Source organism: Marmota flaviventris, chromosome 14 (assembly GCF_047511675.1).
Source record: "Marmota flaviventris isolate mMarFla1 chromosome 14, mMarFla1.hap1, whole genome shotgun sequence".
In the NCBI taxonomy this organism is placed as follows: domain Eukaryota; kingdom Metazoa; phylum Chordata; class Mammalia; order Rodentia; family Sciuridae; genus Marmota; species Marmota flaviventris.
In genome coordinates this window covers 49,639,878-49,700,825 of record NC_092511.1, presented here as the reverse complement: position 1 = coordinate 49,700,825, position 60,948 = coordinate 49,639,878, and the positions used below count along the sequence as shown (strand labels likewise).

Sequence of the window (60,948 nt, the reverse complement as noted above, 5' to 3'; positions counted from 1 at the left end):
TACAGCTTCTGCAATAGCTATCACTGAACTGCTTGCAGAACTTGCCTGGACTATGTATCACTTGTATGCATTGTGAACTATCTGTTGGTGCAGCGACTTGTGGTAGTGTTGGGGTATTTTTGCTGATGGTGTCATCAGTGGTACAATTTTTCCAAAAGGAGCCGTCAATTGGCTTGGTGTATCCTCCTACCTTCTGCTTGTGATGGTCGTTCAGCTAAAATTTGGGGTCAACAGAGGTGAGGGAAAGAACCTCACCCCCCCACTGGTACAAAGTCCTATCCACAGGTGTGGCTGTATGCTGGACTGGTAGTCAATGACGGGTAAGATCCAATTGCAATGGTACCAACCTAAGACAGGAGGCTGACGCCTTGAGATCAGCTCATCTGATGACGGGTAAGGACCATATGTAGTATTGGACAACCTAAGGCAGGCACGGTCCCTAAGCCACATGCTTGTTGTTTAAACAGAGAGGGGGAGATGTTGAGAGCCACAGCTGAAGGGGCCCCAGCAAACTTCCAGCTGCCAGCTGATTGGCTCCTCTGCAGTGATGCTCATTGGGCTATTTCCCCCGCCCTTTCAGACCACGGAGCTGCTCATTGGGGGACTCTTTTGGCTCCACCCACACGACCCAGCCAATCAGTCTCAAGAGAGGAGGAGTGGGGGGGTTGAGAGGCTCCTGGGAAGCTGGTGGTGGCAGTTGGGCTCTGAGGGAATTCCTGAAGAGCTCGTGTGGTGCGGTGTGTGTATTTTAAAAATAAAGTTTGTTTCTGCTTGATAAGTGGCTCGTGAATTGTGCCCAGCCAGACTGTGGCAGATAGACTTGTTCAAAATGAAGGGACCTAGAAGAACAGTGAGGGAATCATCTTCTTCTTCTTCTTCTTCTTCTTCTTCTCCTTCTCCTTCTTCTTTTTAATTGGGGATTGAACTCAGAGGCAGTCAACCACTGAGCCACATCCCCAGTCCTAGTTTCTTGCATTTTATTTAGAGACAGGGTCTCACTGAGTTTCTCAGTGCCTTGCTGTTGCTGAAGCTGGCTTTGAACTCACAATCCTCTTGCCTCAGCCTCCAGAGCTGCTGGGATTATAGGTCTGTGCCACCACGCCTGGCTGGCTTATTCTTTTTATGATGTCTGAATTTCCTCCTCTCCTTATCTCCTCCGCTGCCCACGTTCTCCTCACTATTATTGATTGGTGCCTCCTCTGTCCATGCATCTGTTTTAGTTTTCATATTGGATTCCCTGCTTAGGGTTTGTCTGATTGGGTCTCCCCACTTGTGTCCATGAGCACGTCCATTAAGTAGGAAGTTGACCTCATTAGAAGACCCTCTCCATGCTCCTTTGTTCTGGCCCACCCTCAACCTCCTCACTCTCCACCTTCCCTGGCTGCTTAAGCCCTTCTATATCTCCCTTAGGCTCAACATGTATTAGCATGCTACTGGGCATGGGCCACCTCTCCCAGTCCCAGAGAGGATACCCAATTTATTGGAGCATTGCAAGTTTTCTCAAAAAGATTAGACTTAAGACAAAGTGATATGATGACTTTTGGAACTTGACTGGGACAGCTGTTACCAACCCACCTAGGATCTATCATGATTTTTGTCAGAACCTCTTGAATGCTCTTGATGGAGGGGGATCATGGCGGTCAGACTTGGTTAGTCAATACTGCCAGTTGGTTTTCTTCTTGGTCAGATATTGTTACCAGGTCCTGAGACAAAGAATAAAGGCACCCAAAACTTTATCCCTCCCGCTATGAGGACTAGCAACATAGGACAGGGACAAAATAAACGTATAATTGCCATCTCTTGCTTTCTACTACCCTGGTGCTTCCAGGAGGACCTGATTCAGATGAGGTGCCCCTTAACAGAAAGGACAGTGCCTGGCACACAGACAACCTCTCACTGCTAAAGATGCTGCTTTTGAATGAATGCCCTCTGTGAAAGAGAACCCAGGAAATCTACACAGTAGATCTCCTCACCCAGGTCTTTTTGTCTTTGTAACTTGTCTTTCTGGCAACTTCTGTTTATCCTGATAAACTCAGCTCAAGGGATTCCTGGAAAGCCTTTCCTAGTGCCCCTGAAACTGGAGGAATTGACACTCTGTCTCCATCTTTGACCTCCCAGTTTGTTCTACCCACCCCGTCCACTGTGAATGTCTACATCTCCTTCAGTCCTCTAGCCCTGGCCCCCACTACAGGTTTGGCACAATATAGGTGCTTCATTAAAGACCTAATGTGTGAATGTGAGCTAAAGCTGGTATAAAGAGAAACTCAGAGTTTCAGAAAGACTGGCAAAAGCCACCCTTCACCAGCTCTTTCTGTCATATGAAGGGCAGCACAGTATGTGATCCCAAAATATGCCCAAGGATTTTATGGCATAAGGATTATTTTGAGCCGAAGACAACTGAGAAGGAGCAGATGCAAGAAAAGCTGTCTGAGTCCCACTGTTTGCCTAGTAGCAGGACACAAATTTGGGAAGGGGGCCCCTTCCCTCTCTCCTGGGAAGCACAGAAGTTAATCACCGGAGACAACTAGACCCTGGTCAGCCCAGGAGACACTGGAGGGAGTCAAAAACAAGCCTCACTCTCCAACCCTCACATTCATCAGGGCCCCATGTATTTTACTTTCCACACTTTGCTGCTCCAGGAGTTCAAAGTCCTTTTCATTCCTCTTGTCACTTCTTTTGTTAAGACCCCAAGTGGACTCAGGTTGTAACCACCCCCTTGAGTTACCCAAGGTGACTGCTTCCTTGTGAAGTCAGGATTCTCAGGTCAATAGACGTCTGTTTGTTTTCCTCTTGTTGATCTGTTGTTCCAATTTATAGAACTTAGGAAGGTAGAGGGGAAAAGATTTTCTTTCCTTCCTACACATTGTCCAAGATCATTAATTACCTTTTCTCTTTTATTTTTATTTTTTTTTAAAGAGAGAGAGAGAATTTTTAATATTTATTTTTTAGTTTTCGGCGGACACAACATCTTTGTTTGTATGTGGTGCTGAGGATCGAACCCGGGCCGCACACATGCCAGGCGAGCGCGCTACCGCTTGAGCCACATCCCCAGCCACCTTTTCTCTTTTAATCTTTATAACTACCCTGCAAGTTAAGTTCTGCTATTCCCATTATATGGAGGAGGAACTGATTATCAGAGTTGTTATGTAACTTATCCAAAGTCACATAGCACATACAAGGAGGAGCTCATATTTGGATCCTGTGATTCTCTGACACCACTACATGGTGATTTAGGGTGATTCTCTGACACCACTACATGGTCAGCACAGGGAAAAATCATGTGCGCTTGATTGGGTGGGTTGGAGTCAGAACACTCAGTTTCAGCAATTAAAAAGCCAATAGTCTAAAGACCCTTTTCTTCTCCTGTTTCTTGCTTCTGACATCACAACTTTTATTCCTAGGGGCTCGTTGCTTGGATTTAAGCTTGTAGTACACTGGGGTCTAATTCCGTTGTGTTCCCCACAGATTTTGCAACATCTGTTTGGTTCACTTCAAATATTTTAGGTTTATGTAATGGCAACGCAGACCAGGAAGCTAATGGGGAAGTGAATAGATTCTGTTGAAATTCCCTCTCTTGGCCCATGTGTTTTTGGATGGAGTTCCAGGATAACTTCATTGGAATTGCCTGTGAATTTGGATAAGATTCAAGGTCCTGGCCCCACATCCCAAATACATTTCTGGATGGCACCCTGAAATCAGCTGGAGTTTTTAAAAAGGAGTTGTCAAGGACCTGTTTAAATTTTTAAGGTATAATTTATATAGTGAGACACATTGATTTTAAGTGTAGAGTGTACAGAATTCTTACATAAGCTCATGTTTTGACATAATTATACAACCACGTAACAACCACTCAATTCAAGATGGAGAAGAAAAATTTCCCTCTGAGTTTTCTTTGAGGTATGTACTATTCTGACTCTTACCGTGAACTAGTTCTGCTTGTTCTTGAACTTCATAGACATGGAATCATTAATATATATGACTTGTATCTGTTTTATTTCACTCATATTATGTTTTTGCCATTTATCTCTGTTGTTATGGGTGGCAGTAGCTATTTCCTTTTTGTTGAGGGTAATATTAATTTTTTGAATATGTCCCCATTTATTTATCTATTTTCTTGCTGATCATTTAGAATGTTTCTGGCTTGGGGCTATTAGGAATAAAGCTGCTATGAAAATTGTAACATTCTTATAACATTCTTTCATTAGTCATATGGATTTGCTTCTCTTGGATAATTACCTAGGAAGAAAATTGCTCCAGGCTCAAGGTTCTAATGTAAGAGGTGAGTGGGATTGACATATAACCTTGAGCAAGAATCAGTGTTGGGGGCAAAGTGTCAGGAATCACCACCCCGAAGGGAGAAGAGTGTAGCTCATATATTCTCAGTGGGTGATATTGCATCAAAGGGGGTGAAAATAATTTCCTTAGTGTGTGTGTGTGGTGTGTGGTGTGTGTGTGTGTGTGTGTAAAACTTAGATATCACAGATGTGCTGATATCCAGATATTGTTGACATATAGTGATGCCATGGAGAAAGGGGTGATTAGGAAAATCATGTCAAACAAGATTCCTTAGGGGCAGATAATAAAAAAAAAAGAAAAAAAAATATATTTTTTTAACTAAATCTGGTCTTTCCCAATCTCCAAAATCTAACCTAAGGGAATGATCTTGCTTTCTGGTCAAGGAGGGTGTATTAGTCTGTTTTTTCAATACTATAACAGAATGCCCAAGAATGGATATTTTATAAATAATTTAGCTCACAGTTTGGAAGACTAAAAACATGATACTGGCCCTAACAACCCTCATGCCTCTGCTAGCTGCATCACTGCATGGCAGATGGCATCATGGCAGGACAAGAAGCCAGAGAGCACTTCACAGGTTAGGCTCACTCTTTTATAACAACCCTCTCATGAAAACTAGCCAGGATACCAAGAGAATTATATCGATCCCTTCCAAGAGCTGTGTCCTCAGTGACCTAATTACCTCCTACCAGGTCCCATCTCTTATAGGTCCCACCATCTCTTAACACCGCCACACTGAACCCATGAACTCATGGGGGGCTCAAACCATGCCCAAACCATGGCAGAGGGGAAATCAGGAAGAATAAGAGCAATAGTACCCAGAGATGCCCAGGGAAGCCCAAGTGGTTAGATTCCTGTGTGCGTGGGTAGGTAGGGCAGGGGCTCCCAGGTGTAAGGACACAGAACACCCTGACAGGGCAGGGAAATAACCAGAGTCTAGAGACCTGGCTCTGGTCAGCACAGGGACCAGCTGGCCTAGGAGAGAAGCGCCTTTGATTGGCGCTTCTGCCGAGGTAGGAAGTGATGAACGTCTCCGCTGGCCCTGCTGGGCGTCACTGCAGATCAAATCTCGCCTGGAGGAAGCTCAGGAACCACAAGACAGCCACCGCACTCAGGGCTTCCTGGGCACCTCGCGCCCATTGTTCTTCAGCTCCTGTGCGTTGTTTCCGCCCCAGCAGGCCTTCCCTGGTGACAAATGGAAAGAAAGTAAAAACTCTGGAAAGAATGAATGAACCAAAGAGAGAGCAGAGACCACGAAACGGAGCCAGGGGAGACGCTCAGCCCTGGACCCTGGGCAGGAAGAAGAGGGGTTTTGAGAGAAGCCCCTGCGGTGCTCTTAACCCATGCTCTCTGCAACACCCACTCCTTGTGGGCCTCTCCTCACTCCTGAGGGGGAGATGGCCGGGTGGCAGAAGGGTCATGGGGCAGGGGATCCCATGCGGCCCAGGCACTGCCTTCAGCCCTAGATTGCATACACGGGCAGGGTGGTACCCTGCAAAACTACTTCTCCCCAGGGTAAAGTCTCATACCTGTTCTTTAGCCTTCTGTGCCTTAGTCTTCTCATCTGCAGAATGGCTGTGATAATAATGGTATCTGCCTCCTAGTATTGTTATGAGAATTAAATTAGTAAATATATGTCAAAGGCTCAGAATGGAGCTTGGTACACAGTCTCCCTACATGAGCATCCGCTTTTATTATTACAAACGACAAACGACACCTGCTGTCCAACTGTCCCCAAGCAAGGGAGGTTACCACTTTCTAATTTCTTACTCAAATGAAAGAATGACAAGCAAGTGTGATCTTAATAGTCTTGCCTGTTCCTCTCTAGACTTCAAGCAGGGATACTGCTGCCCCCTTATGGCTGTCATTTCTTGATTTGCTCATTTCCCTCTTCTCAGTCCTCCCCCACCCCAACCCCTCCCCGTGCTCCCGAAGGGGAGTGGAGATAACCACTGTCCTGGGTGTGGAGTGGGGTGTGTAGTGCAGAGGAAATTTTGATTGAGGCTCTGATGACTCACGAGTCGCTGTGCGTCTGACTCAGCAGGGTGAGGTCATAGCATAGACAGACAGCCCATGGCTGGTCTCTTGGACAAGAAACAGAGCTGGTTTCGGGAGGGAATGATCCTGGGGCATGGGGGTGATTGTGGTCCCTGCATGCCCCATTCTCTTCCTTCCAAGGTTATTCTGTTAGGAGACACGATGAGTGGTGGGTGGTCCATGATCTAATTGTCCGTGTGGATTTCCAGAGGCCCGGCTTGTTTCTTCTCTGTCCTGTTTCCCAGAGATCCTTTGACTTCCCTGGAAAGCCCTGACAGTCGCAGGCTGAGCTCTCCAGGGAGCACATGCACTGGCTGAGCAGGCTCCATGGCGTCTGTCTTTCTGTTCTGTTCAGGGCACGGAGCGTACAACGGTGAGTCACAGAGGTTAAACCCCTGCCCCTGAAGCTGGCACTCCATGAGTGGTGCTGGGGACACGGGGGATTAGAGAAGAAATAAATAACCCATGGTGATTGGTGCCACCTAGTAATATACCTATCCATTTATGATTTGATGGGATGCCATCACAACTAAGGCTTCTGCCAGTGTCACAAGGATCTCTGGAGTCAGGATGACCCTTTGAAATGGGAGCGCAGGAATGGCTTCCACAACCCCTGAAAGGATCTTTGGAAGCAGGTGGCCCTGGAATGGGGCACTGGCGTGGGGAGAGGCAGCTCTCAGCCTAGGACAAGTCCTGGAGCCAGGGCAGTGTGAGCTCCAGCTGCCACCGTGCCCAGCAGCTGAGGCCATGAGCGCCCCCAACCTGCAGGGAAGATCTGGGCCAGGTCACCCTCAGCACCCATGGCACCGACCCGAGGCTTTGGACCTTTTGTATGTTTACCTCCTGTTTATATCTTTCTCATCCTCTAAGATCTGAAAGCATGATAATAAAGGGCATGGTTTGGAAGTCTGACAGATGTGATCAAATCCTATTTCTGCCATTCATTTGACAATATTTATAGAGTATATTTCGGGTTCTATTTGAGACATGGAGGGAGCAACAGAGAATAAGTGAACAAACCTCTGTCTCTGGAGCTGATAGTTCATGAGAGGCAAGGGGCCACTGAAATTAGAAAAGAAACATATCACACACGGTGATTCGTGTTACCTAACAATATGCCTATATACTTATTATACTTTTTAAAATTAAGTGGGGTGTGTGGGGAAGAGGAAGGGGAGGGTGGGGGGTGGTGTTTGGGGTAGAGGTCCAGGAAAGCTTTCCGCAGAAGATGGCACATTTGAGCCAAAACACAAAGGAGATGGTGTGGCCACTCAGAGATCTGGGGAAAGTGGGTTTGGGGCGAGAGCCCAGGCCCTAGTGGAGAATGTGGGGCGGGTGTTCGGGGCTCTCAGGGAGGCAGAGGACAGGTGCAAAGAAGGGGGTTTTAGGAGCAGAAGATACAGTCAGAGAGGTTTATGTGAAATATCCAGAACAGACAAATCTGTAGAGACAGAAAGTAGGTTGCTTTGGGCTGGGTGAGTGGGTGGAGTTGGGGACTACTGACTTTGGAATACATGTTTTTTGTTTTTTTTTTTCTGAAATGATGACAATGTGCTACAATTTACTGAGATTGTGGCTGCAAAACTCTGGGAATATGTTAAGAACTACACAATGTACATTCTAAATGGGTGAGCTGTGTGATAGGTGAATGATGTCCACTACAGCTATTTAGAAGTCAGAACAGTGGCTGAGGGGGACTGGGTTGTGCAGGGCCTGTGAGCCATTGTGAGGATTTATGCTTTTATTCTGAGCTGGGACATTACTGGATGGTTTTAAGTACAAGAGTGAAATGACTGGATTTCTATTTGCAAAGAGTCTCGGCTGCCATGTCAAGAATAGACTGAAGGGGGCAGGAGAGGAAGCGGTCCGCAGAGTAAGGAGCTCATTGCAACAACAGGTGAGAGGTATGGGTGGCCCTCCCTGGGTGCTGGAATCACAGAAGTAAGAGATTACATTTAGATACCCCTTGATGGTGGAGCTGGCAGGAAGTGCTGAGTGTGGGTGTGGAAGAGAGGGATCAAAGTTTAGTCCTAACTGGTAGAATGGACTCTCCATTTACCAGGACCGAGACTGTGGTGGGAGTAACAGGCTTTGGGTTGGAATCAGGAGTTTACTGTTGCTATGTGAAGTCTGAGGGGTCTGTTAAAGACCCTTCAAAGGCAGGTGGGGTTGTCTCTAGAGTTCAGTAAAGGCACCGTCTGGGCTGGAGATGAAATATAGGAGTCATCAGCATATTCATGGAATCTAGTCTTGAGACTGGATGAGACCTTGGGAGGAATACAGACACACATCATGGCCAAGTACACACTTACAGGCTTAGTTTTCCAAGCTAAGGAAGGTCTACCTTGCATGGTTACTGTGGGGGTTGACCCATACAGAATGGACAAAGTGCTCAGAGGATAGCTCTCACCCACTAATTTTTTTTTGTGTGTGTATGGTCCTAAGTATTGAACCTAGGGCCTGTGCATGCGAGGTGAGCACTTCACCAATTGAGTTATATCCCCAGCCCCGCACTGAATTTTCTTTATTTGTTCTAATTAGTTATACATGACAGTAGAATGCATTTTGACACATCATTCATAAATGGAATACAACTTCTCATTCTTCTAGTTGTACATGATGTGGAATCACACTGGTTGTGTAATCATATATGCATATAGGGTAATAATGTCCAATCAATTCTACTGTCTTTCTACCCCGATGCTCCCTCCCCTCCCTTCACTCCCCTCTGTCTAACCCAAAGCACCTCTATTTTTTCCCTAGCTCCCACCCCCTTATTGGGAATTAGCATCCACATATCAGAGAAAATATTTGGCCTTTGTTTTTTGGGGTTTGGCTTATTTCACTTAGCATGATGTTATTCAGCTCCATCCATTTACCAGCAAATGCCATAATTTCATTCTTCTTTAAAGCTGAGTAATATTTCATTGTGTATATATACCACATTTTTTTTATCCATTCATGTGTTGACGGGGGTCTAGGTTGGTTCCATAGTTTGGCTTTTGTGAATCGAGCTGTTATAAACATCGATGTGACCGATTCTAAGTCCTTTGGGTATAAACCAAGGAGTAGGATAGCTGGGTCTAATTGTGGTTCCATTCCAAGTTTTCTGAGAAGTCTCCATACTGTTATCCATAATTGTTGCACTAATTTGCAGTCCCACCAGCAATGTATGATTGTACCTTTTCCCCCCACAGCCTTGCCAACATTTATTATTGCTTCTATTTTTTGATAATTTCCATTCTGACTAGAGTGAGATGAAATCTTAAAGTAGTTTTAATTTGTACTTCCCACTGAATTTTTGTTTCAGAACTCTTCATGCACTTGTCTGGTCACCTAACTTTGGATCTTAGCCTTATTATTTCTCTACTTTAGCTGGTTCGGCCCCGGGCACTGACAGCAAATCAGCCACTCTGTTGGAAACATCAGCTACCTAAAATGCTGGCCTAGGCTTTCTACCCTCCAAGGATGTACCTTCCAGTGAATAAAACATAGGACCCTGTTTTCTTAATGATAACGTATGGTAAATACGAGACTGTAACAGGTGCAAACCCAGCTTTGGAATGGACAGATATTCACTCAGTCAGGGGACATTTGTGAGGACTCTCCAAGGAAGCAGACCATGAGCTCAAGCTTGAGAACTGAAAAGTGTGCTGGGGAAAGATGGAAGGGCAGACAGGAGTGAAGGTGGAAGGGAGGGCAACCAGGCAGAAGTGACGAGAAGCCAACCAAAGGAATCCTTTGTGGTTTGAAGCATGTTTATGGTGATGGGAAGACGGAGCTCAGACTGGAGGGATTGGTGAAGAGAATTGCTGTAGTTGAGACCTGAATGTCCTCCAAAGGCCCACGTGTTAAAGGCTTGGTCCCCAGGGTGTTGCTAGTGGGAAATGGTGGAATTTTGAAGAGGCGGGGCCTAGTGAAAGGGCCTGAGGTCATTGGGCACGCCCTTCAAGGGGACTGTAGGATACTGGTCCCCTGCTCACTTCTGCTTACTGGTCATGAGGTGAGTGACTCTGCTCTGTCACACACTCTTATCACGACGTGCTGCCTTGCTGGAGGACCAAAGCAACAGGACCAAGGATCATGCATTGGAATCCCCCAAACTGTAAGCCCAAATAAGTCTCTTCTCTTTATCTCTGCTGGGAACATTTCAGGTGTTTCATTATCGTGACGGGAAGCTGACTAACACAGGCACCCCATTTTAACATCCTGTACCCATGGGCACACCCCAACCTGTCTGGTCACCCAGGGCTGCTCCTTTTTGGTTGGTTCCTCTCACTCTTGAGCCCATCACATCAACCCATCAGCTTTACTGAGCCTGCTGTTACCTGCCCATCCATCCATGACCTAACCTCCTCTTGTTTCCCTCCCGTGATTTCCTTAACTGCACTCCCTCGCTTGCCAGGATCCTCAACCGATTTGCATCTTTGGCTTTCTACCCTATCATCTTTAAACTCCTAATCCTGAATCATTTCAATAGTCTCTCTTTCTTCAATTTCAGGATGTTGAGGTAGTTGGACAAAAAATACCTCAACTGCCTATTGCAGTGGTTTCAAATTTTTTTGTTACCAGTTTCAGTTGGGCCCTTAAAAGTTGTCCTCAGTCTTAATTGGGTCCATTCTTTTATACATCATTAGTCGCCTTTATTTCCCATCTTCCCTTGTAGCCATATTAAATGTTCGTTCCTCTTCTCAACTTGTTCTCAGCACAGAAAGTAGCAGGCTTTTGGACTTGTGCAACCTCAAATGTTTGCCTTTCCTGCATGCAAATTTGTCTACTTATTGTTTATTGCTGTGTAATAAATTACCCCTCCAAATTTGTGGCTCAACACAACAAACATTCATTATCTTCCTACCACAGGCCTGGCCACCCTCTTGGTGTGGTTTAATTGGGTGCCTCTCCTTTAGCATCTCTCACAAGTTGCAATCAAGCTACTGGCTGAAGCTGCAGTCATCTTTTCTAAGATCACTCATGAGGGTCTTTACCTGGGGCTGCCTTAGAACATGGCAGTTGACTTTCCCCAGGGTGAGTGAGCCAAAAGAGAACAAGTGCCCAGTCTAGAAACCACAGTCTTTTTATAACCTAATAACGGAAGTGACATACTTGTATAGTATTCTATTTGTAAGAAGTGAGTCAATAAGTCTGTATTCCACTCAATAGGACTAACACAAGGGCAGGAACACTAGGAAGCAAGGATCGGATCATTGGGGCCATTTGGAAACTCCTATCCCAACTTCTCTCCTCCTTTCCCCATTCCTCCTCCTCTTTAGGGCTAGTTCCTCAACATGTGCAAATGTTCCTATCTTTTGGCTCTAGCTCTATAAAATATCCACCATCATTTCATTGGTTCTTTCTTCAACCTTAAAATATGTCCAGAAATCTCCCAAGTTAAAAACAAACCCTTCCCTCCACCTTGATCTGTGACCTCTGGTCTCCTGTTCTCCCCCGTTACTCTTCTTCAAAAATGTGACCTTTATTCCCTACGTTCACTTCCACCTCCACAGAACAGCTCTGCTAAGGTCATCAGTGACCTCCTAAATGCCAGGTCACGTGACTGCCTCTCCATCTTTCTCTAAGGTGACCTCTGTTGCATTTTTTCTTTCATACTGAGGATCAAACCAGAGCTCTACACATGCTAGTCCAGCACTCTACCATTGGACGCTGCACCCCCAGCCCTCTCTACAGCATGTAGCACTAATTCCTCTTCAGCTGTCCTGTTCTGCTGACTTCAGCTTCTGAGCCCCCTATGTCTTCACTTACCCCTAAATCCAGGATTGCTCAGGCTTTGCCCTCACTCCTTAGCTTCACTCCCTCTGATTTTCTGCCTTCACTACTCTCAACACTTCTACATTCTGTAACTGGTGTAGCTCTGAATCTTATTCTTCAAACTTTGATGTGAAGGAAATAACATATTTTTTTGGCCTACTTTAAATCAACTTCAACCAGACATTGAGCCCCTATTCTACTGACCTGGCAGGAAAATGATCGCAGTAATAGTTAACCCCCTTCCTGTTCCATCCAGGTATCTGTCAAGGTCAGCTTCTCCTGCAAGCCCTGCTAGGCAAAGACTTTGGTTCTCATTAATAACTGCTGGATGTTCCCTGCTCTGTTTGTATGGTTCCTTCAGGTCCAATGGCTTTGTGCTTTACATCAAAGGAATTTGGGGCAAGGTGAATATTCCTGGTCCTGGGGTCTAGCCTTCCTAATTATGCCAATCAACTGCCCTCTTTGAGGACTTGTCACCTCCCCAGTGAGATGATATAGAGCAGGACCCAAATCCCAGTCCTCAAGAACCTGCTGCTATTTCCTCTCTCCCAGTGCCAGGGGCAAATCTCTCTTTTCTTGCAGCTTTCCTAGCCCCCACCCAGGGACTATGTCTAGTATTTGTGTTTCCATCCTGCAGAAACATCTGGGGAAAGGAAGAGCCACAGGCCTCGTCACCTTCTGGGAATACAGATAAACCATAAATTACTTTTGTTGGTGAATTTCAAGATATATTTACACTCTCTTCTCTCATGTGAATTCATAGGAACTGCCAGACAGACATCAAAACATTTTTTTTTTCTGGTTGTAAAGAGTTTTATTTTTCCTTGTATATTGCAGCACCTTTAGAGTCATAGTACATTCAAACATTTACTTTATTACCAGTACAACTGATTGGAGACTGTGGTGCTTTGGGTCTGCTCCAAGCAATCTTGCTTTGTAGACCATCTCATGCAACAAGACCACTGAGTCTGTGGCTGGAAAGGTTTAGGATCTAATGAGAGAGACCCCTGGGCCTGCACATGCTCAGTTCCTTCTCCCCAGGAACCAATCAGATAACCGGCCCTCTGTGCTAGGGGTACTGCGTGGTGGAGACGTGGGAATGTCCCTCCTGCCTGAGAACCCATCTCTTGGGGCTGGGAACCCCAACAACCCCTAACAATCGTCAGTAAAGATACTGCCTCACTGTGAAACCTGGACCTCCAGCAAAGGCTTTCCCCGCTCCAGATCAGCACTGGCCAGGTTCTACTGTGGGTGGGTGGGCTTGAGGCTGTTCTGATTCAACACCACTGAATCTGAAGTCAGAACTCTCTTCTTCCAAACTCCCCTGGTGTTCTCAGAGATGAGGAAGGATGGTACAGTCTACCTTCCAACCCAAGGAAGGTATACTCTGCCCTCCACTTTGTCCTTTATCCATTTTGTCAGCAGATGCCATCTTTCTACTTCTTAAAACTCTGCACGTGTTCCTTCAGGCTGCCTTGGTTTCCTCTCTCAGGAGCCTCCTCACCGTCTCCCTGCCCCTAGGGATCCTTCTAAGGTCTATGGGAAGCAGGACTTGGCCTCATTTTCATCCTCTTTCACCTTTCTCCAAAGTGCATTCAGACTGGATTATTATAGTAGATCTACAATATTCAGTTCCACGGTTATTAATTATACCCAGCACCATTCCTGACCAAGGTAGAATTAAGGGGTCCCTCTGCTCTGCTCTCAATGGTGCAGCATAACCTCGATGTTTGCTAGCCAATTTCCTACCAGTCCAAGAGTCTTTCAGAGTTGGGAGTGTTTGATTCCTGTCTGGGTTATGGTTCCCAGCTCAATACCTGATGGATGTTAGGGACTTGATAAACATCTATGGCTACCGCATACTGCTGGCCCCAACAATAGAGCCTTGTCAAACCATCTTATCCTTCCTTCACTTCTTCCCTCCTTCTCCCCCTCCCCTCACCTGGTGACTTTGATGCAGCTCATTGGTTGCAGAGCTCATAGGGAATTTGATGGTGCTTTCCCTCTGGGTTGCTCAGTTGGAAGGCAGGCAAAACAGGCGGTCTCTGCAGGCTGTGAGTGGGCCTTGCTGGGGAGTGATGCTTCATGCAACCTCAGGGCCTCCTGCAAATCAGACATGATCGCCTTCACTTCCTGTGCTTACGGAGATTAGATACTGCCTAATCAAGGTCGATTTTTTTTTCTTTTCTTAATATTTGAAAGTACCAGTTGCCATCCAAGTGGGTGGTTTCAGAAATCCCCTCTTTTTTGGTGTTTGACTTCTTGTGAGTTTCAAGAAACCAATCTATTTGGAAAGAACCTGCACTTAGAAGTTCTTTGAACTGCTATGAAGCTTAGCAGGAAGTGACTTGGGACGGGTTAGCTAGTCTTGCCCAGGAGAGGTGGGAGGAGTGAGGTACAGGTGCATCTTGTGTGGGTGTGGCTTTAGATTATTCCTAGGGTCCTCTTCCCTTGTGTGGCATTTTACAGATCTACTTGACTATGAAATCAGTATGTCTGTTTACACTGTCAGGTGTCTGTCACTCTCTGGTGGGGCATCTGTTAGGCCAAGGCATCTGTGAGTCCTGGGCTGGCAAAGACAGACTTGATTAAACTTTCTGATTTTGGCTTCACCTGTTGTAATCTTTGAGTGGACAGAAGAACAGTTCAGTGAAACTTTAAAAGAATTTAATAATTCCGCCCCCTCCTGGCCCCGGCTTCTTGGGCTGCGGTAGCCTCTTCCGGAATGTTCCCCTCTCGGCCGGCATCCCAACTCACTACCCTCTCAGTGCTCGCCGAAGTGCCCAGAGTAGAACCAGATCTGAGGACCTCTGTTCGTTATAGCTCTGACATCTCCATACTCCCATCCCCTAGCACTGAAAAATGGTGAGCTCTGATCAAAGTAAGTCGAAGTGGGATCCTGGCAATTCCCAAATTCCAGCTCGAACTTCTCTCTAAACTCCAGGGTGGTACATCCCCCTGCCTCCTCAACGGCTCCATTTACACATCTAGTGGACATCCCAGAGTTAACCTGTCTTCTGTGTGCTGCTTCTCACCCATGTCTCGGGATGGGAAACCAGCATAGCCCTCTACCTTACTGTAGCTTTCTGCTCATATATCACCCGTCAAAGGGATCTTTCTTTAAAGAGATCTTTCTTTAAAACCTCAGATAGCTTAGGGATCCTGCCCACCTCCTGACCTTTCCAATTTCTCTCTATCCCCTCGTTCTTTATTTTTTCTGATACTTCTATCTACTTGAAACCGTACGCGTTTATTGTCTGTCTCCCCCACTTAATGAGGCTTTCTTCCCTGACTCTTGTGGGGTATTTTTTTAGGAGAAGGGTTGTCCATTGTGGGTCATCGCCATGCATAGAGTATGACATATAGTATTTCATGTAACATATAATTCCTCAGCAATTTATTGAACTGCAGTATGTGCCGAGAAATTTTGGATCACCTCTCTTTCAATCCATCTAGCAACTCTTTGATGTACGTTTTGTTATTATAATCACCATTTTTTTTTTTTTTTAAGAAGAGAAAACAGGCACAGAAGTAAGTAACTTCTATGAATCCTCTTGGTCAACAAGTGAGGACAAGAAAATAGAAATCTGACATACAGTAAGTACTCAGTATTTATTAAATGAGCTCGTTTAACAAAGTCTTAGTCATAATTCTAAACTTAAATTATTTCTGGAACTTAATCTTATACATGATTATAAAATTAAATTTTCTCTGCTTTTGGCACCGTGGTATATGCCTGTAATTCCAGCTACTCTGAAAGCCAAGGCAGGAGGAGTCCAAGTTGGAGGCCTGCCTTGAGACCCTGTCTCAAAATAAACAATTTAAAAAGGGTTAAGAATGTAGCTAAATGGTAGGGGGGTCACTAGATTTAATTCCCAGTACCAAATAGACAGACTTCATCAAACCCCAACCTTGTCCTAATAATCCTAGTCTTTGTTTCTCACACAGAATGACAGCCCACATTCCAACTGAAGTAGGAAGGCCTTGGCATGTTCATCCTATTGGAAGAGGATACTGAACGTAGATGTGTTTTGCTTAAAAATTTGCAAAACATTTAGAAAATGTCCACTATACATATGAATGAGGAGAGAAGATGTGAGTGTATGGTACTTAAGATTCCCACCTTCCTCTTAACATCCCACTTCTTTCATCTACCTAGTCTACAGATCACAAACCTAGGAACCATTCTTCACTCTGCCTTCTATCCCTCTTTCTAAAATTAATTCACTGTGCAGGTAATTTTGCTTCCAAATGGTCTATTCATTCCTTTTCAGTTTTTGTAGCATCTGCCCAATGTTAGGCACCTTTGTTACCCCAACTCTTATAAAAACCTCCTCCCCGGAGTTTCTTCTCCATCCTAGCCTATGAACTCCATAGTACTAGAGTGACTTTGTTTTCTTTTTTTCCTTTTTTGGTCCTGGAGATTTAACCCAAGGCCTTGCACATATTCTACCATTGAGCTACATCCTGAGTAAGAAGTGACTTGGTTTTTTTTTTTTTTTTTTTGGGGGGGGGGGGTAGTACAGGAAACTAAACCCAAGGGTACTCTCCCATGGAGCTTCATCCCAGTTCTTTTTTATTTTAAGATGGTCTTGCTAAGTTGCCCAGGCTGCCTTGAACTTGTGATGCACTTTTTTATCCCCACTCCAGGCTTTTTATGCTATAAATCCAGTTTGGCTTCTAAAAAAAGAATTTAATAATTCCTACACATTTCTCCAAAGAAAATGACTGTTCCGAGAATTATGTTTTGAGAAGGACTTGGAGGCAGGGCAAGGGTCATGTATCTCCACAACATTGCCTGGGAGGTGGGGAATCTATTATTTCAGTCTATCTGGGGAGATAGACATTGGCTTTCTTCCCTTACTCTTGTGGGGTATTTTTTTAGGAGAAGGGTTGTCCATTGTGGGTCATCACCATGCATAGAGCATGACATATAGTATTTCATGAAACATATAATTCCTCAGCAATTTATTAAACTGCAGTATGTGCTGAGAAATTTTGGATCATCTCTCTTTCAATCTATCTAGAAACTCTTTGATGTATGTTCTGTTATTATAATCACCATTTTTTTTTTTTTAAGAAGAGAAAACAGGCACAGAAGTAGTAACTTCTATGAGTCCTCTTGGTCAACAAGTGAGTGGCAAGCTGGAATACAGCCAGGAAGTCTGACTGCACTTCCTTGTGCTTCTCCTGTGAAATAAGTATCAATAGTCCCACTTTACAGATGAGTTACCTAGAACTCAAAGAGGCTGAGCAACTTGCTCAGAGTCCCACAGGAAGTAGCTCTCTAGGTCTAGCTGCTTCAAAGCATCATTCTCCTACCCGATGCTGGTTAGATAGTGGATAGACTAGTAAAACGTTCTACAAATTTTATTTTATTTTTTTAAAAGGTCATCTCCTTCCTACCTCTTCCTCATTTTTTATTTCTTTTCTCTAGAGGCAACCATCTTCAACATTTTAAGACTTTCCTTCTCCTAGTCACATATTTCTAAATAACATGCTTATACTAGATTTGTCAGTTTTAGATATTTTCTACTTATTACTATTGAAGATGAGGATTTTACCCTCTTAGGTCCTGTCTTCCTCACTCTCACATCCTTTTCAATAGAAATTTTTTGGCTAGTTCAGTATTCTCTACCTACATTAGTAAGACTATGTGAATTCACAGCTGAGCCATGTAATGTTCTGTTGTCCCATTTCTTTTTTTTTATTTGGCTTTTGGAGTTCTCTAAAATGAAAATGTGCCATTTAAGAAATTTACTTGATTTTTCTCAAGCTCTGTGACAGCAGTGTTATCTTCTCACTGTGCATAAGCATATCAGGTATTTATTTAATTTTTTTTCTTGGTGATATTCCTTCTGGATCTCTTTCTTTCTGGTCTGATGGCTAAGGAATCCTAAGAGATTACCTGTCTCCTCTATTTGGAGTCCTGCTGGTCTTTGGGGATATTTTCATGACAGCTACCTAAAGGTTTAAAGGGCAAATGTTTTAAGATGGGAGAAAATAAGCATAGGGTGTTTAAGCATCAGTTAAATTTCCATAGATCTAAGTGACAGAACCAGGATAGAATGAAGCTCTCTGCAGTGCCCCCTTCATCTTGGAACAAATGACCATCGTTGCAACTGGCCAGCATACCATGGAAAGTCCACACCTCATGGGATGATATGGGGTGGTGGAGATTTGATGGATATCTCTAAGTCCTTTCCTAACTGAGAGATATGGTTAAACACTTGGACTTTGAATCATACTTCCGGAATCTGCCACTTAATGGTTATGCAATTTGGAGCTGGTTGTGTAATCTCCCTAAGCCTCAATTTCCTCATTTGTAAAATACGAATAATAGTGCTACTTCATAGGGTCATCATAAAGATTAAGTTCCATGATGTTTTAAAGGGCACATTAGAAAATGCTCAGTGAATGTGAAACACTTTCATACTTATGGCTTAGAACTTCCCTTGTATCTAGTATCCTTGCATTTCTTGGCCATATTGAGCCTTAAGAGAGCTGTGTTCAATAGAATTCTCTGCATGAATGATTTCTGCCTCTCAATTGAATAAATCTTGGTTAATAAGCTATCCCTGTCATTCTTCTGTTTAATCCCAGGCCCCTTTCTGAAAGTTGATGCCATCTGTTGGCCAGCTGAAGTCAACTGACCAATATTAAATTCTATCCAAAGGTCCCAATTTGTGCTTTTTGCTGTGTTTTACACTCTTGCTGTATTAATGATTGATGCAAAGTGTTATGGTTTTGGGGTCAGAATCTTTTCTTGGGAAAAGGGAATATCTGTACTTGATCTACTTCTCTTTCTCATCTTTCATCCTACTATCCTTTCCTGAACTATTTGCTAAGAATATTTGCATTACAGAACAGAGAAAAGACAGATGATGCAGGTTTGAGAAGAACTTTGAGGAAGAGAGCTTTTAATGCAGTGTAATTCAAAGTGTAGGTAACAACTCAAGACTGATTGTGAAATCACAACTGCCATCTAAAATATTGAAACAAAATAAAATACCTGTGTTACACACAGTAAGGAGACATTGTTTTTGTGAACTTCTTTTAACTGTATGTGTGCATATATATAATACATCTTTCTATACACATATTCAAGTATGTATATATGTGCAAACTAAACAATATAAGATGCACTTCTTATGCAGGATTACTGTTGAAAAGTTTGGAAAGGGTATCTTTAGGATCTTCATTAAGTTTTGTTTGCCTTCTTGAACTTTAGTTTATCGGTCTCTCTTTAAGATAATCAATCTTATTGAATTATAAACAAAAGAAAATAAAACAAATCAAAGACCCCAAGGAAACAAGGACTCATGTTTCCCTCTTCAATATTTTCTGGGCACTCACTACATAAGAAATCTTGGATGAATGTCACTACTTTGAAACCTATAGGCTTCTCAGGGGAAACAAACAGGTAAACTGAAAGTTATGCAAATTAAAATAATTTAAATGTTAAAAAGGTACAGGTAACGTGTTGTGAAGATAGAGTGAGTCACTCCAGCCAGGGTACCTGGCTGGAGGCTCTATGCAGCTCAGAAAAGTAAAATATGTCAACAAAGATTGGCAAGAAAGGACTTGGCAGTGTGTCTTTTTTAAAGACTCTTCCGTAAAACAGTTTGGTTGGATCATAAAGTTTGATAGTTTCAAGAATATGAGCTTTAAAGGCAATATAATCTATTTTGTTCTTAATTCTGTAACACATTTGAATCCACAAAGTAACCCGTTTTGTTAATTTACTTTAAAACATTTCAGCAGTGTGACAATTCTATTTGTATAAGTCATATCCCAGGAATAGGAAGTGGCTTCAATCAGAAAATCAGTCCAGGGATGATTGACCAATTGGGAAACCCTCACTTCACAAGTAACTACTAGAAGTCCTATTGTCTGTACTTCAGTCAATACAGGAGATTGTAGCTTAATAAGTATCCAGTGTGTTCCCATTGGTGACATTATGTGGCTTGCTAGTAACCTTGAAACTCAAATTTGTGAATCCAGTACCAGGATGTAGACTAGCTGTGACTAGCCACTGTGTTCTTACAAGAATGTACCTTGTAACCTATGCTTGTCTGTATAGTATTTAAGGTTTGATTGCTACACACACCTCTGTTCAGTCATTAGCACAGAGGACTCTGGTTGCCTGATGCTGACCTCAAAGATGACAGAATTTTGCCTCCATTATTTGATACAGATGGCTCAAGTGACCTTTTCATGAAAGTGTGGTCAGAGCACCCGAAAGGGCAGAAAGCTGAAACTTCTTTGAATTCAGAACAGATTGTACAAACTGTTACTGCTTGCTAATAAATGTTTAATAGGTGATTCTGTGTGAGGCAAATTGATTCTGAGCTTTGCTTTCGTATTAAGTGGGAAAGGATAACACTATCTACCAAAAAGAGTCTGAGTGAAAATGGCCAAATTGGCTATCAATTTGAAAAATAAGGAAAGACTTCTGGTACTTTTGAGTTGCTCCCAAATAACATTACTCAACCACCACCTATTTATCAAAGCAAGTTTATTTGATTACTTATTCCAGACAAATAAGTCTCATATGTACAACTAAGAAATAAAACAATCCAAATAAAGGCAGGAAAAATTAATATGAACCACACAAACATCTAGAAAGGAACAGCAGCTGCATTCATTTTATAGAATACTGTGAAATGATGTAGCACCATTTACATCAAAGACAGCCTAAGTACTTTCAGTCTGTTAAAATGCAGTAATAGCTTAAAATTATAACAAACTTGATAAATTTATGTTTAACTGATTTTAAATATAAAATTATATCAGAAAAATTATTTCAAAAAATTAGGGAATCTGGGAAGGACATGACGTTGTACAATTCTTCAGAAAACCTCAAAGGAAATAATTTGTTATTATTGAGACTGGTTTTCTTCCATCTGTGCACTATTTGTTATTAGCATCACAACCAATTTAGATTCTAAGCTTTGGATGATTTGTTAGGCAGTTGTTTATTTAAACACAAACACTTTATACAAAAATATTTATTTTTAACTAAAACACTTCTATTTATTGGTCTGTTCAGTGTGTTCTGGCCTGAATGACAAACATGGAGGAGAAAGTGAAAAATTTAATGCTACTGAACGCAAAGGATTAGGACCTTTGATGATTATTTCTATTTTATATCACTTATAATGATCATTCTAAGCTATTTTACTCAGATGGATCTTAGGTTAAATTTGTTAGAACTAAGGTTTGACCCTGTTAGTGGATTTAACATGAAGACATATGATAATCTGATGTCGGTATATTTTTATCATGTTGGTATGTTTCATCTGAAGTATATAAAGAACTTTAGAAATAGTGTTCCAGATCCTCTACCAATACTTTACTAGTTAAGAGCCACAGTACATTTTCAGAAATACACCACAGCAAAATCAAATGGAGGAAATTTGAAATATTCTAGGATTGTTCAATCCTAGTGGTTCCTACCTCCTTTCCCTTTTTCAGGTCATGAATCACTTTGAGAAACTTATGAAAGTTATGACCCCTCATCCCCCTAAAATGCATATAAACAAAAACATGTCATATATAAAGGGTTCATGATCCCCAAGTTAGGAATTCTCATTTCACAACTGTGGGATAATAGTGGAAAATAACTTTAGCCTATTTTCTTTAATTGCTACTATAGTATAAAATAAGCACTTAACACCATCTTAAGATAAAGTTCTTATTTTAAGCACCAATAAACTTGGAAAATTCATTCTTTTGCCCCAATTTTACAAAGTTTTCAGCCAGTTACTATCTCTAAGTCCCTAAGGTTTAAACATCATCTATTTTCCTTTGATATATACTATTCTCCAGAGTTAGTCACTGAAAAATGAATATATTAAAATCTAATACTGTGTGAAAATAAATATGTGTCTATATACTGAAGAATAGGTTATGGGACTTTATGAAATGTATTTCTAGGTATAGTTCCACTTGAAAACGAATACATGTAGTGCCTCTGAACGTAACATACAATCCTAGACCACACTGTCTCCTTTTACTTCCTTGGAACCAATACAATGGAAGCTCCTGCTATGGTCACGAAATGTACCGAATCCTTCCTGCTTGTCAGGATGAGAAATACACTTCTGAGTAAACCCACCATCTCAAAAGCATCTTATCAACCTCCATGACTGAACAAGTTGAAGAATACTATTCTTGAGAATTCTAATGTTGAACCATTGACCATGGCTTAACATCATGCAGAATGGATCTTTAATCTAAGAGAAATGACTATATTATGGTAGGGGGTCAGATTTGTTGTTTTCTTGTTAAAGAAAAACTCCACTGGCCACTCCAAAGAATATGTTTCTATAACAGGGTAAACATGGAGATATAAGGAATTCTTTTTTTTTTTTTTGTGGTGCTGGGCCTTGTACATGCGAGGCAAGCACTCTACCAACTGAGCTATATCCCCAGCCCTATAAGGAATTCCTAAAGAGATGTTAAAGACTGATTTATAAAAGCAGGGGAGAGGAAATACAGAAACACAGAGACACTTCAAGTATATAAAATTTAATTAAGTCCCTTACCAAAGAATTTTCAAAGTTTGAAGTCAAGTGACAGTTATTCAATTCTTTCATAATCATTCAATTTTGTCCAAATAAGAGTATTTGTAAAACAAATCCAAAAATACGTGAATACAGGAAAAGGGTCAGCTAAGAGAATGACTTTGCCATGGAAACTACAACTTGGTTATGGGATTTCATTCTTATCTTTTGCTGATAGGGAAAAAGTTAATAATGGAACAATTATTTTTCCTTCTAGAAGTTTGCCACATTTTTCTTTGTACAAGCTAAACACTAGAATTTGTATTTCAGAGACCTAGGGGATGGGAAACAGGAGTGGGAGATGGGAGATACTGCTCTCTGACAATCTGAATTCAAGAATTTAAACTCAACAGTAAAGGGGCTTGCAAGAGAAAATGGACTGCTATTTCTCCACTGACAAGATGGCATCCCATGAGTCCTATAAAATATACAACCAGGTATTTCTTCACTATTCAATGTGCCATTCTGTTTTTCCTACTGGCCCACTAAATGTGGTATGAAAGCTGAAGAACTGTAACATATACTGGCATTCCTGGCTGTGCAATCTATACATTTTCATTTTAAATATAATAATTCAAGCATAATTCATATTTAAAAAATTAGACTAAAGAGAGACAGTAAAGGTTTTAAAGGTTTCTCTTTGAAAAGATGGTATCTTACAGTACATACAAAAATACTCTGAAAATACATACGACTTCATTTACAAAACACTGAATCAACATATTACAAGAATTACATGGTTATGGATTTTAATAAACTGAGCATGCATTCATGAAACTTAAAAAATATTAAGAAGTGCATTGAAAAAAGCAGTGTAAAAAAAGACAACTAATATAGTTAAATAAAAATTACAAAGGTCCTGAGCCAATTAATGGTTGTTAACAATGTCATTCAAAAATGCCTTTAGAGTTCAATAAAATCCACTGCTTATTTCTGCATGCCTAGTCCGTGAAGAAATTTTGAAGTTGTGGGGTAAATTATGGTCAGGAATTATCATGCCGAGTTAATTTTACACTTCAAAAATACAAGTTTGCCATATGTAAAGGTATCTTGTTGATGGTGAAATGAGTTGATCCTCAGTAAAAAATACCGGTCAACTAACAAGAATGGCATGAGATAGTAGGATACGTAACAATTTCACCATTCATATACTGACTTTCAGTATCCTGGATTTATTTTGATTTTTAATAAAGATGCATTTCAAAGGCCTCCATGGGAGGCAAAATATAGAGAATTTATGGTGCCCAACTCTTATGTAATCACTGGACTAATCCTCCCTGGTAACTATGCAACATTAGGACAGAAAGGCACAAAAAGAAAAAAACAAAAAAAAGTTTAAATATTCCATGTGCCATCTAGAAAAAAATAATTTAAACCAACAGAACAGACAATACATCTACACAAATGAAGGAAGCAGAAAAGATATCTCACATTCATTCATCTCAGGTTTCAGAAACTGGCTCTGATACTAAAATAAATGCATTAACATTTGGAAAATTACAAGACAAAAATTTTTTTCAACTTTTTCAGTTCTATACAATGATTACAACATAAGACTTAAAAAAAGAAAAAAGAAAGTGTTTAGCACTTGTTTTCAGTGTCCAAGTGGCCAAGAACTGGTTCCCATAACAAGAGAAACAAACATCAAAAGTTAAGGCAGTAAAACCTTCAAATGCGAAGCCATAATAGTGTAGATGACAATTTGATAGCAGGTGATCCTCAGAGGAGTGTATGTAGCAATCAGTGAGAGAATGCTACAGCATCTGCAGGTCAGTGTGAGAGTTCAAAAACCACTTCAAGGTCGTTAGGCTGATGACTGTAACTTTCACCTATTTTACGTATAACAGCCACTTCTATTTTGAAAAGAGTGGCTATATCTATGCCACTATATGATTGCATGCTCACTTAAGTGAGGAGGCACTGCTTTTACCGATTAAGGGTCAGTCGAATGGAATTTTTGATGACACGGATGTTATTTGCTGGAACTGGGGATGATGAATCTGGTAGTTCTTTACTTGGTAGTCTCTATTAGAAAGATACAAAAACAAAAAAGGAAAAGCAAATGTTTACATATATATATATATATATAAATATATAAAGCATTATATATGTGATATCTGTATATATAGAGAGCTATATATAAAATAAAGCATCCAACTGTTTCTCTCCAAATTCCTTAAGCTCCTAATTACTCAGGTATGTGTTGAATATTTCCTTCCGGTATTGTTTGTTCATTTCCTTTCTTGCTTTTGGAAGTTTTTTTAAAAAAAACAACACAGAACTGAAAAGTGGAGGAACAAGGGAAAGGAGAAGAATTGGCATGAGGGTGAGAAGGTATAGGAGAAGAGGGCTATGTTAAATCAATTGCTACTTCCAGATTGAGAAATACTACACAGATGCTAAGCACTGCTACAAATAAGTAAAATAAAGGTACTGTGTCCATCCATCTATGAATAAATGTTTAAACAAACAAACAAACAAAAATGCATAAAGAACCTAGTCCCTGAAGTCAGGCAATGATACTAGAAACAGGAAGTACACTGTAACTAAACAGGAAACTCTTAGGGTGTGAAATGAAAAATGAGGGTTATGGAAGAAAGTCTGATATTTGAGTTATATCCTTCAACTAGTTTCTGTAATACATTCATCAATCTTCCAATTGTGAGATACATAATTTTTCCGGAAAACCGAAGTTTTTAACCTAGGAAGGTAACTGATGACAGTGAAATTCAGGGACATCTGTGTGAGGTATTCTGAGGATGCTAAAGATTATTATATAATGAAGAACCTAAGGAATTGAGAAGCAAAGAAAGACTTCTAAAAATATAGACCTGTGTGATGCAAACAGTATGATAGGGGCTGGGGTTGTAGCTCAGTGGTAGAGCACTTGCCTAGCCTATGTGAAGCACTGGGTTTGAGTCAAGCACCACATACAAATAAATAAATAAAATAAAGGTATTGTATCCATCTACAACTAATATATATATATATAATATATATAATAATATATATAATAATATATAATATATAATATTATATATAATATATAATATATATAATATAATATATATAATAATATATATAATAAATATAATATAATATATAATAATATATATAATAATAATACATATAATAATATATATATAGTATAATATATATATATATATATATATAGTATAATATATATATATATATATTGTGTAAACCAGTATCCTGGTTTTATTTTGATTTTTAATAAAGATTCATTTCGAAGGCCTCCATGGGAGACAAAATATAGAGAATTTATGGTGCCCAACTCTTATGTAATCATTGGACTAATCCTCCCTGATAACTATGCAACATTAGGACAGAAAGGCACAAAAACAAAAAAAAGTTTTATATATATATATAAAAAGAAAAGAAATAGCATAATAAAGTTTCTTGTCAAATTCTCTGTGGTACATTGGCTAAATAAATTTCTCTATTTTCACTTCCATCAAAAAATTATGGCTGGGTGTGGTGGGGCATGCCTGTAATCCTAGCAGCTTGGGAGGCTGAGACAGGAGAATCAGTTCAAAGCCAGCCTCGCCAACAGCGAGGTGCTAATAAGCAACTCAGTGAGACACTGTCTCTAAATAAAATACAAAATAGGGCCAGGGATGTGGCTCAGTTGAGTATCTCTGGTACAAAAAAAAAAAGAAAGAAAGAAAAAGAAAAGAAAAATTTTGGACATAGATAAAAGTACAGGATAGGTCAATGAAGACTCAGGCATTATTAAAATTACCACATTCGTCTGGTTTACCCACTTACCCTTTATACTCAAAATATTTAAGAACTCCGAACACATTACTTCATTCTTTAATACTTTAAAAATCCACCTCAAAATTTTTTTCTTCCATTATCATACTTAATATAATTATACACCTATAACTTTGTCTTGTGTTGCCAAATCATACAACTAATGGCCTGTGAGGATACTGCTTTGCTTTCTAATGGCTAATATGTCCTGAGACACCTCACAAGTGACAAGCTGACTGCAATGAGAAGTACTTTATCATTTAATGGGAGGGGTAAAGATAAACTATTTTGTTCACTCTAATTTCTCAGACAAGGGCTTTCTGTGATTTATAAGTTTTTTTTGAGCACCGTTTATTAGCTTATCATGCTTAACTATATAATATTTGTCTCAAAGGTAACTCTTCAAAGATTAAACTTTGAATTAAGATTTAGGGGCTCTTGGGGCTGCCTCACATCTGTGAGGCACTGGGTTTGATCTTTAACACCACATTAAGAAAAAAATAAAATAAAGGTATTGTGTCTATCCACACCTAAAAAAACAAACAAAAAAGATTTAGGGACTCTTTAGTTCGTGCTCTATATAAAGGTACTTACTATGTATACTGCTGTATTTGTTTCCTTCAAAATATTAATATGTAAAAAGATTCTAATTATCAAACCTAAATTTTAACATTAAGCAGTGGTACAAAATAAAAGCTATACTCTTAGGTGTTGGTAATTCCTAGGATGACCACCCTTTTTTATTTTGGTGGTGCTGGGTATTGAACCCAGGGCCTTATACATGCTAGGCAAGTGCTCTACCACTGAGCTATATCCCCTTCCTATATCTTTAAAGATAAATAAAAAACAAAGGATGAACAAAACCTTAACATTAATATCATGAAATCTTCTTAAATTACTCCCTCTTTTCTTGATTTCTGAGTTATATACAGTCAGTCAGAACTATATACTTTGTATGTTATTTCTATCTTTAACCCTAACTAGACTGCTGGTCTTTGAGAATAGGGGAAAATCTTACCATTTTCCAGTGTTGATTGTTTTTTGTTTTTTTTTTAGCACCAGGGATTGAACCCAGGGGCATTTAACCACTGGGCTATATCCCCAGCCCCTGGTTTTATACTTTATTTTGAGACAGGGCCTCAGTTACTGAGGCTGGCCTTGAACTTGTGATTCTTCTGCCTCAGCCTCCTGAGCCACTGGGATTGTAGGATTGTAGCCATGGGAGGCAAAATATAGAGAATTTATGGTGCCCAACTCTTATGTAATCACTGGACTAATCCTTACCAAGCTGGGCCTCTCCAATGCTAAGCTCTTAATAAGCTTTTTGTATGTGTAGATTATCTATGAATTTTTATTTATGTATTGTACCTGTTGGGCCTCTCCAATGCTAAGCTCTTAATAAGCTTTTTGTATGTGTAGATTATCTATGAATTTTTACTTATGTATTGTACCTGTGAATAAGACTATCTATTACCTTTTTGCGTGATGTATCAATAGTTGGAATAGGCATAGATTCTCCTCCAATGGCATCCTAAAAACAGAAGAATTATATACAAGTGAAAACTTTGCCATGTACAATTACTTATTCCTACTTAAAATAAAACTTAAGAGGCTGTGGTTATAGCTCAGTGGTTGAGCATTTGCCTAGCATGTGTGAAGCACTGGGTTTAATTCTTAGCACCATATAAAAGTAAAATAAAGGTATTATGTCCATCTACAACTTAAAAAATTCCCAAAAAATTTTTAAATAAAACAACTAAAGTCTGACAAGTCTAGTTTGACCTACTTATATAATTTTTTTCCTGATACACTGCTCTTTAAAACTAAACATTCTGAAACATATTAATATATTTACCATTGATTTTCTTTTTCTCTCTTCAGCAGAATGGGAATCCTTAAATGCTGATTCGAGTCGAATAAACTAAAATATAAACATTAAAAATGAGTTGCTAATACATACCTGCAAAAACCATACAAATCCATATAAATAGAAAATAATAAATAATGAGGCTCATCAAAAACTACCACAAACATGGGGTAGTGAGGGAAGGGAATTTAAATTAGACTGAATTCAACTGCCACCCTTCATTTCTACAGCTTTTTGGTTAAATCAATAAAGACTCTGACAAGTAAATAAAGCTTTACCACCACCTACTGGAAGCAGAGAATATCAACAGAACACAAGAAATAATCTAATTACCAATAATGACTTGTAGAAGTCAAGGATAAATTTAGACACATTAGTAATTTGAACTTAGGATGATCAAGTAATATTGTTCCTTTAGGGTCTGAAATATTCTGTCAATTCCTAATATTCTTTTCAAACTTTCAATTCCTAATTGAAAACTAATATTGCTATGGAGAATTGTGGATTTCTTTAGTATTATCCTTACTTTAATAACATACTAAAACACCACTCAAGTTGTAACTTTACCTTCTCTATGTCTTTCAACCTTTTAGAAGTCCCATCTACAGATGGGGAATGGGATCTTTTGGGTGTAACATTCTTAGTTATATTTGACATTCCATTTAGATGTGGTTGTCCCTGGGCAGGGTTGTGGGGTGTTGTGATTCTAGGAATGACATTTCGCCCTACCACAGTAGGAATAGTGCACACAGCTGGGGATGATACAGTTTTCACTGTAGAGTCAACCTCTGAAAAAGAGAAAAACAACTTTAATAATTAAATACCTATATATTAGAATCATTCGTAATATAGTTTTAGATACCTACTTGCACCGATGACTGGAATAGATAATCCTTGAGCTGGTGGAACACTCAGTGGCTTTTCCACAATTACAGCAGCAGGTTCAGCATTATTCCTAATAAAAATGTTAAATTATCATCATTACATTATTAAATATTGCTTATTTTCCAAACTCTAATTTTAACAGAATTCCTTCAAATATTCCTACTTTAAAATTTCAATGAAGAAAAAGGCAAAGGGCTCAGTGAGAATTAACAGAAAAATCTAAGCAAAAAATCTGTATATTCTGGTGTACTTAATGATTCCCACGTTTCTAAGCCTATATACCATATCTCACAGCACTACCACAAATTGTAGACTATTTCTAAACAAGAAACTGACCAGTAGCTATAAAAATCTAAATCTTTTTAATAATTTTAAAAGATATTGGGCTGGGGATGTGGCTCAAGCGGTAACACGCTCGCCTGGCATGCGCGGGATGCTGGGTTCGATCCTCAGCACCACATAAAAAATAAATAAAATAAAAATGTTGTGTCCACCGAAAACTAAAAAATAAATATAAAAAAAAAAGATATTTAGCAAAGGTATTGAAAAATTCGTAATATCCTCAAAAAACCAGAAGACTAAAAGGACAATTTTGATATACAGACCTTTCTGCTTCTCCTGCAGGAGGACTTTCAGGTTTGGAAGATTTGTTTGTAGACACTGGGGAATTAAAAGGCGTTCCATTATCAGTGTCTCTGGAACTATCCAGACAACTACTGTCCAGAGATGATCTTTTGGACTGAAGTCCACCTGAACATCGATTGACATCAGACAGACTTTGCTGAAACAGAGGAAAATTATTAGGATTTCAAAAAAAAATGAGAATATAAGACTGATTTCAATTTTGAAGGGTATAAAAGCAAATCATCTTTTATAATTCCTGAAGGTAAGGATTTTAGTCCTTGATTGTCTATACCAGTTTCCTCTTCTCTTAATCAGTATGGGAGACATTAAAATTCCAATTTGATTTCATGATCATTTATGTGAGTGGAGCCATACTGGAGAATTAAGATTACAGACTCACCTTTTTCTTCTTTTGAAGAATCTCTGCTGGAAGGTAGTGATGAAGTTGTTTTTTCTTTACATGAGTTGCTTCAATTTTCATTCCTTCCTTTAGCATATTTATATTGTTTGCCTGTCTGTAAACTGTTAACAATGTTAACCATGTTAAGTGGAAACTTCCTTCTGAACTAGGAGCTGTTTTTTTCTCCCCAATGCATATATCTTCAATATTTTCCCAACACAAACACACATATGCAGACACCTCTTACAGATTAAATATTTCTAGAATATTTGCATTGTGCTACAATCCTATCCAAGAATTGACTAGTTCCACATGTCTATCTTCTCAGACTTTCTCATAATCAAGCGTCATTAACAAAATAAATGGAAAAAAGACTTTTTCCAAATATTGTTTTTTGCTATTTTCCCAAAAGGCAATCTTTCTGCATAATTCCTTGCCCACAGTCTAAACTAATTCTTATGCCAGTATCCAAGATGCAATTCAAGATCCCCCTCTACCATAGGCTTATTTTATTATTGTAACCCACAATAATCACAAAACATCAGACTTCAGAAACTATCTACAAATACATCCGTATTGTACAGGTGGGGAAATTAGGCTCAAAAGCCCTGAAGACTTGGACAAGACCAGAATACATACTGCTCAGATTCCCATTCTACTGCTATTCACACCTTTTAAGATAATGAGATATATTAATGATCATACAAATTACTTAATGTATTTTAACTGTGAATGGCCAATTAAATTATAAACCCAGTGAAGAGAGGGATGGGAGGCTTGTTTTGCACAGCAACTACTGTAAAATGTAGTAAATTATTTAATCTCTTGGGTCTTTAAGTTTCCATATCTGGAAAGGAGCATTTTATACATCTATAATAAACAGAGCATCCCAACCTTCTCCTTTTTGAATTTGACCCTCAATTAGAATGGAATAATTTATATCTGTTTTCATCCCAGTGGCTATTTCATTTCTAACTGCTTATAATGTAATTATTAGCGAGCTTATTCATAATCATAATTCATAATTTGTAGATTTTCTGGTTCCATCCCCAGAGAGTGTGACTTGGTGGTTCTAGGTGAAGTATGGGAATCTACATTATCATATAAATGAAAGGGCTAGTTCAAAAGAATTCAGAAGACCAGGTAAGTCAAGAATAATAACAGCATGTATACTATTTCAGATTCAACAACTCAAATTTATAACAAATATATTAAGATATTCAAAGAGGTGTATTTGGGGGCTAGATATGAAAGACATTATTTTCACTGATGTTGAAACACATTCAGCAAGTCTGATATTTTTTCTAAAAAAACACAGAAATCAAGTCATCTTTATGACTGTGGTTACGAACCCTGGCTGTGCACACAGAGAACCACCTGTAAAAATTAGCTTGCTTTCTTTTTGTTGTAAAACAGATAACAAATGTACATGGTCCAAAACTCAAAGGATTTATGAGTACTCAGAGATTTATCACTGTCCCCCTAGACACACTGGTTCTCCTACCTAGAAGCAACAACCTTTGACATCTGCTGCTGCTTCTTTTCTTTTTCTCAAATAAATATCTTTTCAAATGGATTTGTAAGCAAAAATACACATATATTTTTATTTATGCAAATGGTAGCAAACTATATATATTTTTCTGCAACCCCCTCCCCTCCTTAATGTCTTGAAAATTGCTTCATTATTTTTTCCCTTCTTAAATAACAGTGCAGATTTCTATAATATGTATATACTATTTAATTTAACCAACTGTGGAACTTAAAAAATTACAGGCAGCAGATCCTAGACAGATGATAATGAGTCACAGCCAAGGTTGAGAATCACAGCTCTACAATGACAAAGTCTTACCTGTATCAGTAAATGACTGTATATCATATGTCAAGTCTATGTTAACACTTTCTGCATTTTCTACTCTCCGAAAAATTATCCCGAGGAACCACATTGATACGTAATTGTTGCTATAAAGTAAAATTTAAGAATTTCCATTAGTTTTAAAAACAATTTTACAGAAGCTATTTGGAATTAAAACTTCATCTCTATGTGTCTATGTCATAAAGAGCAATTTCAGTGGGTTGGCCAAGTTCTTAAAACTGACATCCATAACACTGGTGAAGTTATCCTGTGTTGTTCTGAAATAATTAAGTCACTTTGAAAATGAAGATGCTCCAAATATATATATATATATATATTTTTTTTTAAAGAAAGAGAGAGAGAGGGCTGGGGATGTGGCTCAAGAGGTAGCACGCTCGTCTGGCATGCGTGCGGCCCGGGTTCAATCCTCAGCACCACATACAAACAAAGAAATTGTGTCCGCCGAAAACTAAAAAATAAAAAACATTAAAAAATTGTCTTTCTCTCTCTCCCTCTCTCTTTAAAAGAGAGAGGGAGAGAGAGAGAGAGAGAGAGAGAGAGAGAGAGAGAGAGAGAGAGAGAAAGAATTTTTTTTAATATTTGTTGTTTTTTTTTAGTTTTCGGCGAACACAACATCTTTGTATGTGGTGCTGAGGATCGAACCCAGGCCGCACGCATGCCAGGCGAGCGCGCTACCGCTTGAGCCACATCCCCAGCCCGCTCCAAATATTTTGATGGGAATATTTACCGACGTCTATATGGGCTATCAAAATATTATTAATTATACTAATATTAAATATAAACCCAGTGAAGAGAGGGATAGGAGACTTGTTTTGCATAAAATATTACGTACTTATTTTTAATCCATGGTCACTCATATTCAGTCATATGTCTCACTTTCCCATCAATACCTGTTATATGACAATCTTAGAACTGATCTGAATGCATATGCAAAATGACATTAAGAAATGTAATACAGGGGCTGGGGTTGTGGCTCAGTGGTAGAGCGCTTGCCTTGCATGCATGAGGTACTGGGTTCGATCCTCAGCACCACATAAAAACAAATAAAATAAAGATATTGTGTTCCTCTACAACTAAAAAAAAATAATTTTTTTAAAAAAGAAATGTAATATTAAGAAACAATTAACTTAAAAAAAAATAAACAGTTAACTTACTCTTTATGATGTTCTTTATTTCCTGGGAATGACTGGGGATTCACATGGGCAAGAGTAATAAATTCATTCCGTTCCAAGTTTCCAACAAGAACACGGATTTTAGATTCTACTAACCCAACCCTAAAATAAGTAAAAATTTTCTTATGTCTATGTCAAATTTGAAAACTATACTTAAGTAAATCAAATAGCATATTACCTATGGAGCCTTACATGTTCATTTAAAAACTGTAGTTCAACGTAGTACGGCCTCTTTAAGCTACCATTCAGATGAATGACACATTTAATGAGTTCCTGTATATTCTATCTTTTAAAGTTTGTTTTCTTTTAAACAAAAAGAATTGATCAAAAAAAGAATTGATCAATATAATGCATTTCTGAATCTAAAATACCCCATCTTGGTTAAGACTATAAAATAGTCCTAATCTGAGCATGAACAAAAACTCTTGATTAAGCTGGTCTTTAATTTTTGTTTCCACTTTCAATCTTATGTCTAAACTCAAACGCCAAGATATGTTTAATAATGTGAACAAAGATGCTAATTCAGATCCATAATTTATAAATAAATATGCTCTAATTTTCACAAAATTAATACTAGACCTTGCATTTTAAAAAGAAGTCACTAAATTCAAATCAAATATTAGAAAAATACACAAAATTTCATCAGATTTCTGCAACTTCATTTTCTATCTCACTTAATAAATATGATGAGGGGGCTGAAGTTGTGGCTCAGTGGTAGAGTGCTTGCCTAGCAAGCCAGCATGGGTGAGGCACTAGGTTTGATCCTTGGAGCCACATAAAAACAAATAAGTAACCAACCAAACAAATAAATGTATTTTGTCTATCTACAACTAAAAAAAATTTTTAAAGAAATGTGACTAGCTCCAGCAAAATATTAATTTATTAGTGACTTTATAAATTAGAACAAGTATGAGAACATTAAAAAAAAAATCTTTCAAACATCTTCAACAAAACCTTGCACATTATATTTGTGTATGCCTTAACAGTAGATGCACAAAAATCTGCTTTGGTCTAGTATCTGAGAGGCTGGCAAACCTTTTCTGTGAAGAGCTGGACAAAATATATTTTAGGCTTTTTGGGCCATACAGTCTCTTTTGCAACTATTCAACTTTGCTATCAAGTATGCAAAGAGCCACAGACATAAGTTTCACATAAGTGAGTGAACAAGCATTTTCTATCTCCAGTGAAACTTAAGGAATAGGTGGCAGACTGACTTTGGCACAGGCTATAATTTCCTGACCCTTGATCTAGAAAAATACTTTGAAAATGACCCAAAGATGCTCCAAATATTTTCAGGGTCTCTTTAATTACCAATGAAATAAGACTGAACTCTTGAAGCAACAATAAGATAGTATTATGTTTTGCTTTTCTAGAAGTCAGACATGGGGAAAGTACAACCATCTCTGGTGGCCCAACAGTTCTGCCCAATGGAGTCAAGAATGTGAATATACTAGAGGCAGAGAGCATGAATTTAGATGCACTAGAAAGAATATATATGTTCCACATCTCTTCTCTCTTGACAGAAACTTACATTCTGAGACCTTCCATGCAACCATCTCCTAAATTTTAAAATAATGTTATCTTTTCCTTTGAGTTTGGATGGAGGAAATCATGATGCAAAGACTCATCCAAACCACCTAAAAACTTTTATTCAAATCTGATTCTGAGAAACAACAAAGAGCATAATCTGTATATATATTCTTATCTCATATCACTCCCAATTCTGAAATATTAACTTAGTGGCATTTCTTAATCACTGGTGCTCTATGGTCATATACACCAGCCACCAATAAGATATAGTAACTATGAAAATCCTAGTCACCTGGGGGTCTAGAGCAGGAATACTACCAAGTTCTAGGCCAACCTCAGCAACTTAGCAAGATTTTCTCTCAAAAAAAAAAAAGAGCCAGGGATGTAGCTCAGTGGTAGAGTGTCCTGGGTTTGATCCCTAGTACTGGGGGAATTGGGGGGTGGGTAATGAGTGGAATTGGGGCAGGGGTAGTGAGTAGAGTTGAGGGGTGGAAGAAAAAGAAGGGAGAGATTAATAATCTTGGAAATCAAAGTATTTCATAATTGGTAAAGCACCATATAAATATATTATTTTCACCACACAGTAGGTAGAGAAGTTGAATATAAGTCTTACCACTCTAGATGGTTTTCTTCTGTTGATGCACTGGCAGTTAATACTATATAATGTCTATGAAGAATTTTTCAGCAACAATCAGAAAAACAAGACAGAAACATTATTAGGGTCTGCTTTTCCATTATTACCTTTTTATTCTCTTTCCCAATGAACAAGAGCAATATCAGCACAGTGTATAAAAATTAAAGTATGCTCTGATTTTCATAAAATTAATTCTAGGCCCTATAATTAAAAAAATTCACATAAAAAAATCACTAATACTGGATTAGTTACTACTGGAATAAAGGAATTCTATTAACACAGAGGACTTTAATTAACTTATTTTCTACTTTGCTTAAGAAATCTAAAAAACAGCTATCATCTACCAAATATTAATATACCATATATTAACTTTAATAAATTTAAAATCATTCTTCGTGATTGCACAAACGCACACACACACAAAATGCAAAATTTCAAATACCTATACTTTTGAAAGAAATTTGGTGGTTCAAGTAATTTGGACCAATCTGATTTTCCTTGAAGAATTTCATCTGTAACTGCAAGACCTAAAGAGAGGGAGGGAGGGAAGGAAGGAGAAAGAGAGAGTCTGATTTCTTGTATCACTCCACTCCCCCAAAATTCTTTTGTTACAAAATGTAAATATATTGTTTCTCAGAACACAAAAATTAAGTTAAACCATAACTGGACTAGCTCAATTTTTGGTCTTAATATTATCATATACTTTGGAAAATATTTGAAAGAAGTTTTAGAAAGAGTGTTACATAATTCTAATTGCCAATCCATAGCTGCAATAGAGAACAAAACTGTCAACCAACCTTGTGGGAATATGTAAAGGGCAATAGGGCCAACATGTTTACCTTGTTTAAATTCTTCTACCATTACTGTCCGAGTTGATGTGGACACATTATACGTAGAATTCTGTTGTGGGTAGGCAGGGGTGATTATGGGCATGAGATGATACCTATCTGATGGATTTACCTGTGAAATTAGAAGCAGAATAATTGATCTATTCTCCTATTTCAGTTGTCCTCACTTCATTTCCCCAAAAGTCTGAAGAATATGAAATATAAATTTAATACTGTTTCCCCCAATTCTAAGAAGCACATTTCCCCTCCCCAACTACAATTCTTTTCTGAAGTTAGATGTGTCTAATAATCAAAGTCAAAGGACCCTTTTGCAGTTTATTTTTCTTCAGAAAAACTGTTAAATCAATGGTGCACCTTCCAAATAATAGTCATTTAGAACCAAGGAAATTAGAGTATCATAATCATAAAAAGCATTATCTGGTCCAATGGTTTTCAATGCACCAACTCAATTGATGACTTCCCCTTAGTTATAAGACGAAGGAGCACTCAAGCTAAAAACAAATTAAAATGCAAAGTACACAAAAATTATGCTATCTTGGAAACAGAAATGTGGTTTAAATTGTACTGCAATGTAAGTTTTCTAATATATCTCGGTACTTTATTTTTAGTAACTAATTACTTGTGAGACAGTTTTTCACCATGGATTATGATATTGTGGTTGATATACACACTCATCTAGTCTTTTAAAATATTTTTTTAGTTGTAGTTGAACACAATGCCTTTATTTATTTGTTTATATTAGTTTATTTATTTTTTATGTGGTACTGAGGATAGAACCCAGTGCCTTGCACATGCTAGATGAGTGCTGTACCGCTGAGCTCCAGCCCTAGCCCCACTCATCTAGTCTTACATAGGCAATTTTTAATGAAATAACATTTGGATCAGCATTAGATTCAAATCATCCATGCCAAAAAACACAGCGAAGGGAATGAAAGGAGCACAGCTATACAGAAGGGAGAAGAATGGGAACAAGAGGAATTATCTTTAGACTATAAGGTTTAATGAAATTCCACAATAAATCACATACCCGAGGATCCCAGACGGGTAAATTCAAATTGCTTTCTTCTGGTTGCTTCAATAGCACAGGATTTGGCCATTCCCTAACACGAATGAAGCATATTAACTTACATAGACTCTCATTTCAGATACTATATGAAATATTAAGAACTAAAATCATTAGACTGTTCCAACCTTTATACAGCAGATATTTTGGGTAACTTTGAAAGAAGGGAAGGAAGGAAGGAAGGAAGGAAGAAACAGGGGAGGGGATAGGGAGGTTAGGGAGGAGAGGGAAAGGAAAGGAATAGAAAAAAGAAAAGAAAGAGGTAAGGGGAAAATATACAAAGGAAAACTATTTTGAAGCAGTGTTTTTTAAATGGGCAAACAGTTGTTTATTAGTTATAACTAATTGATACCTGAATCTTAATTGGTACCTGAATCTTTTCATTTCTTCTCATTTGCTTTCATAGATTTAAATTTGGTAATTTAATAACAGCAATAACTAACATTTACTGAAAATACTACCAATATGGTAGCTATGATTATTATCTCTATTGTACAGATGAGAAGAGTTTACCACTTCTGCGTAGTTGGTAATGTGCAGAGTCAAATGTATTGTAACCATTCTTGCAAGCTAAAAATCCACATTTACAATTATTGTGCCATAGTGTATTCATTCACAAAAAAAGAAATGAGTTAGGTAGGATATGCCTGTAATCCCAGCTACTCTGGAGGTTGTAGGAGAATCCTAAGTGTAAGGCCAGCCTGGGAAATTTGCTATGACCCAGTATCAGAAAAAAACAAAGGGGAGCTAGAGATATAGTTCAGTGGTAAAGTGCTTGGCTAGCATGCTTGAATCCTTGAGTGGAATCTCCCCCCCCCACACACACACACACCGGGGGGGGGGGGGGGGGGGGGGGGTGAAATCCAGAAATCCAGTCATTTGTGACAAAATGGAAGGAAATGGAGGTCATTATGTTAAATGAAATAAGCCAGGCACAGAAAGACAAACACTGCATCATCTCATTCATATGTAGAATTTAAAAAATACTGATTTCACATAAGTTGATACAGAAGTTAAAAGCAGATTAGTGGTTACCAGAGGTTGGAAAAGTAGGTCAGATAGAGGTATGGGGAAATGCTAGTCAATGGGTACTAAGTTACAGTTTGTAAAATAAGTACATTCTAGTGAACACATACTATAGATAATGCTACCAAAAAAGTTTGAACATTTTTAATGAAAAAAAAAAAAAAAAAGTCTGAGTAGATATGTTTACCCTATTTGAATAGTATACAACGTATACATGTATCATAACAATATATTATGGTACTCTATAAATGTGTACAATTTTTGTTTCAATTTTAAAAGTTAAAAAAAAAATGCTTTCTGGTCTGGACGTCCCACTATTGCCTCCCACCAATTTGATGTTTTTAAACTTTTAATTTAAGGAATGTAAAACAGAAAAAAAAATCTATGTACAGGTCTTAAATTTCCAAATAAAATTACATATAGGCAGAAGTTAGTAAACATCAAAATACATATACATACACACATATGAATACTTACCACTTGGAAAAAACTAAAAAAAACTTATGAACTAAAGTAGAAGCCGCAGCATTTGGATACAATTGGCAAGTCCTTGCAACTAGCATTGCCCAGGAGACACCACCAAGAAATCCCAGCATGTTGGAATAAATACCACGTCCTAGAAAATTAATTACATTTGTTAATTATTGTTTAGATCAACTATCCTTGACATTCAATAGTATAACTTCATCCTTAAGACCTGTTTAGAATGTTTTCCCTTATTGACACATTAAAACTGACAAGCAACACTTCATGCTAGGCCCACAGTCAACCATAAATTGCTCCTCTTACTACGTCTATTTTGCCTTCCAATACAGACACCTCAGTTCCCTGCCTTAGTTCCAACTCTACAGCTGGGCTCTACTGAAATTACATTGAAATTTCTCATCATTTAATATTTGTGATTTAGAGAAAAAAGTAATCAGTAAAGGCATCTGGAGGATCTATAAATGGGGAAGAATGAACATTTCATAAATAATCATACTCATGGGTAGTATTTGAAAATCAAGTGTAAAATTGGCAATAAACTTCAGTATCTCACAGAATCTGGTACCACTCCATAAAGTATAATACACCATTGATATACTCATCTATTATAAAACTGTTTCTTACAGCAATCTATAAAACATTATTATTACCTTGTTTCACCAAACCTAAGATGCTCTCAATTATATAACATTATTTTATGTCCCATTAAGGAACAGGTGGAAAAAATTCAACTATAAAATGCCAATTTTGGACATGTTCAATGTAAAAAATATGCATCTAAGAATTGAAAAAATGTGATATTTAATCTGTAAGGAAAAACAAATTGTTGTTACTTAGGAGGCTGAGGCAGGAGGATAGCAAGTTAAAGGCCAATCTGGGCAACTTAGCAAAGACTCTGCCTCAACCTAAAATAAAAAGGTTGGGGATATAGTTTAGTGGTAAAGTACTTATCTAGCATGTACAAGGCCATGGGCTCAATAAAACATACACACACAGCAAATTGTTCACCTTATTCTTTCACTGCAAAATGTACTTGAATCTGAGGACAAAGTGTATTGTTCAATATGGTAGCCACAAGCCACATGTGGCTATTTCTTTTTTCTTTTTGTTTTTTGGTGAACAGTTTTACTGATGTAAATTCACGTACCATAAGACTCATCCATTTTAAACAATTCAATGGTTTTTGGTATACTCAAGAGTTTTGCAATTACCACTATAGTCACTTCTAAACATTTGCATCACCCCAAAGAGAAACCTCTAACAGTGACACTTCGACTCTTCCCCCTCAATTCTCCCAGAGGTGGGTAGCCATTAATACACTTTTATGTTTCTCCAGAAATACTTATGAAGGTCACTTCATATAAATGGAATCATACACTATATAGTCTTTTATGATGAGCTTCTTTCACGTAACAAAACGGTTTCAAGCTTCATGTATGTGGTATCATGTATCAGTACTGCATTTCTTTTTACTGCTAAATACTATTTTAGTGTAGATATATCACCTTTTGTTTATTCATTCGTCAATTTATGAACATATGACTTCTACTTTTTGGCTATTATCAATAATTGTGCTGGAGACATTTTCATACAAGAATTAGTGTATATGTTTTCACTTCCTTTGGGAACTATTTAGCTTTAAATTCACTGAAATGAAATACAAATTTAAAATTCAGTTCTCCAGTTGCACATTTCAAGAGCTCTACAGTCATAAGGTTACTGTATTTGACAACACAGATAAGAAAACATTTCTGTAATTGCACAAAATTTTGTTGGAGTGTTGTTTTAAACTATGTAAAATATGGAGCCAGAAGTGTAAAAATCTTTTAAACGTGCAGTCATGAGCTGCATAACAACATTTCAGTCAATGACAGACCATATATGATGGTGTTCCCTTAAGACTACAATGGAGACAATAAACTCCCACCTCCTCATGAATACATAGCTGAAGAAAAGGCAAGAAAAAAGGAAACTGCAGAAAAAAAAGAACCACCACCACCAAGAAAATTCACATTGAAGGGTATAGCAGAAGCTAATGCAAACCTTAACAAGCTCTCTAAAAAGTCTGAAAACAAGGAATATGGATATGGTTCAGTGGTACGGAGGTTGTTTGGCATGTATGAGGCTTTGGGTTCAATCCCCACTACTGAACGAAACGAAACAAAATAAAACTGAAAACAGGGACCTCCAACACAGAAAGGATTTTCATTAAGAGAAAGGAATATTCATGGTGCATTATCTGCTTATAAGTAAATCAATGATGAAAACATGAAACAAAACAAGCATATGGACATATTTCTGAAAAGAGTAATATATTTCCCCAAGAAAAGCTTGAGGCAGGTCCTGAGAGAGGTATTCCAGAAAAAGGCACTGTTATTACAGGTGATGACAGCTCATGCATACTGGCTGTGAGGCCTAATGGAACAAGATGTGAAGATGGAAGACAGTAATAATAATGATCCTAATCCTATGTAGGCCTATGTCTTAATTACTTAAAAGAGTATTAAAGCAAAATTTAAAAGTACATATTTTAAATTTTAAAAAGCTTATATAATAAGGATATAAAGAAAAAATATTTTTGGCTAGGTGTGATGGCATACACCCATCATTCTCAGTGACTTGGGAGGCTGAGGCAGGAGGATCACAAGTTTGGGGCAGCCTCAACAACACTTTCTTAAAAAAGATCTGGGTCTGGGGATGTGGCTCAGTGATAAAGAACTCCTGGGTTCAATTCCCAGTACTCCCTCAAATTCTTTTTCTTTGTAAAGATGTACAATATGTTTTTGTTTTGTTTTCTTTTAAGCGACAGGATCTTGCTATATTGCCCAGGATGTCCTTGAACTTCTGAGCTCAAGCCATCCTCCTGCATTAATCGCCCAAGTACTACTGCGGTCTATGTTTTAAGCTAAATGATATTACAAGAGTCCAAAAGTTAAAAAAAAAAAAGGAAAGTTTGTAAAGTAAAAAAGTCACAGTAAACTAAGATTAATTTATAACTAAAGAAAGAAAAAAACTTGTTCATAAATTTAGTGTAGCTTAAGCATACAATGTTTATAGTCTACAGTAGTGTACAGTAATGACTGAGGTTTTTTATTTTTTAAAAATACTTTTTAAAAAAAGAACTTAACCTTTATTTTATTTATTGTTGTTTTTTATGTGGTGTTTAGGATAGAACCCAGGGCCTCACCAGTGCTAGGCAAGTGCTCTACCACTGAGCCACAACTCCCAGCCCCTATGACCAAGGTTTTTACATCCACTCACTGCTTGTTCACTGACCCACCCATATCTTTAGATATACAAATACTTACGTTGTGTCACAACTTCCTACAGTATTCAGTACAATAACATGCGACATAGGTTTGCAACCAAGGAGCAACAGTTGTATCACATAGCCTAGGTGTATAGTAGGTTTTATCATCTAGGTTTATGTAAGTACATTCTCTGATTTCCACACAACAATAAAATCATCTAACAATGCATTTCACAGAATGTATCACCATTGTTAAGAGACATGTAACTGAAGTTACAAATAATACGGAATGAGGACTAGGTAAAGGGCCTCTCAAGTTCTGAGCGCCTGGCTGAAATCCAGGATGGAAGGTTAAGGGGCTTTTAGTTTTAACCCAAGGAAGGTGGAAGCAGAGTCACATATTACAATATCATAAGCATTATAATTGGAAAACAAATAGCTGTTTCTAAGTCTGCTAGCCCCAATCCTTAATAGTTATCAACAGGCTTAGAATTTCCATATGTGCTTCTATCACTGGCAACAGAATACTGGAATTTTATAACGTAAACATAAAAGACTTGGATACTTACGTTTTGCCCATAATTTGACTGCTCTTAGGGTGAGTCTAAAAGTTTCTTTATTTGGCACTAAATGCAAAATTTCATCGGTAACTCTACATCCTGAAAAAGACAAAACATTCATTTTCCACTATGCAACAAAACTGAATTAAAATACCCTCCTAACCTCCAGATTCCCAAATGTTAAAAATGAAAGATATATGTCAGGGTTTATTTTCTATATGTATTTGAAATTTAGCATTCACATATAAGTACTCTGCTTTTGAAGAATTAAAAGTGTATGGGCAATGAAATCCAGTATTAAAGTAGATGTGGTTCTAAGTATCTTTTTAGTTTTTTCTTTATTTGACTTTGTTAAATGCATGTAAGTTGTAAAACTGTTCTTGCTTCAACACAAACCTTATTCACAAATAATGTGATTTATTGTTACATTCTGAAAGTATAACAAATTAAGCAAGATACTTAAAACCAATGGTTCTCAAAGTACAGACTTTGGACCCTCTAGAATACATGAGGTTAAAACCATTTTTATAATAGTACCAAAGCTTTCTTTGTCCTACTTACTGTATTAACATTTGCACTGTTGGTACAAAAGCATCCCTGTTAATACTTTAGCAAGTAATCAAGGCAATGGCAACAAAGTGTACTAGAATATAATACATGGTTTACTAACATACACAGTTAAATAAAGGAAAAATGAGTATGAGAGTTTGCACTGTAGGCTGAACTACTTGTTTTTTTTTTTTTTTTCAAGGAACATCAATTTTACTTGAAAGTATGATTGACAGATAAACTATGGTTATTCACAGTCAGTTACTAAAAATTGACCTAAGTAAGCTCCTCACTTCAAGGAAAACAAATGACACGAGGAAAACAAATGACACAATTTATTGCCAATAATAAAATGCAAACTTTGTTAAATTAGAACATTGGATAACGTTTATCTGCTACTGTGATCCTGGCAGACTTCTAACAAAATTGGTGGTGATAATAATGAATGCAATCTAGAAAATATTTTATACTGAAATGTGTTAACATTTGGAAAATACAAATAACTCTGAATCGGTATTTTCCAAATGACCAAGGCATGATATAGTATAAAACCACACATGAGGAAAGGATCCATAAGATCCATTCAAAGGATAAAACAGCAAATTTTCATGTGAGAGTACAAAATTTCATTGATGTGATTTTAGATTCTATATTGTAATTAACCTTTTAGAAATTACCACCTTTATTCATCAATAAAAAAGTAACAAACTACAAACATGAATGAAACTCACAAACATTATACTAAGTGAAAGAAGTCAGACACAAAGACCACATATTACATAATTCAATTATATGAAATGTGAGAAGAGGCAAACTATAGAGACAGAAAGAGGATTAGTGGTTGCCTGAGATGGGGGGCAGGGGTTGGAAGGGAAAATGACTGCAAATGGGTATGAGGGATCTTTTGAGAATGATGAAATGTTCTAAAATTAGATCATGGTGTACAACTCTGTGAACACACTAAAACATAGAACTGTACACTTGAAAAGGATAAATTTTATGGTATGTAATTATATCTCAAAAAGCTGTTGAAAAGAAAAAAAAAGTCACTGGTCAAGTTTTGGTGTACTATCAAATAAGAATAATTGCAATTATCTGAAAAGGTTATTAAAACATTCCCCCTTCTCAACTTTATAGTGAAAGGCAAGATTTTCTTCTTATATTTTAACAAAAACAATATATTTTAAGAAGTTGACTACAGAAGCAGATAGAATAATTTAGCTGACTTTTGTTAAGTCAAAGAGTAAAGAGATTTGAAAAATTTAAGTCATTCTTTATACATAAAATTTATTTACATTAACTTATAATGGATTTATTACTATTATTTCTAAATGAACTAATAATTATTTATAATTTTTATTTTATTTCTAATATGGTAAATACTGACTTATATAATTCACATAAACAAAAGCACTTTGTAGTTTTCAATAAATCTTAAGATTTAATGGTCCTGAGACCAATAAGTTTGTGAACTATAACTAAAAACATAAACAACCTTTCGAATTTAATTTGTGGTTTACAGGATGGTCATGGTATCTATATATTATCTACACAAATAAAATTACATCATCTTTGCATGTGTGTATATGCTGGGGATTGAGCCCAGGGTCTTTCACATGCTAAGCATGTGCTTTACCACTGAGCTACACTCCCATCCAACTTAACTTATAAATAACAGAGTTAGTCCAATCCCTAAAAAGGCCATTAATATTTCTATAAAAAGAGCTCTACTTGTCTGTTTTCAAGGAGTATCTGAGATTTCTTTTTAGAAGCTTACCATTTAAGCTGCGAATACACCTTATATCAAGGCTTCTCAGGCGAGAGTCGTCTCTTAGATCTAAATTATCTGATATGGTTTGTATTGCCAGTCTTGCAAAGACTAGATCAATCTTTAGAAAGAGGCAAAAAAAAGAAAAAATATTACTTTTTCTTCTTCCAGCTCATCCTCCCCCATCCCACATCAAAATGTAAAAAGTTCTAATTATTAATTGTTAAATTCTATCAAAACCTCAAGGATGTATGCAGGTAATCTCATGTGAGTGAAGTTTTACAATAATTAAAATTTCTGGTTTTGGCAAATATTGTGACTTTTAACATATATGCCAAGTGTTTTAAAAAAAAAAATCGTTTGAGTGGATTTCTAAATAAAGATGGAAGATCCAACACACATTTACATTCACTCCTTCTTGAAACCCAACTAAAATATCAGATAAATTCTGTTTGGTTAATTTGAATTTAAAGCCATAATCCACTAGGACAAAGAGATAGAAAGAGACAGAAAGAACTATGAAAGCTAAAAAGCAGATGAACAAGTGATAACAGTTCCAGTAGACCTAGCAAAACAGATAGAAAATACATTCAGGAACTAAGGACAGACAACTGTAAGCACATCATAAATAAAAAGGAACATTTAGAAAATAAAATTATTTTTAGAAATTAAAAATAGGACGGTACAAATGAAAAAAAGCAAGTTCGAAAGATTAAAAAACACCCCCCCCCCAAAAAAAAAACCCCAGAACAAAATTAAAATGATGTGATTAAAGCAGGCTGTTCTGGAGATCCAAAATAAAAATTTGGCGGGGGTGGGGTGGGGTGGGGGTGAGGGTGGCGGATGGAAAGCAGACAAAGGCAGGAAACACCATAGAATTCAATAAAAGTTCCAAAAACTAAATGATGAAATTTCCAAATTGAAAGAGAATGACTGACTGCCTAGAACACTGGCTGAAATGACACTAGCCCAAGTACATCACCATGAATTTTACAACTATGGAAACAAAAGCAAAAAAAAAAAAAAAAACTTCCAAAAGATAAACTTGGCATATACAAAGAATGAGGAATCAAAATGGCAATACATGTTTCAATGCAGTATGAAAGCTAGAAGACAATAAAGAAAAGCCTTCAAAATTCTGAGAAAAATCATCTCCTACCTAGAATGCTATAACCAACCAAATTATCAATTTAGTATAAGAATGGAATGAGTTTTTTTTTTTTTAGTTTTTGGTGGACACAACATCTTTATTTTATTTTTATGTGGTGCTGAGGATCGAATCCAGCGCCCCGCGCATGCTAGGTGAGCGCGTTATTGCTTGAGCCACATCCCCAGCCCCATGAATGCACTTTTTAAACATGCAAGATATTGAACAATATACTTTTTCAGTAAGTTAGTGGATGAGCTCCATTAAAAAAGAGAGTAAACAGAAAGAAAAAAATTCTAGAGAGAAGCAAAAGGAAATTACAAAATATTGGCAAAGGAAGATGCCAGGATGACAGCTGTATACTATTCACAAAAAACAATCAGCTTAGATTGGAATAGGTGAAAAGTCTCAGTTTTTTTCCAAGATGACAAACCCCAAACAATTATTTACATCTAAGAAAATAAAATATCACATAGCAAAGAATGGTAATCTAGGATGTTTAGTGCTCAGCTCTGAATATGCTTGTAAGATCATAATAATGTAAACACAGAATACTGCTCCAACTAAAATTATAATAATACAATTATTTTAAATTATGAGAAAAAGAAAGATATATCTAAAAACCATGGGGGTAGAGAGGGAGGTTTGTTCATTTTCCATGGTGAGAAGCCAATAGAAATAAGAAAGAGGAAGGTGAGGGGCTATTTAAAGATTACTATTTAATTCTTTTAAGATACGTGCCTACATTAGATGAGGCACATGCCTGTAATACTAGCTACTTGGGAAGCTGAGGTAGGAGGATCACAAGTTTGAGGTCAGCCTATGCAACTTAATGAGATTCTGTCTCAAAATAAAAAATAAAAGGGATAGGGATGAAGCTCAATAATATAGCACCCCTGGGTATCATTCTCCTGCACCGAGGGATTATAAAACAAAACAAAAATCTTTTTTTTTCCCCCAACAAAAAATCTTATTGGTTAAACAGCTCATTTATCAAGTCAGAAGAATATAAACACTTACTTCAATACCATCAAATTCAAATTTTATAACAGGTACAAAAGCGTCTTCTACAGCCTACAAAAGAGGAAAACAATTATAACACACAGGTTAATCCTCTCTCTATACTTCCTAAGTGCCAGTAACGTAAATCTCTTTGTTTCCAATTTGTATTTTAACTCAACAGAAAAAATAAAAAATGTTCTTCATCTTATATTCAGGTTAAGGACTTCTACTTTGTGACCTGTGTTACTTAAGATAAACAAAATGCCTATGACAATAAATATTAAATTTATTATCCTCCTAAAAATTTTTGTCAGAAACTGGAAAGCAGAAATGTTGTCAGTTGGATACTTACTGTTTCTTGGGTCTGAAGTGAAAACTGATTATTTAGAAACAGCACTAGTGTTAGAAATTTTAAAATAATCAAAACTCTTGACCAATAAAAAATTATATTTGTAGGAATAAGGCCAGTAACTGCAAATTATTGCTATTAAAATTTTATTTGTTGAATGAATAGCTAGATATATAGTTACTAACTGAACCTTCACTCAATAGCACACACAATTTGATTATGTATCAACCATTTATCAGATACTACAGTAAATGGTTTATATAACTTATCTCACCAATCCGTAAAAAAATCTTATAAATAAATAAATAAAAATAAAATATAAAATATAGGCTCAGAGAGAGTAGGTAACAACTAAGGTCTAAGAGCTAAAAGTGGTATTCCAGTTGAAAACCCAGGTTTGTATAATTATAAAGCCTGTGTTCTTACTCTTAATGTGTTAGTTTAACAAAACAGCAACTTCTTATGAGGCATTTCAATAATCCTAAGACCTAGGATAACTAGGTTACTAATTTCAAAATATCAAATGCGAAAGGATACTTACTCTTAAGTTTCTAATGCCATCTTGATGTTTCAATTTTTCAAAAAAAGACTGAAAAAAATCAGATCTTTCTACATGTCTTGGAGCTACACAAAGTGCATCGATGTCAGCTCCTACAAATCAAAGTATTTCTTATGAAGAAAAGCATACTATGTATTTTCATTAAAGTTCATGCAAACATATGTACAGAACAAAGTATGGAAGGTGTGTATAAGAAAAATGTTAGTTGAAAAGATGTGGAGAAAAAGGTACACCCTTACAGTGCTGGTGGGACTGCAAATTGGTGCAACCAATCTGGAAAGCAGTATGGAGATTTCTTGGAAAATTGGGAATGGAACCACCATTTGACCCAGCTATCCCTCTCCTCAGCCTATACCCAAAGGATTTAAAAACAGCATACTACAGGGACACAGCCACATCAATTTTTATAGCAGCACAATTCACAATAGCTGAACTGTGGAACCAACCTAGATGCCTTTCAGTAGATGAATGGATAAAAAAAATGCGGCACATATACACAACGGAATATTACTCAGCAATAAAAGAGAATAAAATCATGGTATTTGCAGGTAAATGGATGGAGTTAGAGAAGATAATGCTAAGTGAAGTTAGCCAGTCCCAAAAAACCAAATGCCAAATGTTTTCTGTGATATAAGGAGGCTGATTCATAGTAGGATAGGGAGCGGGAGCATGGGAGGAATAGACGAACACTAGATAGGGCAGAGGAGTTGAAGAGGAAAGGAGGGGACATAGGGTTATTAATGATGGTGGAATGTGATGATCATTATTATCCAAAGTACAGGTATGAAGACACGAATTGGTGTGAATATACTATGTATACAACTAGAGATATGAAAAATTGTGCTCTATATGTGTAATAAGAATTATAATGCATTCCACTGTGTGTGTGTGTGTGTGTGTGTGTATATATATATATATATATATATAAATATATAAATAAATAAAGATTAGTTCTGAGTGGTGATAGTGGGAATTTTTTGCTTTTATATTTTCTATGAACAAATAAGCATGTACTCAAAGTTCTTATCACTAGAATATAACCCAAACCAGTTACCTTTGGTGTGTACTCCAAGCCTATAGGATCCAAATGTGAAAATTTTACCACCAACCGTAGCCACAACAGAAGGTGGGAGATTCTAAAATAAAATCACACAAAAGACATTCAATAGTTCAAGTTATTTTGTACAAAAAACATCTTTACATTCTACTGTCATGTATAGCTTAAAAGAATAAAAAAAATTTTTTAAAGTGTCTAAATGCTTACTACATTTTATTCAGCATATGTTACACAGTACATTTACAGCCTTGGTAAAATGGGATTTGTTAAAGCACTTCAGGGGTCTTTTGGTTGTGACATGAAATAAAGAGGGTATTTCCAGAGGGAGGACAAAACATTCATGTCTACTACACATGCCCCACATCTCTACATCTCTCTCTTAAATATAAACTTTTTTTCATCACTTGACTCTACCTGACTTTTCCAAATCCCTGTCTTTTGGCTTGATCACTTTTAACAGTCACCAGGGAACTCTTAACTACAAATTAATGAGCTTTCAGCTATTTACAACATGATATTCTCAGCCTATCCCATTTCCCCTTAAAGTATGTTTAATTTCTTGACTCTATTTCTGCAAGCTTTCTCAGGAAAGTGAGGTCATTCTTAATATGATATCTTCATGAGAGCTAATCTAATAACTTCAATTAATATTTCTATGATTGTACCATAATTAAAAAGCTACTTTGGGGCTGGGGTTTTGGTTCAGCGGTAGAGCACTCGCCTAGCATGTGTGAGGTCCTGGGTTCGATTTTCAGTACCACATAAAAATAAATAAATAAAATAAAGGTATTGTGTCCAACTACAACTTAAAAAAAAAAAAAGCAAGCTACTTCTTATTATCCATACTGCCTAAACTAATCATTATTATTCTTTTTGGCTAATTCTTAGTTCATATCTCTTAAATTTGTTGCTACCATTCTAATCAACTACTCTTCCCCTAACTTCAGGCTATTTAATAGTTATCCTAAGCTATATAATCTTGCCCTTAGTCTTTCTTTTCTCTTATTCTATGTTGTATAAGATTCACTGACTCGTGTTCCTAAATTATTCCATTACATACTACTTCTGCTCAAAACTTTACAGTGCAATCTTCCTGGACTACTGAGGTAAAGATTGGGCCTGAAGATCTCCACACTGTGATCTTATGGAACTTCCTTTCTGAAGTTACTCCATAACCCAATCTCCTTTCTACTGCATTTGTCATTGCACCTGCTTCAAATGCATACCTCTCTGAGTATCTTTAATACTTTTTTCACAATTCATTTCAATTTCTACCTCTTCCGTAAAGACTTCCCTGACTATTCTTATTCAGTTAACAAGCTCTTTTTCCTCTGTGCTCCTCCACTATTAAAATCTTTATACTACACTTATTGACCCATAAATGTCTCCTCTCCAACCATATTTAAATCCTCAAAGGTGAGAATTGTATCTATTACTTCTCTGTATTTTCCTATAATACCTAGTACAAGTTACATCTGTTCATTAACCTGAATAGAACTATCTGTATAGAAGAATACGCTTGTTACTTCTTCTGTTTAATGAATATTAATGTTTCAAGAGTATCACAATTTTATAGCTAGAAAGGAGTTGGTAAATTTATTAATAACTAACATGAATCAAAAGATAAGCCAAACATTGAAAAATCTTTTAGTTTACCTTTCTACTTTGAAATTTAAAAACCTTGCATGATTTGTGAGAAAGCAATACACTGAATCATAAGTAAAATATTTTTTTTAATATACCTTTATTTATTTTTATGTGGTGCTAAGGATCGAACCCAGGGCCTCACACATGCTGGGTGAGTGCTCTACTGCTGAGCCACAACACCAGTCCGGTAAAATGTTTTAAAACATAATCATTTAGCTGAAATAATCAGAATTGGTGTTCTAGACCATTTAGAGTTTCTAACACAAACCCTTCAGTTATTTTCCAAACTAAAACATGCATAAACCAAAGAATTACAATTGACATAGCAAATGACCTTATCGACTCAGTGAAAAATGTCAAAACTTCCTTTCTGATTACTAGTAACAAGGATTTCACATGCTCAGAATCTGACATATCACTCCACTGTTGATAACCTTGCTGAGAGCTTAGAAATGAGCCAGATAGCCTTTTGGCAATAAGAGTAAATAGTAAATAGCATAAAGACTGTTAAACTCAATGACTAAAGTCTTAGGAGAATCCTAACCTTACTTGAGTCATTGTTTATAAGAATCAAATCTACATATTTATCATAGGTATAGAAATAAATAATAAAAGTTGTAAAAGAAATAATTGTATGATATGTTTATCTAATTTCTAAACCCATGCAGACTAAGGGGCATAAAGGGACTTTATAGATACCAGTTGGCAGACATGAACTTTCAATTGCTACTATGGGAAGGGATGGAATTATTATTTAAAAAACAAACCAAGTTTATAATATAATAGTTTGAGTTACCTGATGAAGGACAAGTGGTCTGAATGTGAGCAGACCACTTGTCCTCCAAAGGTTTATATGTTAAAGGACTGGTCTCTAGGGTGACAGTATTGGGAGGTGGTATGGACTTTTAAGAGGTAAGGCGATAATTCGTAACTAACTACAAAAGGAACTGAAACTCCACTGGTTCTATTTCCTGGATCGGGATGTGCTACTGGTTCTGACATAAACTCTTACTACTGCCATTCACTATCCTCACCAAAGGTCCAAAGCAAAAGGGTCGCCTAATTTTGGACTCAAACTTCCAAAATTACAAACTAACTAAATGTTCTTTTTTCATAGAGTCTGTCTTAACAATTTTTTTAGTGATGAAATGCTACCTGCTAACTAAAATAGTTAACTCCCAATTGAACATGCCCCATTTAATTATAGTCCAGCCATTAAAATAATATTCACAGTGATTATGAGACAATAATGAAAATTCAATTATATTCAAAATATTCTAAAAAAGAAAAATATATAATTCAGAGGAAAAACAGTTAAGCTACTTGCATAATTATAAATTTGTGTTTACAAATTCCTACGTCTTAGAGGCCAAGCAGGTATGCAAATAAGGAACTCCCACATGAGAAATACAGAATCTGATGAATGGCACTTGCCTTGTCAGAAAGAACAGGGAATAGTGGCAGCAGGAAGTACTGAGTACTAGAGAGCAGGAACCCAGTCCCATTCAAGCCTTTCTGCTGAGTACGAAAACAGGCCCAGTGTTGCCAGATCTGATGTTTCATAATAAGTCTGAAATCTAGTTTTTTAAATAAAATCTCCTCATATTTAAATTTTGGCCTACTACATATGGATCAAAAAAAAAAAAAATGTGTGAACTTGCAGCTATAATTTGCCACCTCTGGGGTAAATCCTCACCTACTTAGAAATTAAATTATCTAGACTAATTTATCCCCTGTATACCACCAGAGCTAAGTTATAATGTGTTTCAGATAATTCTCAACTTTTGCATCTTACTACTAGGACAAAAGACCAGGACACAATGAAACAAAGAATTCCATGTAGGATAGAATCTTACCTTACTCTCACTGACATCGGATATCCATTCTTTTACTAAATTATTCAATTTACCAAGAACAACCAACCTATAATAAAAAGTAACATTAAAACTTTAAAAAAATATTAAAGAAATAAACATATAGACAGTATCTCTGTGTTGGTGTTTGAGTAAAAACACATTGTATATATGCTAATACTATCACATCTGTTGATACACAGCAAATTTTTGCCATTCTTAGATCCCTAAGAGTGCCAAAGAGATGATAAATGTGATGATAGTATTTTGGTCTCTGAACTATTTTCAAAATTGAAAAAAATCTAGTAAAAATCACAAAGTTATCTTCTGTGAATTGCAGAGGCCAACAGAATTGTCAATTTTCTTTGCTTTATTGTGTAATAATTAGATAAACTCAATGTGGTACTAGAGGCTAGCATTTGCTCACTGCCAGTAATAAGTCTTTGAGTAATTAAAATGGGCAAATTAATTATTGGCTAATTTTTGTGAAGTATATTATTTAATAAGAGCAGTCTGGTATTATTAAAACAAATTTGCAGTCAATGCCACAAATAAATCAACATTAAAAAAAAAAGAAGGTTTGGGATATAAAAGATAACATGAGAAAATGAATTTGCTTTTCCTCCATCCTTCAAGGTGCTGAGACTGAAAACCTTGGCATTGTCTTTCTCATATTCCACAGTCATTAAATAACCCTACCTTAACAATGTATCCCAAATTCTACTATTTATCACCTCCACTGCCATCCTCTGGTTCCAAGTACCATAATTTCCTCCTGGGGTTATTATAATGGCCTTTTAAATAATCTTTCTGCTTCTGCCCTTGCACCCCTCTTCAGACTATTCCCAATATAGCAGCCAGAGTGACTGTATTAAAAAACATTAGTCAGATCATGTTAATCTTCTCCTCAAAGCCCTAATAGCTTTAGGTTTCATTCAGAATAAACCAAAATCTTGAAAATGCATTACAAGGTCCAAAGTCCAAGTCCCTTCCCACCTCACTTTCTTAAAGCTACAATTTCCCTGCTTACTTGCTCTGCTTCAGATACTCAGCAGATCTGAACTTACTATGTACTACTCAAACCTACCAGGTACACTCTCACCTCAGGCTTTCTATCCAGAATGTTTTCCCCTCAAATATCCACCTTCTCACCCATATTCATATTTTCCTCTAAATGTCATTTTCTCAATGAGGCCTTCTCTGAAAACCTCTACTCCCAGCTTTATCTTTCTCAGTAGCACTTATGTGTAATACTGTATTTATCTTACTTATTTGACTGTTAGTCTCTTCTAAACTCCACCTAAAATGTAAGCTGTAGGGTGGGCCAAAAATTTTCTTTTTGTCATGTCTGTATCTCTAGGTAGGGATATAGTGGGCATTCAATATATGTTTTTGGAATTAATGATTAAATAAGATACAATAAAATATTTTACAGTTTTCAATGACATACCTGTGGTTCAGTTCTTCCTCATCTTCAAATACTCCAAATGGCTTCATGGCATCAATTAATTTCTGTGTATAAATATGATCAATTTCTTTAGGACATGCCAAACTAATTGGAGAGGTAATTCCATAATGCTTTTGTTGACGCTGGCTGTCCAGCATGGTGTTTCTATTGAAGAAAAAGGAAACAGTAGAAAAAATTTAAAGTATCATATCATACTGATACATTCACCCTCTCAATCCACTCATGTTAACTGAGCTACCTTAGAAATTAATTTAGTACTAACAGTTTGGGCAGGCACTTTTTTTAAAGGAAAAATGGGGACTTTTCAAGCCAAAAGCAGCATGTGTTGGCATAACACCACTTACTTTGAATGCAAAAAACCTAAATGAGATCTGTGCCAAGGCTACCTCCACTACACCCTGCAGATTTAAAGTCAAGTACCATCTACTTTCTAGAATCTTTGAAATGCAAATGCTTGAAAGAAAGAACTTTCTTGGTAAAAACCATTGGGCTTTTCCTCCTAAGAAACAAACAAAAACATACCATCAGAAAGTCCTTGTGAAATAATCTGGATTTTAAATGAAATCACAATTAGATTTCTCCTTGGGAAATTCAACACCCTTTGTTTGAATCAGAGTTTATAATCCTAACATTTGTTACTCTTAACTCTTCATTTTGGATTGGCACTAATAATATTTCACACTGAATAATTACCCAATTCTTTATACTAAATGTCAACCTTTTTTACTGGATACAAGTGATCTTCCACAGACCCTAGCCATCAGGAAATTACATTCTTGAATAAGGTACAATAGATTTCTGAGATTTGGGGTTTACATGGACCAATGACTTCAAAATAAATTTTGGACCCAATAAGGTTATAACATCTTATTTTGCTGTGAAAATAAAGTAAAAGCACACACACACACTAACCAACTAACCTTACCACCCATCTTCACCATGCTTTCACTAAGGGTCATCAATACCAAGTAATAATAAGAAAATACTCTCAAAATAAAAAGCAGTCTTTTAACTTGAATAAAATAGTCTTATAAAAATAAGACACAGAAGAATCCTGAGAGGCATGTTAATGGGTACAAGGTTGCAGTTGAAAAGGAAAATGAACAGCACAGTAGGACAACTGTGATTGACAACAATTTATTGCACATTTCAAAATAGTGGTGAATTTGAATGTTTCCAACAAATGTGTAAGGTAAAGCATGTAACTGCCCTACTCTGATCATTATATATCATATACATGAATTGAACTATCATACTGTACCCCATAAATATGTACAATTACTGTGTCAAAATTTTAAAATCACAGCCAGGCACATGCCTGTAATCCCAGCAACTAGGGAGGCTGAGGCAAGAGGATGGTGAGTTCAAAGCCAGCCGTCAGCAATGGCGAGGCACTAAGCAACTCAGTGAGACCTGTCTCTAAATAAAATACAAAATAGGACTGGGGATGTGGGTCAGTGGGCACTTGAGTTCAATACCCACTACAAAAAAAATAAAATTTAAAATCACAAAAATACAACAGTAATTATTTTGAAACTTAACTAGTCAAAACATTGGCTTATCACCACTATTATTAAACCTACAAAATAAGGCATGTTCTTTAGCTACAGATTTCACAGGGAGGGAGGGGAGAATCAAATAGAAGAAACATACCAAGAAACTCCAAGAAACATACCAGTTTAATTGTCTTCAACATTGATTTTGTAAATGTTTATTAGTTATTTCAAGTCTCTCATATATATATATATATATATATATATATATATATATATATATATATGTGTGTGTGTGTGTGTGTGTGTGTGTGTGTACATGTACACACACACACACACATTTTTTTTTTGGGGGGGGGGGGGCACCAGGGATTGAACCCAGAAGTGATTAGCCAGTGAGCTACATTTCCAGGCCTTTTTATTTTGAAACAGAGTCTCACCAAGTTGCTTAGGGCCTTGCTAAATTGCTAAGGCTATATTTGAACTTGAGATCCTCCTGCCTCAGCCTCCTGAGTTGCTGGGATTATAGGTATGCACCACTGCACCTTGCTCAAGTTGTATTTCCTTTTAAAAATTTGGCTTTTTATCTTCAGTGAACTACAGAGGTGTTCTGGTATTGTTTGTGTTTGCTTACATGTATATGATAGACATGGGACAGACTGATTAAATATTACCATTCAATTAATCTCAATAACCAAGAGGCAGGTCTTGAATAAGTGCTATTTTCCAGAAAAGCACCTGAGGTTCAAAGAGAGAAAAAGAGCCAGAATCTGAACTCCAAAACCTTTTCCCACCATTCTATTTTCTCTTCCATAACTACTTCTGACACTATAGTCCCAGGTCTCAGTTTCTTATCTGTATTCTCAAAATGTTGGCTTTTGAGATCCCTACTGATCATAAAAATCTCAATTCTAGGGTTTTGAACCTCCCTCATCTAAACAGGAAGGGGTGGGGATTGTAAACAGTATATTGCACATTCCCTTCAATCCATCAATTTCACTTATAGGCAAAAACCATAGAGAAAAATCTAGTACAAGTGGACAAGAAGACATGTAAAAGAATGCTCCCTGCCACACTGTAACATTAAAAACTTAAAATATCCTAAACAGTCACTAAGAGGAAAAGGACTAAATTTGGTCGTATCCCCACGATGGAATACAACACATTAGTTAATGTAAATTAATTAAAACTGAAACTATTAACATGGACAGCTGAGAGGTATCATGTTGCTCTAAAGAAACAAGCTGCAGAATGACAAGTGTGACACTAAGTTATAGATAAAGTTTAAAAATAAGTAAAACAATTACAGCTATTATAGACACGAACGTATATAAAGCATAAAAAAGATGCATCAACAATAAACACCCAATTCAGAACTGTGGGGATCTCTGAAGAGGAGCGTGAATGAGACCAGAGAAGGGGGAATGAGAATCCTTCAGATGTATCTGGAACGTCTGACTTCTTTTAAATAAATAAATGCAGACAACACACACACACACACACACACACACACACACTGGCGTGTTATTCTTTGGGAGAAATGGGTGGTGGCACAAGCGGTGTTTCAGCTATTCTCTGCATTTTTTTATATGAATATTTAAATTATTTCCCAATAAACCGAAAGAAGCTCTAACAAAATCTTGGCAAGCAAAGAAACTGTTTCTGACTTATCAAAGTGTGAGCAGGAGATACAGACCGGTAGATATTGTGGGTAGGTGGGGAGGCCCGAGGAGGGGGCGTCAGTGGCGAAAAGGCCTCGGCCTTTATCAAACAGAAACTCCTGGGCTGGAATAGGTCATTCACTCCTGAAGACCTGAAGACAGCCACTCCGGCAGGGAGGAGGGGGAGGCAGGGGGATGGTATTTGCGCCAATGCAGACAGAAGCAGACGGGCTCAGACAGTACTGAGGACAGGAGAGTGACCGACAATTTCTCCCCACGGACACAAGCACTTCTCTCCCTCCTCATCAGTGTCTGGGGGCGTCCTCAGAGGCGGGACCTCGGGGGTAGACAGGGACTCCTGAGTCTCCGAGTCCAGGCAGAGGTGGGTAGGTAAGCCACCGGGTATAGGGGAGGTGCCACTGCGGACTGGCTGGGAACGGGGAAGGAGATCACTGAGGCAAGGTGCGGGCAGAGTACTAGGGTCAGGGAAGGGAAACGAAGCCCCGGGATGACCACCTCAGCTCACCTCTCCCCACCTCGCCCTCAACCGCCGCCCCCCACCACTTACGCAGACATCTCTTTCATCGCTTCCTGCGTCTCCCTCTTCAGCGAGTGTCTTTCGCTCTGGAGTCCTGTTCTTGTCGCTCCCTTCTCCCTGTATCCACTTTCCTGCAGTCACTTGCAGCTCGCTCGCTCTCTCACTTCCCCACTTACTACCGCCGAGGCATCCAAACGAGTAGTAAAAACACCACAAAACCGGCTCTATTTATGACAATACAGCGCGGACGACGCCAATATGGCGCCGCTTCCCAGACTGCCTCTCGTCCTCTGCAGCCCCGCCCCCTTGGTTCCCGGGCCCGCCCTCGACCACGCCCGCTCTGCCTTCGGGCTGCGTTGGCCCCGCCCATGGGGGCGGTGAGCGCCTTCACTCCGAACGCTGACAGGGAAAAAAGCTTTTGATCCTCTCCTTTGTCCATGGGGCTGTCAATCCAATCACACCTCTTGGAATGTAATTTGGAAATACGTTTTTCTTGTTTCTCCATTGAAAGCATGTATGTATTTTTTCAAATATCACATGCTTGCCTAACAAATACTATTTTAACTCTTCAATTTTCCCACATCTTTAATTTAATTAAGCGTAGTCAAACGTAATCAATCCACTTGTCAAGGAGATTGTGTTGGGAGAAGGTCACACCCAGGAACGTGCGACTTTAACGCAATTATCCCAGGGGAAAGCAAGCTTGTAAATTGGAGGCTAACTGTTCACTTCACCTCTAAGTGCCACCCCCTGATTCATGACATTCTGGCATTTAGCTCAGAGAGGCTGAAAGTAATTGCTAGCAGTTTGCAACAGGATAAATCCAAGGGTGAATCAAAATCTCACACTTTAAAATAATGAAGATCATGTTCTATGTGATTGTAAGGATGAAAATGGGAAAATAATGATTGATTTAAAAATGTTAAATTTATTTAAAATTTCAAATACTAACCCATTACAAAGAAAGGATGTCAAGAAGCTGCTTATTCTTGGAATATGACTCAGAGTCACAGTTAAATAGAAGAGATTACTTATTGACTTATTCATTTATTAATTCAAAATATTTATTGAAAATCCAGTCTGCATTAGGCATTGTTTTATGCTCCAGGACTTACTGGTATGTAAAACCAGATGTATCCTTTGATCTTTTCAAGCTCAGAGTTTAGTAGAAAACACTATCAGATATGAGTGATACTTTTTATTGTTGTAAAACTAAAGCACATGTTATGTGGAGAAACTTAATTTCTGCCTACAAGAAATCATGTCCTGGGCTGGAGTTGTAGTTCAGTGGTAGAGTGCTTGTGCCTAACATGGGTGAGGCACTGGGTTCCATCCTCAGCACCACATAAATAAATAAGTAAGTAAGTAAGTAAGTAAGTAAATAAATAAAAGAAGTCATGCCCTAGGGGAGGAAAACATATACACAAGTCATTAAAATACAGTATGGTCTATGATACAGATGGGATCTGGGTGATAAGGGACTTATCATCTAAATTTGGAATGTGTCAATAGTGGATTGGATGTAGATGGTAGGAAGAAGGCAAAACCTATTCCTGGAAACACAGAGTAGGAGCTAGCATGGGTAAATGCAAGGTAGACCTAAAATTGAGTCCTAGGTTTGCTGTTGACTGGTTTTGTGACAACAACAAAACAAACTTTTAAGTTAACCTTGAAAAAGAAAAACTTTTTCCTCATCTGTAGAATAAATGAGAATCAAATGAGAAGAGTATGTATGACCAGTATGAATCTCAATCCAAAAATCCAGACTTGCAACAATTAGCACTTTATTTTCAAAAATTTAAGTTTTGACTCTGATCCCCTCAGTCTTCTGAGCTAGCATACAAGGCAATGTTGATCATGTTTTCCCTCTATTCCCCTTTCTTGGGATAGTACCAAGGGGCTTTTAGATATAGGGCAGATTATAAATGTCTGCTCCTGGGCCACTTTCCTGTACTGTGGGCATCTGGGCCTGGAGGTTTTCTAATGCATCTGGGTCGTGTCTGGGGCTCATGGTAAGGACCTGTGGTCTCAGCCCAGAGTACCACAGAGATAGCAAGTCTTCCCATCTCCTCCACAGGTTAGTGTATCTTGCCACTCTAGGAGACAGAAAGCCTCCTTTCCTCAAGTTTTCTAACTAAGATGTGTTGTTAGAAAGCCTCCTTTCCTCAAGTTTTCTAACCAAGATGTGGAGTTCTCTTCAGGGCTTTGCCTTGTTTCAAATACAAATGTCAGGCAGACTTGCAGGGTTTAACTCTGCTATCTAAATAGTGTAGAGCACTTAGCACAGTGCCAGGCTCATACGAATTCAATAAATTAAATTTTCTCTCTTTTTTGGTATGGGGAATTGAAACCAGGGGTGCTTTTACCCTTGAGCTACACCCCCAGTCCCTTTTTACTTTTTAAAAATTTGAGGCAGGATCTCACTAAGTTGTTAAGATGCTCACTAAATTGCTGAGTCTGGCAATTTCAGTTATTCTGTCATATATTTGTTTTTTAAATATTTCTTTTCCTTTTTATTTTTTTCTGATTCTTAACTTTATATGAAGAGAATAATTTGTTTGCCATCGTCTGTTAGAGCAATTTGGAAAGAAGGTGAATTCTCCTTTTAATCCTATTAATTCAGTGAAATCTTAGGTGTTTCTAAGATAACTTTTAAACTATATTTAAATAATCAAAGTCAACATCAGAACAATACATTTTAATTTTCCTCTTTATATAATTTGTAGTTTGGCACTGTATAATTGCCCTCTCCCCCATGTTTATGTCTTTGATAATCTGCCTAGGATTGAATTCTATTTAAATAAGGACATTTTCTCCTTTGCAGTATACATTATAGATGTACTTGTTAAGCTAAATTAAAGTTTTTCAAATTATAAAAGTAACCCATGTTCATAAAAAGAGAGTGGATATGTGTCCCTCCCCCTTTCCCAGGGGAACCATTATTAACAGCTGTGTATTTATCTTTCTTTTTTTTTAGATAGAGAGAGGTAATTTTTAAATATTATTATTTTTTTTAGTTTTCGGTGGACACATCTTTATTTTATTTTTATGTGGTACTGAGGAATGAACCCAGCAGCGCCGCGCATGCCAGGCGAGCGCGCTACTGTTTGAGCCACATCCCCAACTCTGTATTTATCTTTCTAGCACCCCAAATCACATATAAATATGTACCAGTGATTTTGATGTATTGTTTTT

The 60,948-nt window shown here is 37.5% G+C and overlaps 1 protein-coding gene across 2 annotated transcripts; it reads right to left on the bottom strand.

The window, feature by feature from the left end:
- Positions 1 to 22,616: 22,616 nt before the first annotated feature.
- Papolg (poly(A) polymerase gamma) lies at positions 22,617 to 58,022 on the bottom strand. 2 transcript variants are annotated; one of them, XM_027934484.2, is made up of 22 exons: positions 57,784 to 58,022; positions 54,044 to 54,205; positions 52,597 to 52,663; positions 49,091 to 49,172; positions 48,019 to 48,128; positions 47,147 to 47,200; positions 44,989 to 45,100; positions 42,672 to 42,761; positions 38,844 to 38,982; positions 37,305 to 37,377; positions 36,269 to 36,389; positions 35,872 to 35,956; positions 35,409 to 35,462; positions 33,248 to 33,367; positions 32,070 to 32,179; positions 30,221 to 30,342; positions 29,802 to 29,977; positions 29,178 to 29,266; positions 28,879 to 29,099; positions 28,300 to 28,365; positions 27,919 to 27,975; positions 22,617 to 24,692 (listed from the first exon to the last, which is right to left on the bottom strand). In XM_027934484.2, the coding sequence occupies exons 1-22, from the start codon at positions 57,798 to 57,800 to the stop codon at positions 24,594 to 24,596; spliced, it is 2,226 nt and encodes a 741-aa protein (XP_027790285.1). In that variant the 5' UTR covers positions 57,801 to 58,022; the 3' UTR covers positions 22,617 to 24,593. The 2 variants fall into 2 exon arrangements, with proteins under 2 accessions (XP_027790285.1, XP_071457700.1); XM_071601599.1 differs by lacking the exon at positions 33,248 to 33,367.
- Positions 58,023 to 60,948: the final 2,926 nt, after the last annotated feature.

Excerpts from the sequence above, each read along its gene's own strand:
- Papolg (XM_027934484.2), bottom strand. Across the intron at positions 52,664-54,043 it reads GAGGAAGAACTGAACCACAG|GTTGGTTGTTCTTGGTAAAT; the intron begins GTATGTCATTGA and ends TTTTTATTATAG. Across the intron at positions 32,180-33,247 it reads AATAAAGAACATCATAAAGA|CAACAATTACGTATCAATGT; the intron begins GTAAGTTAACTG and ends TTTACTTTATAG.